At 42.0% G+C, this 65,378-nt stretch overlaps 1 protein-coding gene and 1 pseudogene across 2 annotated transcripts; both read right to left on the bottom strand.

Moving 5' to 3' along the window:
* Positions 1-8,302: 8,302 nt before the first annotated feature.
* nalf2 (NALCN channel auxiliary factor 2) lies at positions 8,303-55,229 on the bottom strand (the record flags this gene model as incomplete). Its single annotated transcript, XM_084170214.1, has 3 exons — positions 8,303-8,613; positions 8,758-8,929; positions 54,510-55,229. 3 exons carry the CDS (start codon positions 55,227-55,229, stop codon positions 8,303-8,305), a joined length of 1,203 nt encoding a protein of 400 aa, XP_084026340.1.
* LOC311136127 (microprocessor complex subunit DGCR8-like) lies at positions 46,089-48,433 on the bottom strand (annotated as a pseudogene). Its single transcript has one exon. The product of its transcript is annotated as a microprocessor complex subunit DGCR8-like (transcript).
* Positions 55,230-65,378: the final 10,149 nt, after the last annotated feature.

Genomic DNA, 65,378 nt, shown 5'->3' with positions numbered 1-65,378 from the left:
TATATCTTTCTACATGCTTTGGAGAGAGAGAGACACACAAAGACACACATGATAAGACACACAATCTACACAAGTGCACATGGATGTTGTATTGTAAATATGTGGTGGTGGAGTGGTTGCCTGAGGGAACACACTGAATGTGTTGGTAAAGTGTTATGAAATGTAATGTCATGTAGTATTTTAAACTGTAATGCTTGGCAGCAGCTAATGGGGATCCATAATAAATACAAAAACAAATCTAGAATATAATGTAACCTGTCTTGAATATAATGCAACCTGTTAGAGGTCAAGATTCTGGCTTACCTGCGACCACACATAACCTAAGTGTATTTCAGAGATACACATTCTGAATGCTTAGCCATGCACCATAAATAACAAGTGTCACTACGTACAGTAACCATGACCTTCTGGACAAAAGCTTTCACCTGAAAATGACTAAGGGATGCTTTTATACATTTCACATGTCCGCCACAATTAGGGTCCCCTAAGAAACACGGACCAAAATTATGGTTCTTATGCTGTCACACTACTTGGGGGTATCAATAACCTTGGAGTCATGCTATGTCAATTATTTTGGTGACATCTCTTTTCTGGGTGCATGCCCACAGCCCCATTGCTTACTCACTGATCATGACCCCAACATTATTACAATAACAACAGCTGAAGAAATACCAGGCCTTCTGAAAGCACATAGAGCTGACATCTTTAAAGTGTTAAAATAAAAGGCATTATAGCGTAATAGTAACATATGTAGAGCAATAGATTGTCATCCCCTAAAGCCTGTCACTTAAAAGGAAAGGACTTGTGCGATTCATATGTGAAACAACTTTGAATAATAAACTTTCACACATGATCAAGTTCTATTTATCTGCCAATAAATTCAGCCATTCTTCTACCAGTGCCCATTGTCATATGAAGCACATCCTGTCATCAGCCATGAGGATCTATGACCTTATCCATCTACTGTATGTACATATTGGATAGAGATATACATTTTGGTTATGTGACAGTGCACTGTTTATGTCTCATAATGAGATCATGTGGGATACAGTTGGATATAGTGATGATGATGCATCACGTGAAAATGGCAATGGAAAACCATGATGGCTCCCTATTAATTTCCTCTTCTAAACACTGTCATTTGTGTAAAATACACATTCATATTTTCCATAGTTACACATTTAAACCTAATATAAACAGATGCAGTGCAGTGTGAGTTTCTTCATGACCTGACTGGATTTACCGAAGCCACCCTTTCAAGTCAACTCAGAAATGTTGTTCACAGCTGTTTGGCTATAATTATATGCTATTTAAAACATGTCAAATGAATCCCCCTCTCTCTCTCACACACGAACTGCCTGTCACACATTCAGGTCCACAGGAGTATCTCAGTGGGCCTGTGGAGGTGGGGGGATTGAACTGGGACTGGTTTTCCACTCCCAACACTTTCCAGTGCTGAGCCCCTTCCATGTCAGAGCTATCCGTAATCCTCAAAGTGTTAGACTCCCTTTGAAACAGCAGGATCTGTCAGCTCTTGGCATGGGGAGAGAGAGCGGTGCTGCCCAGCTCACTCCTGTCTAGGCATCTGTCACAGAACACTTGGCTGCAAGACTTCAAATATCATGGACGGTGTTTGGCTATAAATTGGAAAAATATGATTAAAACAGGAGAGTGTAATAATTTCCTCATGCCCACTAAAAAGATCAACGTAGTATATTATGGTGCCTCCCTTAAGCCCCACCCCCTCATCCATCTGATGATTTCACAGTGAAAAGCATTAAAGCAAATACAACGGCACAATTGCAAGGCCCTCAGCATACAGTACTCTAGTACCTAGAACCCTTTTTAGTTGTTGTTTGTTTGAAGGATTTGATGAATGGCCTCATACACTACCAGTAACATTAGCCTGTTGATGTTTGATTTGTCACTTCCTATTTGAGTGCCTGAGAGCCTCTGGCCTCTCACTGGAAAGGACAGTGTGCAAAATGACTGTCAACCACAACAATCTCTTCACATGCACAGTAATGGTGTAAAACATTGGCTGTGACCTATATCCTTCCTAGTTGATGTAATCTCTCAGGTCATAGAGTAACATTATGTGTTGACCTTCTGACTTTATTTGACCAACACATGAACACTGGCCATATATAGATTGTTGGCAAGCCTGGAAAGCTACAGGAAAGCTTTAGGATCTGCTGGTTTCTGTTTTGTCATTGTTTCGGCACAATAGGCAGTAAGTGACTCCATCTGGTTTTCCAAGTCTAGATCTGTTGTGGATTGGTAGGCAACCCCAGGATCCTGCAGACTCCAAGACCCCCAAGGGTAAGGAATGCCCATCACTGTCATAAAAGAGTAAAGCAGTGATTCCAGCACTGTTGTTTTTATGCATAACAGAACAGACATGCATAGAATCCCATAGACAACCGCTGTCTGTCACCCACTAACATTCAGTGATGCTATGAAAATCCAGGCAAAACAAATCACTGACCCATATTCTTTCTATTCAAGTATTTCCAAGAATATCTCCAGTGTTAACTAGATAATCTTCATGTTTCTACATAGTGATACATTTCTACAGACATGACAGCGGTGGGTGGGAAGGTCATAGGTAATACATAGACAAAATAAAACATTTTGTGGGGCACATACCTTAAATCATGTAACCTTCCCAGAACCAAGGGGGCTGTCCCACTGATATAGGGGGCTGTCCCTATATCTTTCATGAGCCATGTATGTTTCTTAAAGTATTAACTTTAGAAAGGACTTTCTGTAGAAGCACCATTCCAAGAGCAATAAAACAAGCTTCATATAAATATGCCTTTTATCACTTTCCACCATTGGGAATGGATCATGCTTTCAGAGTAACTTTATGAGATCCAATGTTCAGAATGAGATTTGAACATCAATACAACAGAGCACTGGGAAACTGCCCTTTTCTGATGTGAAGATCTGCTGTGATCCATTATTTTTCTCAACATATGACAGATGTCAACAGAACAGCAGATGTATTAGCGAGACCAGGCCCACATTCTGCACTGTTTGAAGAGAAATAGAACAACATTATTGCAAAAATCAATCAGACACAACTGCTGTCAGAGTGGATATACTGTACACTATAGTACCACCAAATAATGTTGGAGACTACTTCAGCAGATAATATGTATAATTCATAAGGACATGAATAGGCCACTTACAAGGTAATCATTTCCAATCATTTCAAAAGGTGCACCATTTATAAAACACTTGACCATGCTAATATAGTTGCTCACTCCGGTGTTTAAAGTGAAATTAAAATAGCAATTTTGCTTTGTTAAGAACATACTTACACATACAGTAGACTTTTGTTTTCTAAGGCAATTTGCTTATCAAGGCATATTGTCACACATCACATTTGAAATGTGATTGTGATAATCCAATTTGCAGTAGTTGGTGTCTATTTGTTGATGTTCCAGGAATTTGACTGATCATATAACAGATATCAGTAGGAAATTAAATCATATTGTTTAATAGTATTCAGTATAAAACCTTCTCACTGATACTTGATGCAGAAATAGTATTGTGCTGCAGACAGTTCTCTCACAAATATACAGCATACTGATTTTCTCACACTTCTCACTTAACAATGGCTCTCTCTACTGGTAAAACAGAGTAACACGGAATATATGATTTATGTGACCTATCAACTTTAATCAAAATGTCAGGTTGTACAAGATTGTACCGCTCACAAAAAGAGAGGCTGTTGATGAACGATTGTATTACTTTATTGGGCTTTAACAGTGAGCAGGCACTGGTCCGCCCAAAATACAATAGAAACAGAAAACAGATTTCATATATACAGGTTAGCTAGAAACACAGATATGGGATAATATTTGTTTTTAGAACAGAATTAATTAGCACAGTTTCAAAACAATCTCAGAGAAAAATAAATGTTATTAGAACTAGTGCAAAAAGTTCTAAACATTAAAGCACAGTGTATAAAATGGCATAAGAAGTATTCCCCTTACAGAATACAGGCTTAGGACAAGTGTAGATTTATGTCCCCCTTCCCCTTCTCTGATAGAGGTATGATTCCTTCATATTCTAGTAGGATGGGCAACAGCCAATGAAGGGTACAAGTGGCCTTTTTGGAAATAGGGAGACCATACAATGTTTCACACATTAGTCATACAAGGCAGGCAGGATTTCCAATCCCAAGGTGCAGTTATCAACATGGTTGTCTCTTTTACAGTGTTTGGCATCTTCAACCAGTTTATAATCAGCATGTCAACAATGTCCGTTAGATATTAAATTAAACACCACAGTCAGTCGTAAGAAAAAAACTATCTTTTAGCAATATAAACGAAAGAAACTAGCAGTTCATTAGACACTGACATAAAATTAGTGCCTACTAATTCTTTGTAGGCATTAAAGGCTACAGTGATAATATATTTTATTTAGGATAAATAAAGAATTTGAATCTCATACATCTCATAGATTTCAGACTTTTTTATATCATATATTCAAATCCAAGTTCAATTCATATACATATACTCTGTAAAAACCTCTGCTGTGATATAGTTTTTCAATAGTAAAATAGTTAAGATAGCTTTCTTAGGACATAAACAGTATGCCTGTATTGTGGTAGACCAAGGTCACATACAGTATATGTGTTTGGGAGGTGAAACAATGATTACCCTAAAACAATCATTTTGGCTTAGAATGACTTTGTAAGATACAAATATATTTAACACATTATTTCTATTTGTGAATCAATTTGACACATTGGAAGACACACAGTTATCTTATTTCAGCTTCCCAAAGACAAGCCCAAATTGAACATACATTTTATTTTATTTTTATAATACACAGATTATGCCAGGAAAAGAGAGGTCAGATTAATTAAGTCTTAGAAATCAGAAACACATGAGAACCATTTATATAGTCATTTATATAGTCATTTATATAATCATATATATACTGTGTATATATATATATATATATATATATATATATATATATATATATATATATATATATATATATATATATACACACACAGTGAGGGGAAAAAAGTTTTTGATCCCCTGCTGATTTTGTACGTTTGCCCATTGACAAAGAAATTATCAGTCTATAATTTTAATGGTAGGTTTATTTGAACAGTGAGAGACAGAATAAGAACAAAAAAATCCAGATAAACGCATGTCAAAAATGTTATAAATTGATTTGCATTTTAATGAGGGAAATAAGTATTTGACCCCCTCTCAATCAGAAAGATTTCTGGCTCCCAGGTGTCTTTTATACAGGTAACAAACTGAGATTAGGAGCACACAAAAGAACTGTCAATCTCCCTCGGCCTGGGGCTCCATGCAAGATCTCACCTCGTGGAGTTGCAATGATCATGAGAACGGTGAGGAATCAGCCCAGAACTACACGGGAGGATCTTGTCAATGATCTCAAGGCAGCTGGGACCATAGTCACCAAGAAAACAATTGGTAACACACTACGTCGTGAAGGACTGAAATCCTGCAGCGCCCGCAAGGTCCCCCATGCTCAAGAAAGCACATATACAGGCCCGTCTGAAGTTTGCCAATGAACATCTGAATGATTCAGAGGAGAACTGGGTGAATGTGTTGTGGTCAGATGAGACCAAAATCGAGCTCTTTGGCATCAACTCAACTCACCGTGTTTGGAGGAGGATTGCTGCCTAGGCCCTGTGTAGCTCAGTTGGTAGAGCATGGCACTTTCAACGCCAGGGTTGTGGGTTCGATTCCCACGGGGGCCAGTATGAAAATGTATGCACTCACTAACTGTAAGTCGCTCTGGATAAGAGTGTCTGCTAAATGACTAAAATGTAAAAATGTAAGAACACCATCCCCACCGTCAAACATGGAGGTGGAAACATTATGCTTTGGGGGTGTTTTTCTGCTAAGGGGACAGGACAACTTCACCGCATCAAAGGGACGATGGACGGGGCATGTACCGTCAAATCTTGGGTGAGAACCTCCTTCCCTCAGCCAGGGCATTGAAAATGGGTCGTGGATGGGTATTCCAGCATGACAATGACCCAAAACACACGGCCAAGGCAACAAAGGAGTGGCTCAAGAAGAAGCACATTAAGGTCCTGTAGTGGCCTAGCCAGACTCCAGACCTTAATCCCATAGAAAATCTAATACTGTAGAAATAGTTTAATGTCCATCCATTAGCCTCAATTACACCCATTATCACCTCGGGCACTGCTATGACAAAAACCTGCTGTGTGTGAAAGCCTCCAGGCGCTGTGCTCTTGTCTTGCAGTCAGTCTACAAAGCCTGGTTATGCTCAGAATACTTCAACGTCACCCAGAGCCAGTGTCACCACAGGATTCCCTGCAAGCAATATTGTCTGGAGGTCCAGACCATGTGCCCCTTCGTGTTACCAGACAATGACGACTTGGTCTACGGAGGACAATCCAACATAGAAAATCTGTGGAGGGAGCTGAATGTTGGAGTTGCCAAATGTCAGCCTCGAAACCTGAATGACTTGGAGAATATCTGCAAAGAGGAGTGGAACAAAATCCCTCCTGAGATGTGTGCAAACCTGGTGGCCAACTACAAGAAACGTCTGACCTCTGTGATTGCCAACAAGGGTTTTGCCACCAAGTACTAAGTCATGTTTTGCAGAGGGGTCAAATACTTATTTCCATAATTAAAATGCAAATCAATTTATAACATTTTTGACATGCGTTTTTCTGGATTTTGTTGTTGTTATTCTGTCTCTCACTGTTCAAATAAACCTACCATTAAAATTATAGACTGATCATGTCTTTGTCAGTGGGCAAATGTACAAAATCAGCAGGGGATCAAATACTTTTTTCCCTCACTGTAAGTATATATATATATATATATATATATATATATATATATATATTGCTGACTATATATATCTTCTTTACAAATAACAATACCGTGCCAACAGATTACCTTTATGAAAAAAATCAAGGTGGATCTTTTTTCATATCTCTGATATTTAGAACTTAGAAGTATATATAACGTTTTAGTGCTTTCCAAATAATGTAATCGCTGTATTTCACATTGAGGGCATAGACACGCCCTAAATCTCTACTGTGACAGAAATTGTTTTTGATGATGCGACGCATTCGCATCTTGAAAATATTTTCTTAAACATTTAGCAATGATTAAGGGCCTCCTGCTCCAATTAGCCACTCTGGGTCTTTGTTATATGTTATATGTGGTAAATTGTCTGTTTTATGAGTAAGAAATGATTGGTGTAGTTATAATCCAGACAGTCTTCCATGGAACAATCATCTACCTTCTGTAAGCGATTAGACACCCAGGGGGAGTTTCCACTGGTTTCAATCAGCTTTGCATAGACACATGTTCCTCCACAGCATTAGCAGTATACCTCTGACATCTATCAAAAACAACATGGTTTACCTTCGGTTAGGATCTGTAATCTAATATTTGCGTGCAATTATTCTGCTTGGTATATGACAATAAGGGTAATGGTACTGAGAATAATAACTATATTTACTGTAAGCCAAATTTCTTGAGTGTATACTATTAGCTTGAAAGATGTAATGATCACCTGATTTCATGTGTTGGGTCATATAAATTATATTGCTGACTTGTTCACTATATTCACACACACACACACACACACACACACACACACACACACACACACACACACACACACACACACACACACACACACACACACACACACACACACAGACACAGACACACACATACATACACACACACACCTGATTCAAAAAAATTATATATAAAAAAAAGAAGCATACAAGCCTGCAACTCATGCTTTTTCCAATTGTGCAGTTCACAAACTCCACCTCTTACGTAACTCCCCAAAACCATCACTCAACTTATTAAATAGAGTGGTGATCAAAAGTGAAAAAGGCCATTTGTACCCAAACCCTTCTTAGAAACAGCATACAGTACCTCTTTCAGCATGATGGGAGACCCGCCTCTTTCCCCATGCCCTCTCATGTCCTCCTTACACGTGAGATATGGCTGGCTCTCAGTTCCGAAGCCTCATCTACCTCCATATCCCTCTGTGTTGCGGGAGGGGAGGGCCCGTGCTTCGCCACTCCTCCGGTGTGGTGGAGGGCGAAGAGGTATACCTACCAGTAGCCTGCCCTGGAGCGTTGTATAACATCCTCATTCCTGATGTCCTGTGGAGGGGACTGGGTGGAGAAAGAGGGTTATAAAGGCCTCACTCCTCAGGTACTGGGAAGGAAGGGAGCCTCTGTAGACTGGAAGCAGGGGGGGGGGGAACAGTAGAAACTCTTGTTCATCATCAGTCACTCCTCTCGGGCAGAGCTCTCCTCCAGGGGCAGGGGTACCATGGCCTCCAGGCCCACAGCGCAACTGCTCTGGACGGTGGAGAAGGAGACGACAGTGTGCAGCAGGATGAGGACCAGAACACACAGTCGGAGTCTGCTGCTGCACAGCCGCGATGCAGCCGACACGGGCGGGGAGCTGCGCCGCTGCCACGATGATGACCCCGGAAGCTGGGTCAGGGCGCACGCCGCCCCAACAGAGGGGTCGCAGCCACTCCATCTGATGTCACAACACTCCGGGTCTGCATTGGTTAAATGGTTTTCTAGTAGCCCTGCATCACACACAGAGAAGAAACAGATTATCTTATCAGATGACAAACAACAAGTTACAGTTGCTATGAAATTATGAGAGGTGAGAGAAAAATGGCAACACAAACAACAACGAAATGTCACTCAAGGCCCCAATCATACTGTACCTGTACAGATGAAACTGGATTGTCCTCCGTAGACCAAGTCGTCATTGTCTGGTAACACGAAGGGGCACATGGTCTGGACCTCCAGACAATATTGCTTGCAGGGAATCCTGTGGTGACACTGGCTCTGGGTGACGTTGAAGTATTCTGAGCATAACCAGGCTTTGTAGACTGACTGCAAGACAAGAGCACAGCGCCTGGAGGCTTTCACACACAGCAGGTTTTTGTCATAGCAGTGCCCGAGGTGATAATGGGTGTAATTGAGGCTAATGGATGGACATTAAACTATTTCTACAGTATTAGCAGCTATTACAAACATCTACTATCTTCTGCTGAGGTGGCCATAAGCGGACAGATGATACGAATTGGGCTGACTACAGTGCAATAAAACTTTGTCAAAACAAAGTCAACCCAGTATACACTTCATCAACAGTTTACTCTCAAGGCTATTACCACAGAACCGTATAGTGAAACTTACTGAGTCAGCAAGTGAGGTAATGCACACTGTAAATCACTGTAACAAGCACTGTATGGGGTCAGCGAACTGGAGTACAGTACAATGTATATTAAGGAGATCCAGGGCATATATTCAACCTACTCAGAAAGCTCTTCACCAGGCCCTGTGTATGATAAAGTAAGAGAGATAAATATAGCTGTTAATATGAGCGAGACGGCAGCAGCAGCCCTCCATAGACAGAGGCACAGGAAGCAGGGCAGCAGTGATATAGACAGAGGACCACAGCAGTTTCTTCACCTCCGCTCTGCTGTGGAGCCAAGGGCTACTGCTGTCATGGCAGCAGGATGAGCCAGAGCCTCTTTCACAGCCATTAGATTTATCATATGGTCAGCCTCCCATCAGTACAGTACACACAACACTACAACCCTCTTTTGCTCTATTCACAACAGGATAAGATGAAGCTTATCCAGTGAGACATAAGCCCAGGGAGATGGGGGTTCATCTAAAGGACTAAAGTCACCTGCCCCACCAAGAATAAACATGGTAGATAGCTAAAGGAGGAGGATACCGGCTGCAACACAAATCTAAGAACAGATACTCAATTATTTTTGTGCACAATTACAACACACTACATTACACACTATATTACACCTTAGCCCAATGTTCTGTACGTCTTCCTCTGCGTGCTTCCTCGGTTCACCTTTCCATTACAAACCTCACTCCTGAGAGACACAGAGATAAGAGAGGAATTCCCCGACTACATTTCCATACACATTAACCTGCAGTATATTGCTGACAGATGGTACGCTGGAATTGTGTTTCGAGAATGACAAAGACCATCTAGGGACTCAGCAACATCCTCATGAACAAGGGGCCTCAGAACTGAACTAATCTGTTTAAATAAGTTAAAACCACAGAAGTTGACTCTGTAACATAAGATGTTATCAAACATTTTGTACTGTATGTACAACCTATTGCAACACAATACTAATCCTGTAATACAAAATAAAATACTTCAGAGATGAGGGGATTAGAATAGAATTATAAATGGTGTATCTCATCCATTCTTACCGAATTTTCTACAGTAGGCCTACTTTCTTCCTCTAAGGGTAGAAATAATCAATAATATTTCAACATTAGTTTCTGACATGTTTAGCATTAAAAAGCTACTGAAAAGCACAGGATAATAAAGCCTAGTGCATGGTGACTGACAGTAGCTGGCAGAGAAAGGAACCAGTGATGGGAGGGATCAATTGATTTTAGGTGTTATCAATGAGCCTCCAGCGAGCACTGATTCATTCAATCTCAATCTGGGATTAAGTCAAAACTCCTTCATCCTTTTCTTTCAATGACATTGCATCAGTGTATTGTCTGCAATCTGTACAAAGACTCACTTTTATACGGTTGAATTGGAGACAATTTAGCTTCACAGCACACAGCAATCAAAGATGGCAACTGGCGTGCCAATGTGTGCATCACACTCATGCCAAATTCAAACCCTGTTCACCCTTGTGCGCTCTCCACTAAATTATGAAGTTCCCCAACTTTGCTACTGATTTTAAACTCATGCGACTATGAAATAACAGTTATCTGTGTTATTCGAGTGGCGTTCTCTCCTCCAACTGGTGCATTTATTTAGAGTGCATCGAGTTTCTCATGTATTGACACTGCTTTTCCCTATATAAAGAATAATGCAACACTGGTCACTTTAATAATCTTCACATACTGTTTTACCCACTTTATACGTACACTGAACAAAAATACAAATGCAACATGCAACAATTTCAAAGATTTTACTGAGTTACAGTTCATATAAGGAAAAATCTGTCAATTTAAATAAATTCATTAGGCCCTAATCTATGGATTTCACATGACTGGGAATACAGATGTGCATCTGTTGGTCTCAGATACCTTTTTTTAAAAGGTAGGGGCGTGGATCAGTCAGTATCTGGTGTGACCACCATTTGCCTCATGCAGCGTGACACCTCTCCTTCGCATAGAGTTGATCAGGCTGTTGATTGTGGCCTGTGGAATGTTGTCCCACTCCTCTTCAATGGCTGTGCGAAGTTGCTGGACATTGGCGGGAACTGGAACACAATGTCGTACACCACGGTGCAGAGCATCCCAAACATGCTCAATGGGTGACATGTCTGGTGAGTATGCAGGTCATAGAAGAACTGTGACATTTTCAGCTTCCAGGAATTGTGTACAAATTCTTGCAACATGGGGCCGTGCATTATCATGCTGAAACATGAGGTGATGGCGGCAGATGAATGGCACAACAATGGGCCTCAGGAACTCGTCACGGTATCTCTGTGCATTCAAATTGCCTTCGATAAAATGAACATTGTGTTCATTGTACGTAGCTTATGCCTGTGCATACCATAACCCCACTGCCACCATGTGGCACTCTGTTCACAACGTTGACATCAGCAAACCGCTCACCCACACAACACCATACACGCTGTCTGCCATCTACCCGGTACAGTTTAAACAGGGATTCATCCACGAAGAGCACACTTCTCTAGCATGCCAGTGGTCACTGAAGGTGAGCATTTGCCCACTGAAGTCGGTTATGACGCTGAACTGCAGTCAGGCCAAGACCCTGGTGATGACGACGAGCAAGCAGATGAGCTTCCCTGAGATGGTTTTTGACAGTTTGTGCAGAAATTCTTCGGTTGTGCAAACCCACAGTTTCATCAGCTGTCCGGGTGGCTGGTTTCAGACGATCCCACAGGTGAAGAAGCCAGATGTGGAGGTCCTGGGCTGGCGTGGTTACACTTGAGAGCTTCAAGTTCCTTGATGTCCACATCACCAACAAACTAACATGGTCCAAGCACACGAAGAGTCGTGAAGAGGGCATGACAACCTAAGGAGACTGAAAAGATTTGGCATGGGTCCTCAGATCCTCAAAAGGTTCTACAGCTGCACCATCGAGAGCATCCTGACTGGTTGCATCACTGCCTGGTATGGCAACTGCTCGGCCTCCGACCGCAAGGCACCACAGTGGGTAGTGCGTACGGCCCAGTACATCACTGGGGCCAAGCTTCCTGCCATCCAGGACCTCTATACCAGGCGGTGTCAGAGGAAGGCCCTAAAAATTGTCAAAGACTCCATCCACCCTAGTCATGGATTGTTCTCTCTGCTACCGCACGGGAAGTGGTACCGGAGTGCCAAGTCTAGGTCCAAGAGGCTTCTAAACAGCTTCTACACCCAAGCCATAAGACTCCTGAACATCTAATCAAATGGCTATCCAGACTATTTGCATTGCCCTCCCCCCCTCTCTTTTACGCTGCTGCTACACTCTGTTTATTATCTATGCATAGTCACTTTAATAACTCTACCTACATGTACATATTACCTTGACTAACCGGTGCCCCAGCATATTGACTCGGTACCGGTACCCACTGTATATAGCCTCGCTATTGTTATTTTTACTGCTGCTCTTTAATTATTTGTTACTTTTATTTTGTATTATTTTATATTGCATTTTTTTGTGATTTTGTTTGGTATTCTTTCTTAAAACTGCATTGTTGGTTAAGGGCTTGTAAGTAAGCATTTCACTGTAAGGTCTACACCTGCTGTATTCGGCGCATGTGACAAATACAATTTGATTTGATTTGAATTGCACGCTCCCTCAAAACTTGAGACATCTATGGAATTGTGTTGTGTGACAAAACTGCACATTTTAGAGTGGCCTTTTATTGTCCCCAGCACAAGGTGCACCTGTGTAATGATCATGCTATTTAATCAGCTTCTTGATATGCCACACCTGTCAGGTGGATGGGTTATCTTGGCAAATGAGAAATGCTCATTAACAGGGATGAAAACAAATTTGTCCACAACATTTCTGGGATCTCTAATTTCAGCTCATGAAACATGGGACCAACACTTTACATGTTGTGTTTATATTTTTTGTCAGTGTATATACTGTATTCTAGTCATGGTTCATCCTAAATAACTACTAAATGTTCCATACTCGTTCTGATATTTCTTTATTTCTTTCTTTTTGGATTATCTGCGTATTGTTGTGTATTGCTCGGTATTATTACTGCAGTGTTGGAGCTAGAAACACATTTCGTTGCACATGCAATGACATCTGCAAATCTGTGTATGTGACTAATACATTTTGATTTTATTTATTGTTTTCCCCCGGGTACTGTAATTGTTTTCTATGTATTATTTGTTAATTGAGATCGATCGTACAGAAAGTGTGTAACGGTTTGTTTGAGAAAGGCCTGTGAATATTTTGTTATGATGATAGCCTACAATGTCTAAAGCAGACTATAACGTTAGTCTCTGTGTTGGGTAACCAGTTAATTGGTAAATTACACCCCTGCTCATTGTGGTTTAGCCCACGACGAGGCACCAGGTATTTCTACATACTGTAGCTCTGCCAGTCTTCTGTAGCGTTGTTGGAGAGTGGCCATGTGGTAGGCGGATGTTGTTGCATTGCTCGTAGCCTGATTCTAGGCCAGATCCAGTGTGGATTATTTCAGGTTAGATTTTTATGTCAGAACCTGTCCCAAAAAAATGTTTGTATGTTTTTGTAAGTACTTTTGCTTATTTTGCCGACATTATTATTTATTTATTCTTACCACCGCTACCATTGATTTGTGAATGAAATCAGATGTTTTTCCTTTTCTTATCCTTAGCCTGCCTCCCGGACCGCAAGACACATTTACCTTTCCAAAGTGTAAAAACAGCTGGAGCATTTTAGCACTTGGAGATGTTGGATAATGCCTCTGGAAAACTTAAATCTAGTAACATTAAGTTGACCGATCTGTGTAAGAACATCAATGATGAACTGACACATACAGTAAATGCCACCTATGGCCACCCCTGAGTTCACTACAAACACTGTCTAGGCCAGTTTGATTGATGCTGTCATAGACCTACAGCGCCGACCAACGATACTGTAGGTAATTTTTCTGTGGAGATAAGGTACGAAAACAAAACAGAATAAAATGGTTTAAGTTACATTTAGGGCTAAAGTCTACTTTAAATGCTGCACACAGTTGGATGAAGTCTTCTCTTCAAGCTAATTTGGGGCTCTTTAATGTCTGCTTTTTAACAACCTTTCCATGGATTTTTTCATGACATCATGGCTCTGTCTGCCTTTTTTATTTGGCCTATTAAAAAGTCTGCCCTCAGGTGTATTCATTAGTCGGATTCCGTTGCAAACAATGTAGTCTGTTGCAAAACGTTTAGCAACAGAAACCGTTTACAGTTCAATTTATGAACCAAACGGAAGCAAACAGAACCAAACGGGGAGGGACCTACATTAATTTGTCCAACAGAAACTGTTGTTTTCATTGCAAAACGTTTTCTGTTTGGAGTAAACGGTTGACAAAACCTTTTGCAACGGATCCCACTAATGAATACACCCGTGGGCATCCCCAGTCAGTCGACAACTCCCTGTTAAAACCGAGCCTGTCTTCCACACAGCAATCCTCTCCACAGTTAGACCACACATCGTGACATGGGTAGTCAAGTCCTATAACATTTCTGTTTTGATTGTACTTCTTTGGGCACTGCTTTGGACATACTGCAGTAGTCTACTACAGTCTTTTAGTCAAAACAAAAGTTGCCTGCAGTACTCTTTTCACCAGCAGATGTCATCACTGCTACACCGAAATCCTGTTTTGCGTCACCAGAAATCATACAGCATGGTTGTTAGTTAAATAATTTCCGGTTAACACCCAATGATTCAAAAATAATTCCTATAAATGTGAAAAATCACAAACCCATAACTTATTCGCCAATCATAATAAACTACCTTAATTAAACATTCTTCAATCTCCATCTTTAGTGAGTTTGATGTGAACAGTTTTAACAGTCAGAAAGCAATCAGTAATGTTATAGAGCAGTGTAATTGATTGAGATGGCTTTCAGAGCGAAAGCATTACATTCATGCATTGAATTCCTGGTCAAATAGACTTTGAGTACATTATGAGCCCAAACCCAAATCATTAAATGATGTTCTACATGAAGGTGATAGTCTGCCTGCTAGAAGTGCTAAATGCTAACTTGGCTTTGATTGTTGTCTGTCACAGACTCAAGGAAAGCAGAGTGTGCTAACCTGACAACCTGGCTTTGTGTGGGTCCCAGACTAAGGAGTGTTAGCCGCTTGACTGGCTCTGAATGTGGGCCTGTTAACCTGGCTGGCTGGCTATCCTTATACAGCTCAATGAGCTGGCTCTATGCCCGGCCCGGCAGACAGACACACAGCACAGGGCTGCTCTAACAGGCTGGAGACAGTCAACTGCATGAGACCACTGATGCTTTGAGTACTCAGTAGAAAAACACAAAAGAGACAATGAAAAGAAGCCTTCTACCACTCCTACAGTTCTTCACATGCTGCCATAACGTGTTTCCATTCCTGTACAGAGTGTAAGCTCTTTTAAAATGTGTGACGGATGTCTTGCGTATGCAGCAAGCGTCTAGTATGTAAAGGTGAAGGTAGAACGTAATGAGTCATATTCACTGTCTGCTGCAGGTCCTATATTTGGCCAGGACTGAAAATGATGAGGAAAGCATCCAGAGCAGATTCAATTAAAGTAAAGTACGTCTGCACTGTTTTAATCACCTCGTTAAGCATGGTGTTAAGCAGGTATCTAATCATGAACCTTTTGGAGTCAGTTCTATGGTGGAGCCAGTTAGCAGCCTTAACGTCTCTCAGAGCAGATATGATTTGCAATATTTTTTTTATTCTCCAAGATAAGACCATAACTACCTCAATGCTGGGATAAACAGGCCACAGCAAGCCAAAGCAAAACAAGCCCTTTCACATCCAGGTGGCAGAGTGGTCCTCTGTAGCTCAGTTGGTAAAGCATGCATTTGGTACCTTCAACGCCAGGATAGTGGGTTTGATTCCTGGGACCACCCATAAATAAGAATCTATGCACGCATGACTGTAAGTCACTTTGGATAAAAGCGTCTGTTTAATGGCATATTATTTATTCGGGAGCTCTTAATTTGTTCCATTTATCAATTAGTCAACTCATGAGTTTTTTCATCAAACATATGCAGTAGTTATGCTTATTCATCTCACAGTGCAAGAACCAGTGTGAGTGCCTCTCCTCTCCACTCCTGCCACTACACAGGAAAACCTGTAATTATGGACAGCTCAGGAAAAGAGCAGAGAGCAAGTTAAGAGCATAAGCCTCAAGTCTAGAAATTCCTAGCATTATGGAGTGTGTTGTATTCAATTTACATACAGCTTATTACAGTATTGCCTATTCAATCTACTATTTTAATTTTCCCTCCTATACATTTAGCTAGGATACATTTTTTATTTCACCTTTATTTATTCAGGTAAGTCAATTAAGAACAAATTCATATTTACAAATGACGACCTGTCAAACACATCAAAATGCTCCATGCCCGTGGAGCACCTGGCTTGCTGTTTAATCAATAGGTAGCTTGTTGCTAAGGGGAGGAACCACACAGCTCCAAATTAATTGTTCCAAGAGAATCCTTTGGAGTCAGTATCAGTTCTGAAGATTGTGACCTCAGATCACACTCAGTTGGGACAAAATACAGACCAGTTTCAGTCCAACACAATTGAGACACTGACAAGCGATACCGTCAAGTATATTATTTTGCAGTATTAACCAGTGGTAGCTTTAGTAGATAGTTGTTCAAGTATTTATGACATATTGTGGATAAGAGCGCCTGCTAAATGACAAAAAATGTAAAATGTAATAGTGAATCTAGAATCCAAATATACTTAGCTACCCCATATTGTTACCTTTGGGACAAAAGCTATACTGTATGTTATAGTAATATATTATTGAAGACGATAATAAGAGCTCTCTCTCTCCCAAATAACTTCTCATCGCTAAAGGGGATAGAAAGTCCTGCTATAAGAGCTCTCTTTCTTTCTGTATCTCTCTCCCAAATCTATTCTCATAGCTAAAGGGGTGAGGTGACAGTGGGCCTACACTGCAGCTCTATGGCAGCTGGGCTCCTTCTCAGTAACAGTGACATGAAGCAATTATCCATGTATAAATTGGGTGGAAATGGCCCAGCATACAGCTGTCATAAACATGTATCCTCTGATTAATCAGAAAGATCAAGTCTCACTGAAGACCTGGACCAAGGACCACCTTATTGTTGGAAAGAGAATACTGGCATGAGCCAGAAAAATGTATCAGCAGCTTCTGATGGGTCAACATCTCTGACTTAAATGATCACAAGATCATGTTGTGTGGCATTTAGATGATCTTGAACATTATAACATTAGGTGATCACTTTTCCCCCTGCAAGACTATACTACCTGAGTTGTCTTACAGGATAATGCAGTGCTAAGCACAATGGCGTATTAAAACATGATACACAGGAATGTGACACACAGGTATCTGTGTGTCGGTCTGGAAGATAGACATACCATAGAATACTACAGTTCCTGATGGAGAGGTTTCCAGTCAGTGACCAGAGTGGAGATACAGATACGATTAAGAGCAACAGACGCCCTAGTTTTGCCCTGTGTCTTCAATGACAGTTGCCAATAGATGAGTCACTCTGCTTTCTCTGATGTCTACTTGCAATAGTGCTATTCCCTTTTACAGTGCCTCCAGGAAAATAATATATTCTTCAAAGTGTATTGCTTGTAATGAACTGGTAATTAATGTGCTTTAGATCTATCTCTCCCAAATATTTCAAAATATGCATTCATCATACATTTCCATACACAACATGTACAGTAGCTAGATAGGGAGACTGCTAGGTTTCAGGAAGAGCCCTGATGTTCATAACAACATGGTGCATCAAGTCCACTAAACATCTGTTGTAGGAAGTTCTTGTTAATCAACGTCCACTGCAATAGCCGGTGTATTAAGACCTCTGCTATGTTGTACTATAAGTAGCATTAAAAGCACTGACACACCTTTGGATGGAGGTTTCTATCTGTTGGTTAATTGGCGTCTACAGGAGCAGGTGTTTGTGGCATACTAATCTCAGATATCTATGAAGACTAATTTTAGGATTAACTGTGACATTTCTGTCAGAAAAAGCTAATTGATGGAGGAATAACCTTTCTCTTTGACTGCTCCCAAATATTGTATAATATGTGGGCTACAGATGATATTGGTTCAAACAGTTGTATTTGCTCAATCCTTTGAATGTCCCTCTGTTTTCTTATCTTAACTGTGAGATGTTTAATATTATTGACTCTACTTTATCTCTGAAGAGTGAATTCAAATGTGTTGCACATCTAAATATCATGGTGGAACTTCAAGCTCAATGCACCCAACATTTTCCAGGAATAATAATTTCAGATTGAGTGGTGTCAATCTAATCAATGTGACAGTAGTATTTATACCAATTCCGGAATTTCTGATAATAACTTGAACAATCCTATCACCATTCACTACATCTCATCTGCACCAGGTCAAAGTATCTAAATACCTGAAAAGGGGCATTACCGGTAAACCCTTCAGAGGCTAGTTTAAATTGAAACATATCCTTTCTAATTGTGATTATTCTCTAAGCCATACAGAGGAAGGTTGCTAGGCACGGACTGTGGTATCTATGGTAACTGTCCTGAGGGAAGGCTAGCAGCTCGTGAACTGCCAACCCTTCATTTGGACAGACTCAGCTGCCTGGACAGCTAAATAAAGACAGAGGAAACGGATCATGCAAACAGGGAGTTTCCACCCACACATCACAGAATACAACACTGACTGACTGCAGCCATTTCATAGACAGAACATACCCAGGGCCATACACATGGAGGAGAGCAGCTGAGCACAGGCCACACATAGCCTACAGTGATGTGAGAAGTGGGTGGCAGAACATTATGACCAATAGTAATGGGCACTACATTTGCATGTAAATTAACACAGCTACACTGTTATATAATCATTGTCAAGATCTTTGGAATATCCTTGTGGCAAAGAAACGACACACACACACACACACACACACACACAACCTCAGCGGTGGAACTAGTGGTCTGAATATCAGACAGTTGCTGTTCTGGAGCAAAATATCACAGAATTTCATATCTGAGGATGCAATCTAATGTAACTGCTGCCCTCTGCCATATGAAGACATTAAAGGGTGACAGGTCTACCTGTAATGCTGGAGTCTCCATAGATCTCATCAAACATCCCCGATTGGATTAATAAAAAACATTAGAAATCTGGCATTCTGGCAAAGGTTATGGTTAATAGATAGTAAATGATGGCAGTCAGTCCATTCCGCTAGATGCCACACAGAATAGTTGCAGCATAGAAGTAATAGTATACTGCTTCAAGTTACAAATAGTGGCTTCATAAGAATTCAGTGTTACAAGTGATTTTAAGTTGTAGACAAACATTGTCTTTGGCAAGAAAATTATGAGGAAACAAAACAATCTGGACAGATGATGGAGCACTATGTCAATTAAAGCATAGGGTGGCTGCATGGGAGACGAGTTGAAGAGTACAGGTCTCTCAGGTGGGCACCAATCAGACAGGGCACCAAGACCTTGTGAGCATTACACCAGCTGTGGGCAGAGAAGGCCATTACTATACTACACTTTGTTATCCCTGGTGGCCTAACACAGAGCAGAACCTCATACTAAAGGGCTCTGAACACTTGTTTGATAGTCTCACAATGTCGGCAGTGGTAGAGACCATTGGAGGAAGGGCAATGGTGTGTGATTGGGCAGATGAAATGATGAAATCTGTGTAATGAACCCCTATAGAAACATGCTCACACAAAATAGTCAGCAGAGGTATCTCTGATACACTGGATAACTGGAGAATTAAGAGCTTCCCTGTGTTAACAGAGCTCATAATGGACATGCCAATTCTGGAGTGAGGATGATGATTAATGGAGTCATGGTCCTGGACATCTTGTGCATGCACAGTTATGGGAACAGGAAGAGAGAGAGAGTGAGGTGTCTTCATTTAGAGTGTCTCTCTGATCATTCCAGAGTCCTTCCCTCCCCTGATAGGCACCCTGAGATGGAGAGCTGATTAAAGACGCAATCCTCTTATTTTAAACTTCCTCTCAGAACATACAGTCTGTGGACATGGCTAAATAATGGCTAAGTAAATTAGTTAGTTATATCTCACTTTGATTTGTTGTCTTACTTACTTACTACCACTTTACTTACAGTACATACATCTCTCTCACCATTCTTTTTGAAACTGCCCTTAGACTTGGATAATGTGTCATAATTTCATTTGCAAAAGTATCTTCACCCCTTTGATACAAAGTTATCTTAAAATAAATGCAGATGGATACAATCTCATTTAGTAATATGCACTTATGCAACAAATTAAAAGTGGCAGTATTCTACAGTATATTAGTCATCGGGTGTCCTCTGGAGTTTAGTTGAAACTTGAAATGCTGATGCCAAAACCATTTACAGTGCCTTCATAAAGTATTCATACCCATTGACTTATTCCACATTTTGTTCTGTTACAGCCTGAATTCAAAATGGATGAAATAATTTTCTCACCCATCTACACACAATATCCCATAATGACAAAGTGAAAACATGTTTATAGGTACATTTTTTTAAATGATAGAAAATGAAATGCAGAAATATCTAATTTACATAAGTATTCACACCCCTTTGCTATGACACTCCAACTTGAGCTCAGGTGCATCCAATTTCCTTTGATCATCCTTGAGATGTCACTACAACTTGATTGGAGTCCACCTGTGGCCAATTAAATAGTTTGGACATGATTTAGAAAGAAACACCCCTGTCTCTATAAGGTCCCAGAGCACGTCAGAGCAGAAACTATACCATCAAGTCCAAGGAACTGTCCGTACATCTACGAGGTAGAATTGTGATGAGGTACAGTGCATTCGGAAAATATTAAGACCCCTTCCATTTTTTCCACATTTTGTTAAGATACAGCCTTATTCTAAAATTGATTAAATTAAATGTTTTCCTCATCAATCTACACACAATACTCCATAATGACAAAGCGAAAACAGGTTTTTAGACATTTTTGCAAATTTATAAAAAAATCAGAAATACCTTATTTATATAAGTATTCAGACCCTTTGCTATGAGACTCGAAATTGAGCTCAGTTGCATCCTGTTTCCATTGATCATCCTTGAGATGTTTCTACAACTTGATTGATTAAAGTCCACCTGTGGTAAATTCAATTGATTGGACAATTGATTGGAAAGGCACACACCTGTCTATATAAGGTCCCACAGTTGACAGTGCATGTCAGAGCAAAAACCAAACCATGAGGTCGAAGGAATTGTCCGTAGAGCTTTCTGCAGCATTGAAGGTCCCTAAGAACACAGTGGCCTCCATCATTCTTAAATAGAAGAAGCTTAGAACCACCATGACTCTTCCTAGAGCTGGCCGCCCGGCCAACCTGAGCATTCGGGGGAGAAGGGCCTTGGTCAGGGAAGTGACAAAGAACCTGATGGTCACTATGACAGAGCTCCAGAGTTCCTCTGTGGAGATGGGAGAACCTTCCAGAAGGACAACCATCTCTGCAGCACTCTACCAATCAGGCATTTATGGTAGTGGCCAGACAGAAGCCAAAAGGCACCTAAAGGACTTTCAGACAATGAGAAACAAGATTCTCTGGCCTGAATGCCAAGTGTTATGTCTGGAGGAAACCTGGCACCATCCATACGGTGAAGCATGGTGGTGGCAGCATCATACTGTGGGGATGTTTTTCAGCGGCAGGGACTGGGAGACTAGTCAGGATCAACAGAAACATCAACGGAGCAAAGTACAGAGAGATCCTTGATGAAAACCTGCTCCAGAGCGCTTAGGACCTCAGACTGAGGCGAAGGTTCACCTTCAAACAGGACCCTAAGCACACAGGCAAGACAACGCAGGAGTGGCTTCGGGACAAGTCTCTGAATGTCCTTGAGTGGCCCAGCCAGAGCCCGGACTTGAACCCGATCTAACATCTCTGGAGAGACCTGAAAATAGCTGTGCAGCGACGCTCCCCTTCCAACCTGACAGCGCTTTAGAGGATCTGCAGAGAAGAATGGGAGAAACTCCCCAAATACAGGTGTGCCAAGCTTGTAGCGTTATACTCAAGAAGACTTGAGGCTGTAATCGCTGACAAAGGTGCTTCAAAGTACTGAGTAAAGGGTCTGAACACTTATGTAAATGTGATATTCGTTTTTTATTTTTTATAAATTAGCATACATTTCTAAAAACCTGTTTTTGCTTTGTCATTATGGGTTATTGTGTGTAGATTGATGAGGATAAAAAAAATATAAAAAATTATAGAATACGGCTGTAATGTAACAAAATGTGGAGAAGGTCAAGGGGTCTGAATACTTTCTGTATATATGTGGGGAAGGGTATAAAACTATTTCTCGAGCATTGATTGTTTCCAAGAGCACAGTGGTCTCCATCATTGGGAATTTGAAAAAATATGGAACTACAGTGCCTCGCAAAAGTATTCATCCCCCTTGGCGTTTTTCCTATTTTGTTGCATTACAACCTGTCATTTAAAATGGATTTTTATTTGGATTTCATGTAATGGACATACACAAAATAGTCCAAATTGGTGAAGTGAAATGAAAAAAATAACTTGTTTCAAAAAATTCAAAACATAAATAATGGAAAAGTGGTGCGTGCATATGTATTCACCCCCTTTGTTATGAAGACCCTAAATAAGATCTGGTGCAACCAATTACCTTCAGAAGTCACATAATTAGTTAAATAAAGTCCACCTGTGTGCTATCTAAGTGTCACATGATCTGTCACATGATCTCAGTATATAGACACCTGTTCTGAAAGGCCCCAGAGTCTGCAACACCACTAAGCAAGGGACACCATCAAGCAAGCGGCACCATGAAGACCAGGGAGCTCTCCAAACAGGTCAGGGACAAAGTTGTGGAGAAGTACAGATCAGGGTTGGGTTCTAAAAAAATATCAGAAACTTTGAACATCCCACGGAGCACCATTAAATCCATTATAAAAAAATTGAAAGAATATGGCACCACAACAAACCTGCCAAGAGTGGTCCGCCCACCAAAACTCACGGACCAGGCAAGGAGGGCATTAATCAGGGAGGCAACAAAGAGACCAAAGATAACCCTGAAGGAGCTGCAAAGCTCCACAGTGGAGATTGGAGTATCTGTCCATAGGAGCAGTTTAAGCCATACACTCCACAGAGCTGGGCTTTACGGAAGAGTAGCCATAAAAAAGCCATTGCTTAAAGAAAAAAATAAGCAAACACATTTGGTGTTCGCCAAAAGGCATGTGGTAGACTCCCCAAACATATGGAAGAAGGTACTCTGGTCAGATGAGACAAAAATTGAGCTTTCTGGCCATCAAGGAAAACGCTATGTCTGGCGCAAACCCAACACCTCTCATCACCCCGAGAACACCATCCCCACAGTGAAGCATGGTGTTGGCAGCATCATGCTGTGGGGATGTTTTTCATCGGCAGGGACTGGGAAACTGGTCAGAATTGAAGGAATGATGGATGGCGCTAAATACAGGGAAATTCTTGAGGGAAACCTGTTTCAGTCTTCCAGAGATTTGAGACTGGAATGGAGGTTCACCTTCCAGCAGGACAATGACCCTAAGCATACTGCTAAAGCAACACTCGAGTGGTTTAAGGGGAAACATTTAAATGTCTTGGAATGGCCTAGTCAAAGCCCAGACCTCAATCCAATTGAGAATCTGTGGTATGACTTAAAGTTTGCTATGGGCATAAATCCAAGTGGCTAGATGTGGCAAGCTTATAGAGACATACCCCAAGAGACTTGCAGCTGTAATTGCTGCAAAAAGGTGGCTCTACAAAGTATTTACTTTGGGTGGGTGGGGGGGGGGGGGGGGGGGGGGGTGAACAGTTATGCACGCTCAAGTTTTCAGTTTTTCTGTCTTATTTCTTGTTTGTTTCACAATAAAAAACATTTTGCATCTTCAAAGTGGTAGGCATGTTGTGTAAATGAAATGATACAAACCCCCCAAAAAATCTATTTTAATTCCAGGTTGTAAGGCAACAAAATTGAAAAAAAGCCAAGGGGGGTGAATACTTTCGCAAGCCACTGTACCCAGATTCTGCCTAGAGCTGGCGTCCGACCAAACTGAGTAACTGGGCAAGAAAGACCTTGGTCAGGGAGGTGACCAAGAACTCAATGAGAACTCCGACAGAACTACAGAGTTCCTTGGCTGAGATGGGAGAACCTGCCAGAAGGACAACAGTCTCTACAGCACTTCACCAATTTGGGCTTTTTTGGGAGAGTGGCCAGACGGAAGCCACTCCTGAGAAAAAGGCATACGACAGACCAAAATTGAAAACGCTATGTCTGGAGAAAACCAGGCACAGCTCATCACCCGTCTAACACCATCCCTACCGTGAAGCACAGTGGTGGCAGCATCATGCTATGGGGATGCTTTTCAGAGGCAGGGACTGGGATACTGGTAAGGATAGAAGGAACAATTAATGGAGCCAAATACAGGCAAATCCTTGATGAGAACCTGCTTCAGAATGAAAATGACAGACTGGGGAGGCGAAGATTTACGTTCCAACAGGACAATGATCCCAAGCATACAGCCAAAGCAACGCTGGAATGGCTTCAGAACAAAAATGTGAAAGTCCTTGAGTGGCCCAGCCAAAGCCCAGACTTGAATCCCATTGAAAATCTGTGGAAATCCTTGAAGATTGCTCCCTATCTAACTTAACAGAGCTTGAGAAAATCTGCAAGGAAGAATGGGAGAAAATCCCCAAATCCAGATGTGCAAAGCTGATACAGACATACCCAAGATGACTCAAAGCTGTAATCGCCGCCAAAGGTGCTTCTATAAAGTATTGACTGTGGGGTGTGAATACTTATGTAAATGAAATACTTCCATTTCATTTTCATTAAATTTGCTAACATTTCTAAAAACATGTTTTCACTTTGTAATTATGGGGTATCGTGTGTAGATGGGTGAGAGAAAAAAAAATCAATTTAATCATTTTTGTATTCAGGCTGTAACAACAAAATGTGGAATAAGTCAAGATGTATGAATACTTTCTGAAGGCACTGTAAGACATCATCCTATCTAATTATTGAAACTGGTTCATGGAGAGATTGTTTCTGAAAATAAAACTGCCCCAATTCTGCAGTCTTTTAAAGGGACCTTTATATGAAGCCCAAGTGTAATGAAAGTGTAATAAAACTTTCATAACTAGCTATATTTACAAATATTTTTTCAGGTGGACACCTCAGACTATACTATTAAATAGATTACATATTATTATGAGGACACAATATGTTGTTGAAGATTGTAACCTTAATCATGAGGAAAAAAGCTTCTTAAATTATCATTCATACATTATGATTTAACCAAATCAATGGACTAAACAAAATAAATTAAACCAATTGTAATTGTAATGAAAACCCAAAATCATAAAAATACAAACAATCATAAGATCAGCTTTTACTTGAAAACCTCCAATGTTAGGCATGGAATTGATTAGCTGCATAAAGCAAATATCCCTTTGTTTAGGTTTTGTTTACAGTAGAAACAGAGTCTTTCTCCCGGTGGTGCCACTTTCATCTGTGAGCACATTTATAATATTGCCATCCAGGACAACGGAGGGAGGCCACATTACACAGCGGCTGGAGCCCATTCACCAGGATAAGCAGGCAGACAGCATGGCCTTCCGTCAAGGCATGCACATCATCACTCATCAGCAGTAGGGCCCTGGAGAGTGGCTTCACTGCTTTCAGGAAGAAGGAAAAAAAGATCAGGGCAACGACTGTAGCAGCATGTAATTCACAACGTTAAGATTACTAATATTATGACTTCCATTTAGGATACATTTCATGGTTGCCCATGCAAGATGTCGCTCCTTATACTGCAAGTATTCACAGCACAGATGCGATGCAGTATGCTTGTTACTCAATGCATGGGGTGAAGATGGATGATCGCATGCTTATGAAAGAGATGGTCCAGGCTAGCACCCTTTTATTGGTCAGCTGATGCCAATCAGCAGCCAATGGTCTGGACTAATACTGGTGGTGTGGGTATGTGACAACCCTGTCGTAAATCCTTTAGGAAGCTCCAGCTTGCCTCATTGATAATCTCGAATGCTGTGAGTCAGCTGCTTTATACTCTGCCACTCTCTCTGAGCCAGCCGTGTTACTTCCAAAACCCAACCCTCTCTGTTCCACAAACTACTATGTGGCTGTCACATCCAACATCATATACACCTGTTAACCTAGGAGTATTTGACTTTTATGTAAAGGATGTATATTTGATAATGCAATTTTAGTAAGTACACATATTCACACCAATAACAGAAAGCAATATATTGCTGAAAACGTATGTCAAAATATGTTGAAGAGATTGATATGGGTTAAGAATGTGAGTGTCAGGGGTGAATATTAATATACAGTACTCATTAAGATTATTACATTTTCCTTACTTTCTGCAATAGAAAATAGATTTCAAAGCAGCTAGGTGTGGTGGCTGTACACGCGTAGACTACTATCATATCTAAAAGCAGAGTGCACAGCTGCTGCTCCTGTTATTCCTTCAAGAAAGCTGATGTCACATAAGATTAACAGTGATTAAACATTGATTCAGATTAGACACACTGTTAGGGTGTGTTTACTGGCTGCCTTTGTACAGCAGCAGAAGGGGGATCATAAATAATTGACCATATCATATTTTAAATAGCGAGAGCTGGTCCAATACATTAGCAAATATGTACAGTGAGGGAAAAAAGTATTTGATCCCCTGCTGATTTTGTACGTTTGCCCACTGACAAAGAAATGATCAGTCTATAATTTTAATGGTAGGTTTATTTATAGTGAGAGACAGAATAACAACAAAAAATCCAGAAAAACGCATGTAAAAAATGTTATAAATTGATTTGCATTTTAATGAGGGAAATAAGTATTTGACCCCCTCTCAATCAGAAAGATTTCTGGCTCCCAGGTGTCTTTTATACAGGTAACGAGCTGAGATTAGGAGCACACTCTTAAAGGGAGTGCTCCTAATCTCAGTTTGTTACCTGTATAAAAGAGACCTGTCCACAGAAGCAATCAATCAATCAGATTCCAAACTCTCCACCATGGCCAAGACCAAAGAGCTCTCCAAGGATGTCAGGGACAAGATTGTAGATCTACACAAGGCTGGAATGGGCTACAAGACCATTGCCAAGCAGCTTGGTGAGAAGGTGACAACAGTTGGTGCGATTATTCGCAAATGGAAGAAACACAAAATAACTGTCAATCTCCCTCGGCCTGGGGCTCCATGCAATATCTCACCTTGTGGAGTTGCAATGATCATGAGAATGGTGAGGAATCAGCCCAGAACTACACGGGAGGATCTTGTCAATGATCTCAAGGAAGCTAGGACCATAGTCACCAAGAAAACAATTGGTAACACACTACGCCGTGAAGGACTGAAATCCTGCAGCGCCCGCAAGGTCCCCCTGCTCAAGAAAGCACATATACAGGGCCGTCTGAAGTTTACCAATGAATATCTGAATGATTCAGAGGAGAACTAGGTGAAAGTGTTGTGGTCAGATGAGACCAAAATGGAGCTCTTTGGCATCAACTCAACTCGCCGTGTTTGGAGGAGGAGGAATGCTGCCTATGACCCCAAGAACACCATCCCCACCGTCAAACATGGAGGTGGAAACATTATGCTTTGGGGGTGTTTTTCTGCTAAGGGGACAGGACAACTTCACCGCATCAAAGGGACGATGGACGGGGCCATGTACCGTCAAATCTTGGGTGAGAACCTCCTTCCCTCAGCCAGGGCATTGAAAATGGGTCGTGGATGGGTATTCCAGCATGACAATGACCCAAAACACACGGCCAAGGCAACAAAGGAGTGGCTCAAGAAGAAGCACATTAAGGTCCTGGAGTGGCCTAGCCAGTCTCCAGACCTTAATCCCATAGGAAATCTGTGGAGGGAGCTGAAGGTTCGAGTTGCCAAACGTCAGCCTCGAAACCTTAATGACTTGGAGAAGATCTGCAAAAAGGAGTGGAACAAAATCCCTCCTGAGATGTGTGCAAACCTGGTGGCCAACTACAAGAAACGTCTGACCTCTGTGATTGCCAACAAGGGTTTTGCCACCAAGTACTAAGTCATGTTTTGCAGAGGGGTCAAATACTTATTTCCCTCATTAATATGCAAATCAATTTATAACATTTTTAATATGCGTTTTTCTGGAATTTTTTGTTGTTATTCTGTCTCTCACTGTTCAAATAAACCTACCATTAAAATTATAGACTGATCATGTCTTTGTCAGTGGGCAAATGTACAAAATCAGCAGGGGATCAAATACTTTTTTCCCCTCACTGTATGTAGAATCAAAGCTAACATATATCCTCATTTAAGCCCTACACTCTACTCAGATAATGATATGGTAACAGGAAAGTAACTGAATATTAGGATAGGCCAACCGGTTAAACTGAACTGGAGAAATGTGTACTGTACAGTACGTGGTTGTATGGACAGAGCAGTTTTACAAAACACAAAGCGTTGTAATGTTTTAAGAGTAAATGTGTATGACTCAAGGCATTAGACAGGTAGGCACAGGGACAATCCCACTCTAATCCACTGCACCTATGAAATGTGTCCATTAATTTGTGTAAAGTATTAGCCAGGGTATACTTAACATCTTAGACTTGACACTCCCATGTTAAAACATAACTGAAAGTTATCTGTAGATGCCCCCACCAAGATGATGACATCATCCATAACAGTTATGCCTGAAGGATCTCTCTGTGTTCCGTCACCAAAGAAGACTGATCTGTAAGGTCACACTGTGAGCAAAAGAAGATGTTTGTCCTTGGAAAGAGCAATAATTCTGTCAAACAGGGGAACGCTTTCAGGAGTTTTGGACAAGAGCCTGGAGAGACCGAGTCTGAAATAACAGCAACTCTAGCCTACATAAGAGGAAAGATAAGGAATTAGCCTGTGTGGGCTGTCACCTCCTATCCATCTCCATTTTATTTTACTACTGCAACCAACATAAGTCCAGTGTAGGATGACATAAACAAGAATATCCACAGCGAAGAAGATCAGACATGTGAGAACTAACTGACCTCTTCTGACTTAAAATATTTCAGTTCATGGCCCTACTCACATAGACATAGACCCTTCTGTTTGTTTACTAGTGAAATGCATAAGCCATGTGGCTTTCTATTAACTGAATAGGCTCACTGTACATATACTGACCAGAAATATAAAAACGCAACATGCAACAATTTCTACGATTCTACAGTTCATATAAGGAAATCAGTCAATTGAAATAAAATTCCTTAGGCCCTAATCTATGGATTTCGCATGACTGGGAATACAGACATGCATCTGTTGGTCAAAAATACCTTTAGAAAAAGGTAGGGGCGTGGATCAGAAAACCAGTCAGTATCTGGTGTGACCAACATTTGCCTCATTCAGCACAACACATCTCCTTTGCATAGAGTTGACCAGGCTGTTGATTGTGGCCTGTGGAATGTTGTCCCACTCCTCTTCAATGGCTGTGCGAAGTTGCTGGATATTGTCAGGAACCGGAATACGCTGTCGTACACGTCAATCCAGAGCATCCCAAACATGCTCAATGGGTGACATGTCTGGTGAGTATGCAGGCCATGGAAGAACTGGGAAATTTCCAGTTTCCAGGAATTGTGTACAGATCCTTGCGACATGGGGCCGTGCATTATCATGCTGAAACCTCAGGACCGGGTCACAGTATCTCTGTGCATTCAAATTGCCATTGATTAAATGCAATTATGTTCGTTGTCCGTAGCTTATGCCTGCCCACACCATAACACCACCGCCACAATGGAGCACTCTGTTCACAACGTTGACATCAGCAAACCGCTCGCCCAAACCGCTGCCATCTGCCCGGTACAGTTGAAACCGGGATTCATCTGTGAAGAGCACACTTGTCCAGCGTGCCAGTGGCCATTGAAGGTGAGCATTTGCCCACTGAAGTCAGTTATGACGCCGTACTGCAGTTTGGCGGAGGACGACGAGCACGCAGATGAGCTTCCCTGAGACAGTTTCTGACAGTTTGTGCAGAAATTCTTTGGTTGTGCAAACCACAGTTGTATCAGCTGTCCGGGTGGCTGGTCTCAGACGATCCCGCAGGTGAAGAATTCGAATGTGGAGGTCCAGGGCTGGCGTGGTTACACGTGGTCTGCGGTTGTGAGGCCGGTCGGACGGATTGCTAAATTCTCAAAAACGATGCTGCTTATGGTAGAGAAATTATCATTAAATTCTCTGGCAACAGCTCTGGTGGACATTCATGCAGTCAGCATGCCAATTGCACTCAAAACTTGAGACATCTATGGCAGTGTCTTGTGTGACAAAACTTCACATTAAAAGTGGCCTTTTATAGTCCCCAGCACAAGGTGCATCTGTGTAATGATCATGTTGTTTAATCAGATTCTTGATATGCCTGACCTCACTAACAGGGATGTATACACATTTATGCATTTGAGAGAAATAAGCTTTTTGTGCGTATGGATTTTTTTTTGGGATCTTTTATTTCAGCTCATGAAACATGGGACCAACACTTTACATGTTGCGTTTATATTTTATATATTGCTCAGTGTACATTCCCTCAAATCCTAAAGTATTTCCTTTAGTTTTATTAAATGAATTGTTACTAATCAGGGTATTTTAATACAAGAATACATCAAATGACTTTCTATTTCCCATTGTTTTTCTGCATTTTGGACATTTGTGAGAAAAACATTTGACTGATTTGAAAACATGGAATGGAAGGCCTGCTGAGTGAAAGTTGCTGTCCCTTCTAGTCTCTAGCTTATGCACTGCAGAGACTACTGTCAGGACAGGTTGATTTGGTATAATACAATAAATTAGGTGCGCTGGAGGCCACATCCATGCTAAAACCCCTCAGACCAATCAGCCACCCTGTCAGAAAGCATGAACTCTGTAGTCCCATAATGCCTCCACTTGTCTGGGATAGCAAATCTGCCATAACACAGGGTGTCAGTAGGGACAACAGGGAGGGGGACACGTGTCACCTCGGCACAGCGGAGTGAAAGAGAGGGGATCTGTTTGGATAGTCTTCCTTAGCTAACAGGCGTTTCTACTAGAAGCTCATTAAAACTAAATGTGAGTGTGTGCCATGTGTGCCACACTCGGAGGGCAAACGATGTGCTCTACAAAAGGTGACCTCGATACAAACTTTTAAGACAGTCTCGGTTAAGAGGAAGACAGCGTGCCTTGCTTGTTTTTGATATTCATGCCACACATTCCTTACAAAAAAAACATGTTACATTTGCAGTTTCACATGTGAACATTGCATTTTCACATGTGAAATTGCATGGTCATAAGTGAAATAGCTGTTTCCACATGTTGAGCTTGAATTTCACTTGAAACCATATATTCACATGTACTAATTTTAGAGTTCACATGTTGAGAAAAAAGAAGAAACCCGCACACTGCTCTTGCTAGTATCACTGCTCTTTATTAAGCTTACATATCGGCCTCAAGGCCTTCGTCAGAGCTCTGTGTGGGGGTTTCTTCTTTTTACTCATCTTATTCAATTGTTACCATGCACCTGCAACAAAGATAGCTCAGATGTGCGAGTGCCTTTAGAATTTTGAATGAGAGTTCACATGTTAACACCACCTTTTCACGTGAGAAGAATAACATGTTTTCACACCTTACATGTGAATTGCAGTTGCATATGTGAAGTTTGTGGTTTCACATGTTAAACACTTTCTCATGTGTAAATCTCACGTTCACATGTGATGGTGAAATAGTGTTATTCTCCTCACGTGAAAAGGTGGCGTTAACATCCCACATGAAAAAAGACTATAGTATAAATAATATAGAATTCACTGTAGTGTTTTTGCGGACTAAAGTGTTTTTGCGGACTAAAGTCTGCAAAAACACTACAGTGAATACTGTAGTATACTGTATAATTTACTGTTAAGTATAGTATAAATATTGTAGTAAAAGAAAACTGTAGTATATAATATAGTAATTCATGTTTTTGTGGACTTTAGTATACTGTAGTATTTACTATAGTGTTTTTGTTTTATTATATTTGACAAAGGTGCAGGCCTTCTCCTTGAGGAAACCTAAATGGAGAAATACTAAAAGAGCACATTTTCCATAACCTGTTGGTAGGTAGGACTGGGGTCTTAACAGATAGATCTGCTCTTTTCTATAAACTGTAGGGATCCCAATATATGGTCTATACTTGGCATATATGTTTCTCACTTATGGGTGGCACAAATTGGGATATGGGCAGGGTACATGCAAATTAAATACTATTGTATTTACTATAGATTTTTTTTTAAGTGTAGTGTTTTTGTGGACTGTACTTTTTTTGCGGATACTACTGTAGTATTTACTATAGTATTCTACAGTATACTACACCATTCTATAGTAAGTGCTACACATGATCAAGGAATACTACAGTGTGTAGTATTGTATTCTACAGTATACTACAGAATTAGTACTGTACTATTCTATTGTAAACTGTAGTATTTTTTCATGTGAGATGATGCAGTAGCAATGTTTCCCCATATGGAATTGCAGCCTGAGTATAACAATACAAGTGCGATAAAAATAATTATTTCCTATTTCTGAGCCTCTCTTCTTCATACGTTGTTCAGTGACCATTGGAAGAAGCCCAGTGAAAAGAACAGAGAAGCTAGTGCTCTGTGTGTCCTTATTTATCCTGTTTAACATGTTAAAATAGCGCTGTCAGAGTTAAATCAGATACATTACAAAAAGTTAGCTTGAGTTAAGTGCACAACATTTTTTTGTTTCCGCATTGTCTAAAGCATTCAAAAATACACTGAAAACATCAGAAATACAGCTAAAAACAATAATGCTATGTCAAAACAAGTTTACTTTGAGGTTAAAGAAAGTGAGTTCATCAATTTAATAGGATTTTTCTTACCGTTACTTTGAACAAAATCAATACGTCAATATTCTTGTAATGCTTTTTGTATAAAAAATCTTAAATTACAGCTCAATTTTAACAAATTATGAATTTGCGATTAATCTTGATTAATCACAGCAAATCCTGCGATTAACTCAATTACATTTTCTTTATCGTTTGACAGCCCTAGTTAAATGTGAAAAAGCGGACACGAGTCGGTCAGTGTTGGCCCTCTAGGTTGAATGGTCAAGACTTCTCCTGTGGTAGCCCCAGGTTCTAATACTGCCCGCTACAAAAACACACATGTGAAACATAGGGAAACCATGTGTCTGAGTCGTGTGAAAAATGAACAAGTGAAACTTCACACGTGTCTGAACATCACATCTGACTCACGTCTGTTTTTGTTTGGAATTGGAAGATGGCACCGTACTGTGTGGCTGCCGTCTTGCATGCTCCAACCCAACATCGCTATTTTGTGATTATTTTTGAGTTTCTTTACTTTTGGTGCACAAAATGCATCCACTATCATGTCCTTTGATCAACTAAAACTTTTGAATATCAGATCGGCAGTTACTAACCTCTATTCCAGCTTCAACTTCTGACTTCGACTGACTTTTTTCCGTCCGGGTAGTTGTTGCCTATGCTAGCTTCAAGTGCTAGTTTTCAAGTTATCAAGTGTGTCAGACAGTGTGCGATTTATATTTATTGAAATTGAAAGTGTATTACGCTGGTAAAACGTCACAACACGTTCTAAACCACTCTGGTGACAAACATATTTTTTTCCTTGTCTCCAGTCGTCCACATGGCTGTGTTTTGCTACCACTGAAAACAGTGAAGATTGCCCATTCTTTTGTTTTTGTAAGGACAAAAAAAACAGAAGCAATGGGAGAACCATTTCAAGTAAGTAAATACAGGTTTAAAATGTAAAAAAAACAACGTATTATTATTATTATTAGCTAGCTAGCTATCTGGCTACAGTAGGCCACTTTGTAGGCTAACTTAACTGAGCTGCTAGCTAGCTAGCTTTACACAATGTTTAGCTAAGTGAATTAAATGGCATCAGCTAGCTAACGTCGTATTTGCGAGCTATCTTGATGTAATCATTGTAAATTAAAAACAGTCTCAAAATGAATTTATAGATAATAGCCATTGAAGAGGGTGAAATTGTAGCTCCAGCGTTCAGTAAAGGGAGAGTGTAGGCTACTGGATTGGGCAGGTAACTTTGTGGGAGGACATTCTGAAAATATTTTTCAGTTCCAGTCCCTAGAGGGGGAAACTTTGAGGACAGAGAGATAATAGCAACATAATATTCAGTGCGGTCTAATTTGAGTATAATGAAGCCTGTTTCTTTGTGATGTTTTCTGTCCTCAGATATGAAAAGCTGTGAAAGCCTGTTTGCAGATGAAGAGAGAGGTCCCAATGAATGCCCCTAAAGACTAAGGGTATACAGTGCATTCAGAAAGTATTCACACCCCTTGACTTTTTCCACTTTGTTACGTTACAGCCTTATTCTAAAATGGATTCAATTGGTTTTTTCCCCCTCATCAATCTACACACTATACCCCATAATGACAAAGCAAAAATACAAAATGGTTTACAGACATAAAAAAAACGGAAATATGACATTTACATAAGTATTCAGACCCTTTACTCAGTATTTTGTTGAAGCATCTTTGGCAGCGATGAAAGCATAGAGTCTTCTTGGGACACCTGTATTTCGTGAGTTTCTCCCATTCTTCTCTGCAGATCCTCTCAAGCTCTGTCAGGTTGGATGTGGAGCGTCTCTCCAGAGATGTTCAATCATGTTCAAGTCCGGGCTCTGGCTGGGCCACTCAAGGACATTCAGAGACTTGTTCCGAAGCCACTCCTGCGTTGTCTTGGCGGTGTTCTTAGGGTCGTTGTCCTGTTGGAGGGTGAACCTTCGCCCCAGTCTGAGGTCCTGAGCGCTCTGGAGCAGGTTTTCATCAAGGATCTCTCTGTACTTTGCGCTGTTCATTTTTCCCTCGATCCTGATTAGTCTCCCAGTCCCCGCTGCTGAAAAACATCCCCACAGCATGATGCTGCCACCACCATGCTTCACCGTAGGGATGGTGCCAGGTTTCCTCCAGACGTGACGCTTGGTATTCAGGCCAAAGAGTTCAATCTTGGTTTCATCAGACCAGAGAATCTTGTTTCTCATGGTCTGAGAGTCTTTTAGGTGCCTTTTGGCAAACTCCAAGCGGGCTGTCATGTGCCTTTTACTGGAGGAGTAGTTCCATCTGGCCATTCTACCATAAAGGCCTGATTGGTGGAGTGCTGCAGAGATGGTTGGCCTTCTGGAAGATTCTCTCATCTCCACAGAGGAACTCTGGAGGTCTGTCGGAGTGACCATCGGGTTCTTGGTCACCTCCCTGACCAAGGCCCTTCTCCCCCGATTGGTCAGTTTGGCCGGGCGGCCAGCTCTAGGAAGAGTCTTGGTGGTTCCAAACTTCTTCCATTTAAGAATGATGGAGGCCACTGTGTTCTTGGGGACCTTCAATGCTGCAGACATTTTTTGGTACCCTTCCCCAGATCTGTTCCTCGACACAATCCTGTCTCTGAGCTCTACGGACAATTCCTTTGACCTCATGGCTTGGTTTTTACTCTGACATGCACTGTCAACTGTGGGACCTTATACAGACAGGTGTGTGCCTTTCCAAATCATGTCTAATCAATTGAATTTACCACAGGTGGACTCCAATCAAGTTGTAGAAACATCTCAAGGATGATCAATGGAAACAGGATGCACCTGAGCTCAATTTCGAGTCTCATAGCAATGGGTCTGAATACTTATGTAAATAAGGTATTTCTATTTTCTAAAAACCAGTTTTTGCTTTGTTATTATGGGGTATTGTGTATACCTTGATGAGGGAAAAAAAACATTTTAATCAACGTTAGAATAAGGCTGTAACGTAACAAAATGTGGAAAAAGTCAAGAGGTCTGAATACTTTCCGAATGAGGCAAACCATATACCAGATGCCCTTTAAGTGCTGACATATAAAATTGTTTAGTGCAAATCCAACCCTTAGTATGAAAATAAGGAGGTGACAATTAGGCTACAGGAGATGAACATTACAGATAACATTTTATGAGGTTCATTTGACTTTATTTCATTCATTTTAGCAATGTTGCTTGCAAAATGATTGCAGTTGTTCCCATCAATAGAGCAACCATGTACTTTCTATGTATCATTGACCCTGGATAAGCTAGCACCTGGGCTAACACAGCTAACCTTTTAGGTCAATAATTTACTGTTTTTATAAAAAATGTGTTGACTTTATAATCGTGAGAGAAATGTAACTAGCTAGTAGCTAGCTAGTTAGTTATACCTAGGTAGCTTACAAGGTTAGCGGACTTTCCTCAAAATTGTGGCTAGCTACTTCTTGTCTCTCATGCTAGCCTTTACAGCCAAATATCACTTCAGAAACATCAACATTTTAAATATTGATTTGGCCTGCATTGTAGATTTGGCCTGCATCTTGCTGCAGCTTTAGCTCATCTCAAAATAACAGATAAATGCTGTGAAAACCAGCGTGCTGCAAACGTTCTAAAATGTTTTGTCACCAGTACTTGTTTTGTTGACATTTTTTGTCCTCACACACTAAATCTGGTGAGCACCTTTGGAGCTCCGCCCAAGCAAGACATTTGATTGGTTTGACGTGTTGCGAGGCATCACTGATTTACACCGGGTTCCGACCCCTCTTTAGCTGATTTCTGCCATGGAACTTCCCCAGGCTTCCCGCTCTAGGGAAGCCTGGTTCACGACAAGGCTACTCGAGAGTAAACGCTGGCAAAAAAGAGGCAGGAGAGCGGGCATCCTGGCGATATAAGGCGAATGGAAAACTGGCCATCACTTCCCTCCATTCTATTGGACTTCCTTACGGGTTGACCCCAGGTGGTAAGAGTAGGCAACAACACAGTCACTTGATAATAAGATGGATGACCTCCGATCGCGGATTTGTTATCAACGGGACTCTCGTAAATGCAATATTCTCTGTTTTTCAGAAACATGGCTTTCGGACAAGGCTATCCAACTCGATGGACATCGGATTCAGGGAAATCCAGAGGGGGAGGGGTATGTCTCTTCATCAACAACAAATGGTGTGCAGACTCTAGCCCAGTGGAAGTCTCGACCTATTGTTCTTAGAATACCTGATGGTCAAATGCCGAGCCTTCTACCTCCCGAGAGAGTTTTCATCTGTTATCGTGACTGCTGTATATATTCCACCTCAGGACAACAAGATGGCACTTGACATACTGTATGAAGCTATAAACAAGCAGGAAACCATGCAACCAGAGGCTGCTTTTCTTGTTGCCGGTGATTTTAATTCTGCGTCAATAAGACACTTGATGCCCAACTTCTATCAACACATCTCCTTCACCACTAGGGTTGATAAAGTCCTATACCACTGTTACTCAACCCACAAGCAAAGCCCTCCCTGGTCCCCCCTTTGGCAAATCAGATCATGACTCCATACGTACGCTTCCTGTTTACAAACAAAATATCAAAACAGGAAGAACCTGTGACGCGCTCCGTAGAAAAATTGTGTACCAGAGCAAAGGCTATGCTGCAGGACTGCTTTGCTAGCGCTGACTGGAATATGTTCCGTGACTCTGCCGATACTGTCGACGAGCTAACCACCTTCGTCACCGGCTTCATCAGGAAATGCATCGCTGACATCGTCCCGACAGTCAAGGTTCGCCCCTTCCCCAATCAAAAGCCCTGTATTAACACTGAGGTGTGCACTAAGCTAAAGGACAGAGCTACCGCTCAGAGGGCTATCGCAGAAAAACCCTGAGGCTATGGCTGAGGACACGAACGTGTTCAAGAAGTCCCGCTACAACCCATCAAACAGGCAAAAGGACAATATCGGAACAACGTGGAATCCTATTATACCGGCACTGATGCTCAACGCATGTGGCAGGGGCTACATTACATTACGGACTACAAAGGAAGCCCTAGGCTTGATCTGCACAACGATGCCCCTCTACCAGACGAACTCAATGGCTTTTATGCACACTTTGACAAAAACCACACAGAGCCCTGCATGAGGGCCTCCCCTGATCCGGAGAACTGGGGGATCTCTCTCTCCGAGGCTGATGTGAGCAAGGTTTTAAAACCGGTCAACAATCGTAAGGCCGTAGGGCCAGGCAGTATTCCAGGGCATGTCCTCAGGGCATGTGCAGACGAGCCCGCAGGCATCTTCACTGACATTTTCAACCTCTCCTTGTCCCAGTCTGTAATCCCTATGTTTCAAGCTGACTACCATCATTCCTGTTCCCAAAAACTCTTAGGCATCCTGCCACAATGACTACCGCCCTGAAGCACTCATATCTGTAATAATGAAGTGCTTTGAAAGGCTGGTCATGGCACACATCAACTCCATCATCCCAGACACCCTGGACCCACTCCAATTTGCATACCGCCCCAACAGATCCACAAACGACACAATCTCAATTGCATTCCACACTGCTCCCTCCCACCTAAAAAATAGGAATACAATGCCTTCAGAAAGTATTTATGTCCCTTGACTTATTCCACAGTTTGTTGCGTTACAGCCTGAATTGAAAATGGAATTTAAAAAAATGTCTTCCTTTTTTTCCCCATCTACACACAATACCCCATAATGGGGAGTTATTAGAAATGTACAGTCGTGGTCAAACGTTTTGAGAATTACACAAATACTAATTTTCACAAAGTCTGCTGCCTCAGTTTTGATGATGGCAATTTGCATATACTCCAGAATGTCATGAAGAGTGATCAGATGAATTGCAATTAATTGCAAAGTCCCTCTTTGCCATGAAAATGAACTTAATCCCCAAAAAACATTTCCACTGCATTTCAGCCCTGCCACAAAAGGACCAGCTGCCATCATGTCAGTGATTCTCTCATTAACACAGGTGAGAGTGTTGATGAGGACAAGGCTGGAGATCACTCTGTCATGCTGATTGAGTTAGAATAACAGACTGGAAGCTTTAAAAAGAGGGTGGTGTTTGAAATCATTCTTCTTCCTCTGTTAACCATGGTTACCTGCAAGGAAACACGTGCCGTCATCATTGCTTTGCACAAAAAGGGCTTCACGGGCAAGGATATTGCTGCTAGTAAGATTGCACCTAAATCAACCATTTATCGGATCATCAAGAACTTCAAGGAGAGAGGTTACATTGTTGTGAAGAAGGCGTCAGGGCGCCCAAGAAAGTCCAGCAAGCGCCAGGACCGTCTCCTAAAGTTGATTCAGCTGCGGGATCGGGGCACCACCAGTGCATAGTTTGCTCAGGAATGGCAGCAGGCAGGTGTGAGTGCATCTGCACGCACAGTGAGGCGAATAATTTTGGAGGATTGCCTGGTGTCAAGAAGGGCAGCAAAGAAGCCACTTCTCTCTGGAAAAACATCAGGGACAGACTGATATTCTGCAAAAGGTACAGGGATTGGACTGCTGAGGACTGGGGTAAAATCATTTTCTCTGATGAATCCCCTTTCCGATTGTTTGGGGTATCCGGAAAACACCTTGTCCGGAGAAGACAAGGTGAGCGCTACCATCAGTCCTGTGTCATGCCAACAGTAAAGCATCCTGAGACCATTCATGTGTGGGGTTGCTTCTCAGCCAAGGGAGTGGGCTCACTCACAATTTTGCCTAAGAACACAGCCATGAATAAAGAATGGTACCAACACATCCTCCGAGAGCAACTTCTCCCAACCATCCAAGAACAGTTTGGTGATGACCAATGCCTTTTCCAGCATGATGGAGCACCTTGCCATAAAGCAAAAGTGATAACTAAGTGGCTCGGGGAACAAAACATCAACATTTTGGGTCCATGGCCAGGAAACTCCCCAGACCTTAATCCCATTGAGAACTTGTGGTCGATCCTCAAGAGGCGGGTGGACAAACAAAAACCCACAAATTCTGACAAACTCCAAGCATTGATTATGCAAGAATGGGCTGCCATCAGTCAGGATGTGGCCCAGAAGTTAATTGACAGCATGCCAGGGCGGATTGCAGAGGTCTTGAAAAAGAAGGGTCAACACTGTAAATATTGACTATTTGCATAAACTTAATGTAATTGTCAATAAAAGCCTTTGACACTTATGGAATGCTTGTAATTATACTTCAGTATACCATAGTAACATCTGACAAAAATATCTCATAACACTGAAGCAGTGAACTTTGTGAACTCCAAAACGTGTGTCATTCTCAAAACTTTTGACCACGACTGTATTAAAAATGAAATATCTCATTTATATAAGTATTCAACCCCCTGAGTCAATACATGTTTGGTTCACCTTTGGAAGCGATTACAGCTGTGAGTCTTTCTGGGTAAATCTAAGCTTTCCACACCTGGATTGTGTAACATTTGCCCATTATTCTTTAAAAAATTATTCAAGTTCTGTCAAATTGGTTGTTGATAATTGCTAGACAACCATTTTCCGGTCTTGCCATAGATTTTCAAGTAGATTTATGTCAAAACTGTAACTCGGCCACTCGAACATTCACCGTCTTCTTGGTAAGCAACTCCAATGTAGATTTGGCCTTGTGTTTTATGTTATTGTCCTGCTGAAAGGTGAATTAATCTCCCAGTGTCTGGTGGAAAGCAGACTGAACCAGGTTTTTCGCTAGGGTTTTGCCTATGCTTAGCTCCATTCCATATTTTATTCAAAAAACTCCCCAGTCCTTAACGATTACAAGCATAGCCTTAACATGATGCAGCCACCACTATGCTTGAAAATATGGAGAGTGGTACTCAGTAATGTGTTGTATTGGATTTGCCCCAAACATAACACTTTGTATTCAGGACAAAAAGTGAATTGCTTTGCCACATTTATTTGCAGTATTACTTTAGTGCCTTGTTGCAAACAGAATGCATGTTTTGGAATATTTTTATTCTGTACAGGCTTCCTTCTTTTCACTCTGTCAATTAGGTTAGTGTTGTGGAGTAACTACAATGTTGTTGATCCATCCTCAGTTTTCTCCTATCACAGCCTTTTAATGTCACCATTGGCCTCATGGTGAAATACCTGAGCGGTTTCCTTCCTCTCCGGCAACTGAGTTAGGAAGGACGCCTGTATCTTTGTAGTGACTGGGTGTATTGATACACCATCCAAAGTGTAATAATAATGCCACCATGCTCAAAGGGATATTCAATGTCAGTTTTTTATTTTTTATTTTTTATCTTCCAATAGTTGCCCTTCTTTGCAAGGCATTAGAAAACCTCACTGGTCTTTGTGGTTGAATCTGTGTTTGAAATTCACTGCTCGACTGAGGGATCTTACATATAATTGTATGTGTGAGGTATAGAGATGAGGTAGTCATTTAAAAAAATCTTGTTAAACACTTATTGCACATACAGCGAGTCCATGCAACATATTAAGTGACTTGTTAAGCACATTTTTACTCCTGATCTTATTTAGGCTTGCCATAACAATGGGGTTGAATACTTATTGACTCAAGACATTTCAGCTTCACATTTTTTTAAATGTCTAAAAACATAATTCCACTTTGACATTATGGGGTATTGTGTGTAGACAGGTGACAAAACAAATCTCAATTTAATCCATTTTAAATTCAAGCTGTAACACAACAACATTTGGAAAAAGTAAAGGAGTGTGAATACTTTCTGAAGGCACTGTACCTATGTAAGGATGCTGTTCAGAAAGTCTACCAAGCTCGGGACCCTGGGACTGAACACCTCCCTCTGCAACTGGATCCAGGACGTCCTGACGGGCACCCAGGTGGTAAGAGTTAGGCAACAACACCTCCGCCACGCTGACCCTCAACACGGACAACAACCTCTCCCTCAACATCAGCAAGACCAAGGAGCTGACCGTGGTCTACAGGAAACAGGGTGGCGGGTGCACACCCTCATCCACGTCGACGGGGCCGCAGTGGAGAGGTTCAAGAGATTCAAGTTCCTGTGTCCACATCACTGAGGACTTAACATGTACCTCTAAGAAGGCACACTAGTGCCTGTTCTCCCTCAGGAGGCTGAAGCAATTTGACATGGACCTTCAGATCCTTAGGAACTTTTACAGCTGCACCATCGAGAGCATCCTGACTGGTTGTATCACAGTCTGGTATGGCAACTCCACTGCCCTTGACCGGAAGGCCCTACAGAGGGCGGTGCGGACGGCCCAGCGCATCACTGGGGGTGAGCTCCCAGCCATCCAGGACGTACATGCCTGAAAAATTGAAAAAGACTCCAGCCACCCGAGACATGGACTGTTCTCCATGCTTCCGTCCGGCAGGGCGGTACAGGTGCATCAATGCTCAGACCAGACTCCTAAACAGCTTCTATCCCCTGGCCATAAGACTGTTAAATGGCCAACAATACTGCTCCCCCTCACACCTACGCTGCTGCAAAAATGATTAGATGTATTACTACCACTAATGCTGCTGTTCACTGATTATTGATTGCCATTACCATTAGTATCCATCTATCTACATTTACATTTTACATTTTAGTCATTTAGCAGACGCTCTTATCCAGAGCGACTTACAGTTAGCTTTTGAGGAGAGGATCGCAGTTCCACATTCTACACATCAATGCTTGAAGATGTGATTGATCAGAACACTCACGATCAGTTGTCACAATGATTGCAAACAAACGTACGCAAAACCTTACACAATTATTTAAAATCCATATATGCTAAAGGCAATTATTTCAATATTACTGTCTTATCATATTATTACAAATACTAAACAGGCTAAACAAATGCTGTATCAAGTAAGAGAGGCTTGGTCTATCCATTTCCCTTTAAGGGGGACTTGGGCCCCGTGAGTGCTCTGGGGAGCCCTACATGAAATGGGTGAACTAAGGCAACAGGTTGCCAATTGTTTTCCTATCAGTTTATGGGTCCTTAAAATGCAAAATCCACTGAGAAACTATATTTTGGTATTTTTTTTTCATCAGTCCACTGATAAAGTCCCAAAATGTTTTGCATGTCAGCAGTCAAGTTTCAAGATATTGGACTTTCAAGAAGCAAAGTGTCACCGGCCACATTATCATGATGCAAAATGGCTATCATTTACATTTACGTCATTTAGCAGACGCTCTTATCCAGAGCGACTTACAAATTGGTGCATTCACCTTATAGCCAGTGGGATAACCACTTTACAATATGTTTTTTATGTTTTTTATTTTTTTTGGGGTGGGGTAAGGGGGGTAGAAGGATAACTTTATCCTATCCCAGGTATTCCTTAAAGAGCAGCTGAACTGTACCAAATAGTAAGATAGTCTGCATGTTGTATTGTTTTGCTTTAAATAGTCTAAAAATTAATGAAGCGGCTAACACCTAAACGCAGAAACAAAAATCAAAAAATATAGGTATTCTTAAATATGTAACTACCTTGTGGGGAAAAAAGTATTTAGTCAGCCACCAATTGTGCAAGTTCTCCCACTTAAAAAGATGAGAGAGGCCTTTAATTTTCATCATAGGTACACGTCAACTATGACAGACAAATTGAGATTTTTTTTCTCCAGAAAATCACATTGTAGGATTTTTAATGAATTTATTTGCAAATTATGGTGGAAAATAAGTATTTGGTCACCTACAAACAAGCAAGATTTCTGGCTCTCACAGACCTGTAACTTCTTCTTTAAGAGGCTCCTCTGTCCTCCACTCGTTATCTGTATTAATGGCACCTGTTTGAACTTGTTATCAGTATAAAAGACACCTGTCCACAACCTCAAACAGTCACACTCCAAACTCCACTATGGCCAAGACCAAAGAGCTGTCAAAGGACACCAGAAACAAAATTGTAGACCTGCACCAGGCTGGGAAGACTGAATCTGCAATAGGTAAGCAGCTTGGTTTGAAGAAATCAACTGTGGGAGCAATTATTAGGAAATGGAAGACATACAAGACCACTGATAATCTCCCTCGATCTGGGGCTCCACACAAGATCTCACCCCGTGGGGTCAAAATGATCACAAGAACGGTGAGCAAAAATCCCAGAACCACACGGGGGGACCTAGTGAATGACCTGCAGAGAGCTGGGACCAAAGTAACAAAGCCTACCATCAGTAACACACTACGCCGCCAGGGATTCAAATCCTGCAGTGCCAGACGTGTCCCCCTGCTTAAGCCAGTACATGTCCAAGCCCGTCTGAAGTTTGCTAGAGTGCATTTGGATGATCCAGAAGAGGATTGGGAGAATGTCATATAGTCAGATGAAACCAAAATAGAACTTTTTGGTAAAAACTCAACTCGTCGTGTTTGGAGGACAAAGAATGCTGAGTTGCATCCAAAGAACACCATACCTACTGTGAAGCATGGGGGTGGAAACATCATGCTTTGGGGCTGTTTTTCTGCAAAGGGACCAGGACGACTGATCCGTGTAAAGGAAAGAATGAATGGGGCCATGTATCGTGAGATTTTGAGTGAAAACCTCCTTCCATCAGCAAGGGCATTGAAGATGAAACGTGGCTGGGTCTTTCAGCATGACAATGATCCCAAACACACCGCCCGGGCAACGAAGGAGTGGCTTCGTAAGAAGCATTTCAAGGTCCTGGAGTGGCCTAGCCAGTCTCCAGATCTCAACCCCATAGAAAATCTTTGGAGGGAGTTGAAATTCCGTGTTGCCCAGCAACAGCCCCAAAACATCACTGCTCTAGAGGAGATCTGCATGGAGGAATGGGCCAAAATACCAGCAACAGTGTGTGAAAACCTTGTGAAGACTTACAGAAAACGTTTGACCTGTGTCATTGCCAACAAAGGGTATATAACAAAGTATTGAGAAACGTTTGTTATTGACCAAATACTTATTTTCCACCATAATTTGCAAATAAATTCATTAAAAATCCTACAATGTGATTTCTGGATTTTTTTTCTCATTTTGTCTGTCATAGTTGACGTGTACCTATGATAAAAATTACAGGCCTCTCTCATCTTTTTAAGTGGGAGAACTTTCACAATTGGTGGCTGACTAAATACTTTTTTCCCCCACTGTATCTCCTCAATCACTTCTCAATGACTACCGTACTCCAAGCCCTGGTGCTTGTGTTCTGTCTGCAGTGCTAACGTGGCAACAGGATCTTAGCTAGACAGATCAGCCTTGTCAGCTGTCCATTGATATGTTTCATCCTGTACTTCCAAAACAAAAAAGGCTTAAAATCATTAGTCCCGCTTAATACGTCTCGAGATGAACGTCCGTTCCCTAATCAATTCAAAATGCATTTCTCGTACTAAGACCACGAGCATGTAACAAGTATATAATTAGACAGCAAACAATGCATTTGAATACCTAACAGGTACAAATTTCACGTGTAAATGAAAACGTAAGCCGGCCTTTCTTTAGCCGAAGCATACTCATCAAAAACCCTAATCACCATCCAAATTATACACGACATCAACCATCAATAATTTCCAATGACAACAGCATTTAAATTAGTTTTCCACAACGTACCTGTAAAGCAAAAGCAGAGAGTGCAAACTAATCCCTTGGAATAGGCAATGCTTTAAGCATACAAGGAAACCTGTTAGAAATGTTCAGTCTCGTAAAGTATCAGGTACTTTAGGTTATATTTGGAGTGTATTAGAAATTCAAATCAATGCAATATAAATGGAGGGGGAGGGGTCTAGTGGTTGTCAGCAGTTATTACTACACACAGTAAACAGGCTGACAATTTGTTGTGGTTCATAGATACATGTCAAGTCATTTCAACCGGTCTGTCTGCAACCCCTATGGTTCAATTTATAGAAGTGCCACTGCGTAGAGATTGCATCTAGAGGTAGATGGTGTTAACTCTGCTGTCTGTGTCTGTTAATGCATTTGTCTTATTCCTACCCTATCCACTAACAATGAATCAAAAACACCTTTGGAGTAAAATAATAAACAGCTTGGAGAAACAGTGCTAAGATAAGATGACCACCGCTATACTATAAATGTCAAGTTGTATTGCCATTTTATAATGATGCATAATTGGATGATAGATTGGTGGAGTGGCTTTTAAATCGGACAGTGACTATGGTTACCATTGGTCAGTGACTATGGCTACCATTGGTCAGTGCCATGTTAGGTTGGTTGCAGTGATAGTTCCTAGACGTCAACAGTGCAGAGGAGCTGACTGCCAGGCTGGGCTGACTCCATTATGGTCATCTTGGGCTTCTTCCTGGTTTCCTCCCTCTCCTTAGCCAGTTTACTCATCTCCTCTTGCAGTTTGTTCAGGATGTGAAGATTTGGCCTGTTCTTTTTGGCATACTGCTGAAGTTCAATCACACTCGTCTGAATTTTCCTTTTTCACCATCTTATTACTCTCTCTGCCGTACATGTGGAGCAGTGACCCCCAGTTCTTCACGTGGGGGTGCAGCATCTGTAGGATCTTCTGAGACGCCAGCTGCTTCCCCACACGCTTATTCTTGCACCATCCGCGCACGGTGTGCTTGCCACACATCATCACATATTCACTCTTCTGGTTCTTTCCTGGGATCACCTCAAACTTGATGCTGGTGTCACCCATTCCATGGTTTCTCTTAAGGCACTCGTGTAGAATCTGATATGGCGAGAGTAAGCCTGCTTTATTGGTCAGTTCGTACACCCTTGAATCTTCAATACTGATATGATTAAAATACTCCAGCTCATCCCCTTCTACCAGCTTCTCCTCAGACGTCTGCTTCACAAAGTCAGGGATGAGGATCTCCAGTGTGGCTTGAGCAGCTTTATTCTTGGCAAGTTTTTTACTGCTTGCAGTTCCTGTGCCATATGTCGCTCCCTCTATAATGACAGAGGCTCCAAAGGGTTCACTTGGGTTCTCACATTCAAAAAAGTTGTAAACAGGTCGGACCTTTAGGACACGTTGCATATATTCATGTAGGATGCAAACTTCAGATTTCCCATTTGGGTTAATGACAAACTCTTTCTTGGTGGGGGTATCTGATACAGACAGAGTGATGAGTTTCTGGTTGGCAGGCAGAATGGGTCTCTCTGACTCAGCCTGTTTCCTCTTGATGTCCCTGTTGAACTGCCTGCGCTCTGCCCAAGTATGGAACTTCTTCACGGTCACTATCGATTCATCTTTGCACACCTCCACCTTGGCCCTGACCTGTCCCAGAGCCCCCTGGGCCATCTCAAATGAGTGGGGCATCTTGCCATGCAGGACAGGGCACCCCTTTATGGTCCCAACTGTGACCAGGCCTGTCTCTATCTCCGCCTCCACCTCTCCCTCCCCCAAGCCCACAGTGGTAGCGTCCTCCTGGGCCGTGGAGTCAGGCTCGTCTGGTCTCTCCACGGAGTCTGCCTCCTCCCCATTCTTCACCAGAGACACTTCAGCGTTGGGTGTCACCTCTCCGTTCTGTTCCCTTTCCTCGTGATCCTTCATCTTCCTATAGTGCAGGCAGGGGATGCTACTGGTGGGAGGGTCGCGTTTCCTGATGCTCCCGGTCCCCAGAAAGTAAGGTCTGGACCAGGTCACCACTCTGGTCTCTCTGTGCAGGTAGACTGGAATGCCAGAGTTATGGAATGTCATGATCCATCCGTCAGGTAGTAGCTCAATGGGTGGACGCCCACGACTCTTCAGGACTGTCTTAATTTTGGTCATCATGGGCTGAACACCTCCCTCCACATCCCCGTCGGATGCGTGGTCACTGTCCCCTGCATACTCAGCAGCCCCCTCTGCCAGGCGCATCTTTTTGGGCACAGGCATTGCCTCCTCCAGCAGAGCGTCTACATCACTGTCAAAGTCCTCCTCATAGGAGTTATTTAGGTTAACTTCGTCAGCGTGCTCCTGTTGAACTTTGACCTCTGACCTGAACCCCCCCTGCTGCAATCCTCCAGGAAGTCCTGACTGAAGTCCTCCAGCTCATCTAGGACCGCAAACTCCACTTTGTTCTCCAGGTCTGCCTCCGCCTCCTCCCCTCTCCTCCCTGCACTGACACCGACCACCCCATTCCCCAGCCCTGACCTACTATCCACAGCCCCTGGCTCTGTATCAGCATCATGAAACTCACCATTAAGGCCCTCTGAGCTGGTCTCCCCTCCACCACCACCCTCCTGACCTATTCCTGTGTACAGCACCTTCCTATCTTTGCTCCAGCTGGTATCTACAACGCTGACACTGATCTTAATGTCTCTGAGTAACTTGAGGTCTGGCAAGAACTTGGTGACGGGGGGTGCGTGGCGGGCTGTTGTAGGGCACGGGGTGCTAGGTTCGGCCTCATCTGACAGGTTATTAATGAAGGTTATGGAGCCCTTGGTGTAGAGCCCCAGGCCCCCTGCTGGGGTGTGTGTGTGTCCATCACCACCAGAGCTAACGTCCATTTCCTCTGCGTCACTGGACGTTTGCAGGGGGGGTGGTGGAGGCTGCGCTTTACCATTAAGGCCCTCTGAGTTAAAATCATCAGGTGGCTCAAATGGTAAGGGGGATAATATTTCATCTATCTCCATGTTGACTGCGTCTTATGAATCATAAATACAACTGCTCTATGGGTCACACTGATTCTTGTTTTGGCTATATATTTGATCTATCTATCTATCTATCTTGCTTCTGGTCATTATTACTCCTATTTACAAGTACACTATATATACACACAAAAGTATGTGGACACCCCTTCAAATTAGTGGGTTTGGCTATTTCAGCCACACCCATTGCTGACAGGTGTATAAAATCGAGCACACAGCCATGCAATCTCCATAGGCAATCATATGCGCTCAGTGACTTTCAACGTCGCACCGTCATAGGATGCCACCTTTCCAACAAGTCAGTTCGTCAAATTTCTGCCCTGCTAGAGCTGCCCCGGTCAACTGTAAGTGCTGTTATTGTGAAGTGGAAACGTCTAGGATCAATAACGGTTCAGCCGTGAAGTGGTAGGCCAAACAAGCTCACAGAACGGGCCTGCCAAGTGCTGAAGCGCATAGCACGTAAAAATTGTCTGTCCTCGGTTGCAACACTCACTACAGAGTTCCAAACTGCCTCTGAAAGCAACATCATCACAAGAACTGTTCGTCAGGAGCTTCATGAAATTGGTTTCCATGGCCAAGCAGCCGCACACAAGCCTAAGATCACCATGCGCAATGCCAAGCTTCGGCTGGAGTGGTGTAACGTTCGCCACCATTGGACTCTGGAGCAGTGCAAACGCACTCTCGAGTGATGAATCACGCTTCACCATCTGGCAGTCCGACGGACGAAAAAATAAATGGTTTGTCGAAATTGGTGTGGAAGAACTTGACTGGCCTGCACAGAGCCCTAACCTCAACCCCATCGAATACCTTTGGGATTAATTGTAATGCAGACTGCGAGCCAGGCCTAATCGCCCAACATCAGTGCCCGACCTCACTAATGCTTGTGGCTGAATGGAAGCAAGTCCCTGCAGCAATGTTCAAACATCTAGTGGAAAGCCTTCCCAGAAGAGTGGAGGCTGTTATAGCAACAAACGGGAGGGGACCAACTCCATATTAATGCCCATGATTTTGGAATGAGATGTTCAACTAATAGGTGTCCACATACTTTTGGTCATGTAGTGTATATTCCTGCTACCTGTCACTTTTCAGTTCATTCTGAAACTATTTAGACCCCTTGACTTTTCCCACATTTTGTTATGTTACAGCCTTATTCTAAAATGGATTCAATTGTTTCAATCTACACCCAATACCCCATAATGACAAATATCACATTTACATAAGTATTCAGACCCTTTAATCAGTACTTTGTTGAAGCACCTTTGGCAGCGATTACAGCCTCGAGTCTTTTTGGGTATGACGCTACAAGCTTGGCACACCTTTATTTGGGGAGTTTCTCCCATTCTTCTCTGCAGATACTCTCAAACTCTGTCAGGTTGAATGGGGAGCGTCGCTGCACAGCTATTTTCAGGTCTCTCCAGAGATGTTCAATCAGGTTCAAGACTGGGCTCTGGCTGGGACACTCAAGGACATTCAGAGACTTGTCCCGAAGCCTCGCCTGCGTTGTCTTGGCTGTGTGCTTAGGGTTGTTGTCCTGTTGGAAGGTGAACCTTCGCCCCAGTCTGAGGTCCTGAGCGCTCTGGAGCAGGTTTTCATCAAGGATCTCTCTGTATTTTGCTCTGTTCATCTTTCCCTCGATCCTGATTAGTCTCCCAGTCCCTGCTGCTGAAAAACATCCCCACAGCATGATGCTGCTACCACCATGCTTCACCATAGGGATGGTGCCAGGTTTCCTCCAGACGTGACGCTTGGCCTTCAGGCCAAAGAGTTCAATCTTGGTTTCATCAGACCAGAGAATCTTGTTTATCATGGTCTGAGAGTCCTTTAGGTGCCTTTTTGCAAACTCAAAGCGGGCTGTCATGTGCCTTTTACTGAGGAGTTGTTCCGTCTGGTCAATCTACCATAAAGGCCTGATTGGTGGAGTGCTGCCGAGATGGTTGTCCTTCTGGAAGGTTCTCCCATCTCCACAGAGGAAGTCTGGAGCTCTCTCAGAGTGACCATCGGGTTCTTGGTCACCTCCTTGACCAAGGCCCTTCTCCCCCGATTGCTCAGTTTGGCTGGGCGGCCAGCTCTATGAAGAGTCTTGGTGGTTCCAAACTTCTTCCATTTAAGAATGATGGAGGCCACTGTGTTCTTGGGGACCTTCAATGCTGCAGAAAGCTCTGCGGACAATTTCTTCAACCTCATGGTTGGGTTTTTGCTCTGACATGCACTGTCAACTGTGGGACCTTATATAGACAGGTGTGTGCCTTTCCAAATCATGTTCAATCAATTGAATTTACCACAGGTGGACTCCAATGAAGTGGTAGAAACATCTCAAGGATGATCAATGGAAACAGGGTGCACTTGAGCTCCATTTCGAATCTCATAGCAAAGGCTCTGAATACTTATGTAAATAAGGTATTTCTGTTTCTTATTTTCAACTTTTCAAAAAATCTGTTTTCGCTTTGTCATTATGGGGTATTGTGTGTAGATTGATGAGGAACATTTGTAATTTAATCCATTTTAGAATAAGGCTATAAAGTAACAAAATGTGGAAAAAGGGAAGGGGTCTGAATTCTTTCTGAATGCACTGTACATACAGTGGGGAGAAAAAGTATTTGATACACTGCCGATTTTACAGGTTTTCCTACTTACAAAGAATGTAGAGGTCTGTAATTTTTATCATAGGTACACTTCAACTGTGAGAGACGGAATCTAAAACAAAAATCCAGAAAATCACATTGTATGATTTTTAAGTAATTAATTTGCCTTTTATTGCATGACATAAGTATTTGATCACCTAACAACCAGTAAGAATTCCGGCTCTCATAGACCTTTTAGTTTTTCTTTAAGAAGCCCTCCTGTTCTCCACTCATTACCTGTATTAACTGCACCTGTTTGAACTCGTTACCTGTATAAAAAAGACACCTGTCCACACACTCAATCAAACAGACTCCAACCTCTCCACAATGGCCAAGACCAGAGAGCTGTGTAAGGACATCAGGGATAAAATTGTAGACCTGCACAAGGCTGGGATGGGCTACAGGACAATAGGCAAGCAGCTTGGTGAGAAGGCAACAACTGTTTGCGCAATTATTAGAAAATGGAAGAAGTTCAAGATGACGGTCAATCACCCTCGGTCTGGGGCTCCATGCAATATCGCACCTCGTGAGGCATCAATGATCATGAGGAAGGTGAGGGATCAGCCCAGAACTACACGGCAGGACCTGGTCAATGACCTGAAGAGAGCTGGGACCACAGTCTCAAAGAAAACCATTAGTAACACACTACGCCGTCATGGATTAAAATCCTGCTCAAGCCAGCGCATGTCCAGGCGCGTCTGAAGTTTGCCAATGACCATCTGGATGATCCAGAGGAGGAATGGGAGAAGGTCATGTGGTCTGATGAGACAAAAATAGAGCTTTTTGGTCTAAACTCCACTCGCCGTGTTTGGAGGAAGAAGAAGGATGAGTACAACCCCAAGAACACCATCCCAACCGTGAAGCATGGAGGTGGAATCATCATTCTTTGGGGATGCTTTTCTGCAAAGGGGACAGGACGACTGCACCGTATTGAGGGGAGGATGGATGGGGCCATGTATCGCGAGATCTTGGCCAACAACCTCCTTCCCTCAGTAAGAGCATTGAAGATGGGTCGTGGCTGGGTCTTCCAGCATGACAACGACCCGAAACACACAGCCAGGGCAACTAAGGAGTGGTTCCGTAAGAAGCATCTCAAGGTCCTGGAGTGTCCTAGCCAGTCTCCAGACCTGAACCCAATAGAAAATCTTTGGAGGGAGCTGAAAGTCCGTATTGCCCAGCGACAGCCCCGAAACCTGAAGGATCTGGAGAAGGTCTGTATGGAGGAGTGGGCCAAAATCCCTGCTGCAGTGTGTGCAAACCTGGTCAAGACCTACAGGAAGCATATGATCTCTGTAATTGCAAACAAAGGTTTCTGTACCAAATATTAAGTTCTGCTTTTCTGATGTATCAAATACTTATGTCATGCAATAAAATGCAAATTAATTACTTAAAAATCATACAATGTGATTTTCTGGATTTTTGTTTTAGATTCCGTCTCTCACAGTTGAAGTGTACCTATGATAAAAATTACAGACCTCTACACGCTTTGTAAGTAGTAAAACCTGCAAAATCGGCAGTGTATCAAATACTTGTTCTCCCCACTGTATCTACCTCAAATACTCCAGTATTCTTGCACATTATACCCTGTATATAGCTTCCTCTCTTATTTCGTATGTTTTTTATTTTCTTATTATTTTCTTATTAGTTATACTTTTTGAATATGAAATACTGCATTGTCTGGTAGGGCTTTCAAGTTTGTATTTCACTGTGCTTGTGCATGTGACAAATAAAATGTGAAACTTTTCCCACGTGACATTTTTCACGAGATTTGTTCACGTGAGAAATGTATGTGAAACATCACACATTTGAAAAGCATGTGTATGACTCACGCAAATTTCACGTGAAAACCCCCACACACATTTTCTCACGTGTTCTTTCACATGTGATTTTTCCATGTGTTTTTTTGTTGTTGTAAGGGAGGCAATATAACCTGGGAAGTATGTCTTTCCAACAGCTCACATGAGACACAGTCACTAATGCTGACCTCTGAGCAGTTATGCAGCACCTGGGAACCAATTAGTAGCCTTAGGAAGAGGTAGCTTCTACCCCTGGGGCCTCATTTAACAGGTGTGCATATGCAGAAATATGCACATTAAATGTATGTGTGGGATCAATTTCACATTTATAGATTTATCAAGATTGAGGTTGTAATTAAATTGAGATTATGTGTACTTAGGATAACTTTTTATAACACGATTACATTACATGAAGTTGTTACTTTGCAAGGTGTTGGATGGCTTGGTAGCCAGCAAGAAAAAGTTGATGTTATCTGAAGTTGTCAGAATCTGATAATTTCAAGTAGATATCTTTTAAATGTTGTGTTTCTCTTATATCTTCGTAATAACACTATAATAACTCTTTTTTATTATAGTCCATCACTCACTGAAGATCGCTGAGTGCTCCCGTGGCCTTCTTGCTTGTGTTTTTAGAACATTCATGCCATTAGATCAGAACCTTATGACAACCATCAGAAAACATTACCTTTGCTCTATGTAGCGTACATCCTCTGTTTGCTGGAAGCACTCTCTTTCTGATCATGAGGGCTGTTCTTAAACCTACAGCTGTCAATACAGCACAGAGTCACACCTTCTCTCTCTACATGTGCAACCCTGAAACAGAGTAGTTTCAAAGCCTAAGGAAATCCTGGTTGCTGGAGCGCTCATTAGAGACCCGAGCAGCACCTAGGGCATCATGGCCCTATCAATACCAACCAGGTCAAAGAGTCTGACTGTTGTCCATAATGACTCATAAATAGCCCTCACCACAGACAGCCCTGTGCTGCAAGGTAGTGGAACATCAAAGGCTCTGCCAGACCACTCAGGCAACCCGGAGAGGGCACAGAGGGGTGACATCAGAGCTCAACACACAGGTGGCAAGATGCCAGAGCTGAGAAGTGGCATGAAAAACAAAACACTATTAACATGGTTTTTGTTATAGAAGCACAAGGAAAATCTTCTGCTATAGGTAGATCTTTGTAGGAGTCTTATACAACCATGAACCACACATATTCTGAATGCATAATAGCCTATTCCTTTAATTCAGTATGAATAGTCACATACATTATTCATGCAGCACATTCATTGTTTAAAATGGCATTCATAAGAAGAGGTATTGTGTAGGCATACAGTACATTATCTGTGTAATAATTTAGTCACCTTAAATATGTGTGTGTAAATGTGTTGTCAAAACATTGTGTGTAGCCTACACATGCCAATGGAGACTTAGGAGCTTTTACCATCCATACACTCTTAGGAAAAAAAGGTGCTATCTAGAACCTAAAAGGGTTATCCTATGGGGACAGCCAAAGAACCCTTTTGGAACCCTTTTTTCTAAGAGTGTAGCCTACTGGTCCCCTGGTGAAAATAAACTGCCTTTATGAGGAAAAATGCACACCTGGAGAACTGGTGTAGCCTATGACAGAAAGCACAAATTGATCTTACCTTACAGTCCTCTGTGTGGGATCGGACGGAATAATCCTCTGATAAATACTTGAGAAAGAAGAAGTCAAACTCCTCATATTTTTCCTGAGCGTGTTGGTCCAGCCTCATGTACGCCTGGATACAGATGCTGCAGACATCCTCATCATCCCCACCGCCGCTAAACAAATCCAAAACCATGTTCTGAAGACTGCAATTTAAACTGTCTGGGCTTGACATCCCCAACAGTAAGTCAGAAATGGTGTAAGAATCACAAAAAGAGAGGCTAAAATTCCTAAAATAATCAAGTAACATCTGTGACGAGAACGTTGATTGAGTTGAGGACCTAAAGCCAGCTCTTTGTCGATACAATGTGGTGCAGGCTGACTCCAGGTGTGTGTGGTGGCTTTGAGCATCAGTGCAATGAGGACTTGGAGCAGCGGATTTGGTCAAATTGCTTAGAAAAATACCACATTTTCCCTCATTTAGAGCCGGGTGGACCCTGTCAGTCGCGTTGATCCAGATTTTGCGGTTGCTCCTATCCTTGGACCTCAGCTTAACTCCAGCACACAGCCAGAGGTGATCAGAGAGAAGGACAGTGAAAAATAATAGGGATGCCAAAGACATTCGCCATTTCTGTACCCTCTCGGAATCGGCACAGGGTTTATCGTTTTGTTTGGGTGCACAACAGATTTTTAACACGGCGTCATCTTCCCTTCGAAACATCCAAGCACCCCTGATCATATTTTAGGGGGTAGACAAAAGCGATCTCAGATGGCTTTTTCACCTTTGCAATATATCCCCCGAACAATGTCACCTACCTCGTTTGCAACATGGTGATGGGAAGCATTTTTTCCAAGTTGTTGTGTCAAGAAATCAATCCAACTCCAAACCCCGGCGTCTAATCCATTGCAAATAGATAACGTCCGGCATAATATTCCCTATACACCGAAAATTGTAACATGTTGTGAAATCCTACTGACACCTCCAGCACCGGTGCAGCATCACACAAGAAACGCATAGCACGTACAAATACGAAATCTTTACTCTATATCTGCCATCCTCAAACATGACAATAGTCTTATTTTTTCTTCCGTTTTTAGTTCAAAAAGCGACATTTGCCTCTCATCTTCTCCTTCCCTTTGATAGTCCTAGTTTAGTCTGTCGCCATCTTCGGTTTCGCACAGAAAACCTTCAGATTATTTAATTCAAGGGGGGTGGAGCGCCTGCGCTCTTGGTCGCGGCTGTGGTTCCACATCTCCTCTCACATTCCCATTAAAGGTTCAATGCAGCCGTTTTTATCTCAATATCAAATCATTTCTGGGTTACAATTAAGTGGCTTACTGTGATTGTTTTTAAAATGGTAAAAAATAAACAAAAATAGCTTCTTTGCAAAGAGCAATTTCTGAAGCAAGAATTGTGCTAGGTAGGACAGTCTGTGAGTGGTCTGAGTGGGGAGGGGAAAACTGACAACTAGCTGTTATTGGCAGAGAGGTTTGGAACTTTCTTATTGATCTATTAACTAATTTACCACCTGGTAATGTCACCAGGCAGGCCAAAACTATATCCCACCAAAACAGGCTGGAATTATAAGAGGTATTTTCAAACAGCTCCTACAGTAAAAGGGCACTATCATAATTTTCATAATTTCACAGAATTATTCCAACCTCATGGTGTGGAAATATATATAAAACATAAGAAAATCACGTTTTGGACTGCACTGGGCCTTTAACGCAAGCCCATTCATTCCCCAACTTTCATTCAATCCTTTCATTGGGCATCCTTACCCAAGGAGGAATTTAAGGAGAGAGATTAAAAACCACATTATTCATCTGGCTTGCAAGGTTTGCAAGAAAATATGTAATGTTATGTTACAAAATAATATTCCATGGTAAACAGATTTAGATTATGGTTTGAGTGTGGTAATACTACAGGTTTTGAGTGTGGTAATACTACACAAAACAAAAGTGAGGTCACAGGATTTGTATAATGTTTGTTCATTTCACACGTCTTTGATGGTGTTTTCCTCACAGAGAACCTCCCCCCAACATATTTTAAAGAAGAGGTGGGATGGATTGTCATCAAGTACTACTGTAGGCCTACTACTACTGCCTGACTAGGCTACTATTACTACTACAGTTTATAACCATAATAATCATAATAACAATCATAATTAGCATCATTAGCATCATCATCAATCATCACAATAATCCTAATCTCTATATATGGTTCTGCAATCTGCACATAAGAACAAAAGTGGGGTCCAAAATTATTGACACCCTTGATAAAGATGAGCAAAAATGGCTCTATAAAATAAATAATTCAAATACTGAGCTAGATGGTATGCAAAAAAAAAACGTGGAAATTATATTATTTTATAGTAATAGAATTGCTCTGAGAAAGAGATTTTGTTTAACAAGTAATATTAATTTTTTTCTCAAAAAGGTAGGGGTCAAAATGATTGACACCTCTGTTTTCAATCCCTTTCAATACCTCACCTCAAATCAAATCAAATCACATTTATTGGTCACATACACATGGTTAGCAAATGTTATTGCGAGTGTAGCGAAATGCTTGTGCTTCTAGTTCCGACAGTGCAGCAACATCTAGCAAGTAATATCTAACAGTTCCACAACAAAAACCTAATACACACAATCTAAGTAAAGGAATGGAATAAGAATATATAAATATATGGATGAGCAATGTCATTATCAGAGTGGCATAGTCCAAGATGCAATAGATAGTATAGAATACAGTATATACATATGAGATGGCTAATGCAAGATATGTAAACATTATTAAAGTGGCATTATTAAAGTGACTAGTGTTCCATTTATTAAAGTGGCCAGTGATTTTCAAGTCTGTATGTAGGCAGCAGCCTCTCTGTGCTAGTGATGGCTGTTTAACAGTCTGATGGCCTTGAGATAGAAGCTGTTTTTCAGTCTCTTGGTCCCAGCTTTGATGCACCTGTACTGACTGCGCCTTCTGGATGATAGCGGGGTGAACAGGCAGTGGCTCGGGTGGTAGTTGTCCTTGATTATCTTTTTGGCCTTCCTGTGACATCGGGTGCTGTAGGTGTCCTGGAGGGCAGGTAGTTTGCCCCCGGTGATGCGTTGTGCAGACCGCACCACCCTCTGGAGAACCCTGCGGTTGTGGGAGGTGCAGTTGCCGTACCCGGTGGTGATACAGCCCGACAGGATGCTCTCAATTGTGCATCTGTAAAAGTTTGTGAGGGTTATAGGTGACAGGCCAAATTCCACACTGTCTGTGTGGGTGGACCATTTCAGTTTGTCAGTGATATGTATGTCGAGGAACTTAAAACTTTCCACCTTCTTCACTGCTGTCCCGTCGATGTGGATAGGGGGGTACTCCCTCTGCTGTTTCCTGAAGTCCACGATCATATCCTTTGTTTTTTTGATATATATATATTTTTAATTGTTTGTATATAATAATAATAATAATTATATATTAATTTTTTTGCGAGGATAACGGCACTGAGCCTTTTTCTGAAATGTTTTATCAGTTGGATAACACATTGGGAGGGATCTTAGACCATTCCTCCATACAGAATCCTTCCAGATCTTTGATAGCCTTCGTCTGCCTTCTTCAATTCAAACTACAGGTTTCTAATGGGTTTCAAGTCCGGAGATTGATGTGTGCTTGGGGTTATTGTCTTGCTGGAAGATCCACCAAGTTTCAGTCTCCTGGCAGAGGCAACCAGGTTTTTGGCTAAAATATGCTGGTACTGGGTAAAGATCATGATGCCGTTGACCTTGACAAGGGCCCTAGGACCAGTGGAAACAAAATAGCCCCCTAACATCAAAGATCCACTACCATATTTTATAGTAGGTATGGGATTATTTTTCTGCTCATGGGATCTCATTTAGACGCCAAACCCACCACTGGTGTGTGTGGACAATTAAGAGCTCTATTTTCATGTAATCTGACCAAAGCAATGGTTCCAATCCAAGTGCCAATGCTGTTTAGCAAACTCCATGCGTTCACATTTGTTGGGTGACATGAAAATATAACTAATTGGCCACGCACAACAGTGGTGGGTTTAGCGTCTAACCTTTTTGAGAAAAAAAAAGTATTCCTAGCAAGATGGTGCTGACGAAGGTTGACATCTTACGAGTTCCAACCCGACTTTGCTATTTAGTGACTTTTTTCGTGATTATGTTAACTTTTTTTGTACAGAAAGTTCCTAATATTGTCACACATTCTGAATGTGAGCTCGTGAGATCAGGATGGTTCGTACAAGTCAAAAATGTACCAGGTTGTTTGGGCGATATGGGCAAAAAATTGAATTGCGATTTTTCAACCAAATATCGTGATTTGACTTGCGATATATACTGAACAAAATTATATGTAAAGTGTTGGTCCCATGTTTCATGAGCTGAAATAAAAGATCCCAGAAATGTTCCATATGCACAAAAAGCTTATTTCTCTCCAATTTTGTGCACACATTTGTTTACATCCCTGTTAGTGAGCATTTCACCTTTGCCAAGAGAATCCATCCACCCGACAGGTGTGGCATATTAAGAAGCTAATTAAACAGCATGATCATTACACAGGTGCACCTTGTGCTGGGGACAATAAAAGGCCACTCTAAAATGTGCAGTTTTGTCCACAACACAATGCCACAGATGTCTCAAGTTTTGAGGGAGCATGCAATTGGCATGCTGACTGCAGGAATATCCACCAAAGCTGTCGCCAGAGAATTGAATGTTATTTTCTCTACCATAAGCCACCTCCAACGTCGTTTTAGAGAATTTGGCATTACGTCCAACCGGCCTCACAACTGCAGACCACGTGTAATCACGCCAGCCCAGGACCTCCACATCCGGCTTCTTCACCTGCGGGATCATCTGAGACCAGCCACCCGGACAGTTGATCAAACAGAGGAGTATTTCTGTCTGTAATAAAGCCCTTTTGTGGGGAAAAACTCATTCTGATTGGCTGAGCCTGGCTGCCAAGTGGGTGGGCCTGGCTGCCAAGTGGGTGGGCATATGCCATCCCAGGCCCACCCATGGCTGTGCCCCTGCCCAGTCATGTGAAATCCAAAGATTAAGGCCTAATGAATTTACTTCAATTGACTGATTTCCATATATGAACTGTAACTCAGTAAAATTGTTGAAATTGTTGCATTTATATTTTTGTTCAGTATACACTGTATACAAAACATTATGAACACCTGCTCTTTCCATGATCTAGACTGACCCGGTGAATCCAGGTGAAAGCTATTTATTGATGTCACTTGTTAAATCCACCTCAATCAGTGTAGATGAAGGGGAGGAGACAGGTTAAAGAAGGATTTTTAAGCTTTGAGACAATTGAGACATGGATTGTGTATGTGTGCCATTCAGAGGATGAATGGGCAAGTCAAAAGATGTAAGTGCCTTTGAACGGGGTATGGAAGTAGCTGCCAGGCACACTGGTTTGAGTCAAGAACTGCAACGCTGCTGTGTTTTTCACGCTCAACAGTTTCCCGTGTGTATCAAGAATGGTCCACCACCCAAAGGACATCCAGACAACTTGACACAACTGTGGGAAGCAGTGGAGTCAACATGGGCCAGCATCCCTGTGGAACACTTTCAACACCTTGTAGAGTCCATGTCCAGATGAATTAAGGCTGTTCTGGGGGAGGGGGGTGCAACTCAATATTAAGATGTTCTTAATGTTTTGTACACGGCAGTGTACATCAAAACACTTGGGTGAACTGTTGAAATCATATAAATAGAATGATTATTGTAATTCTATGGTTGGTGTTGTTTGGCATGACACCAAATGAAAAAGCCACGTTGGAGTTATGACAGGGTAGGAACCAAGTACTGGTCAGTGTTTCTCAGTGGACCCTAATAGCGTTTGAATAGATGCATAGACGTTACATTTATTCAAAGATTGGAGAATAGGCTATTTGATTCAGAACATGTCGTTGCACAAACAACATGCGGATATACACCACCACTGGTAGCAACCTGTATTAGAGCTAACGTTTGCTTTGCCCTAGCTAGTGCATTTAGCTAAAGGGCATTTCCCTAGCCAGCTAGCTAGTTAGCGATTAGCTTTAGGCATATGCCAGCTTCCTTACACTAACTAACTCGCGTTTTGCAAAAAGCAAGATAGACAAACTAATATTACAATAGCGAAAACATGTGGATTCATATTTAGAACCATCGTGGAACGCAGTATCTTTGGGAAGAATCTGTTGAGTGCATGCTGAGAGAAACATGCACAGCGTGAAGGGACTGTCTGTGTGCTGCCTGCCTGGGGCTATGGAGCTAGATACCTGCCAAAAGGTTGCACGTACATACCGTTAGGATCATAAGAAAATCCATACGTAAATTGTTAGGATCATAAGAAAAGCCATGCGTGAAACATGAAACGTAAACGTGACATTTCATCTGTGAACATACAAACACAATGTTACGATTACGGACTAACATTTTAGGCTTGAACAAATCTTGCGTTGCAATTCTGACGTACAATAATACCTTTCAGAGTTTTGGCAGTTTCATCTCACACACACACAAGAAAAAAAGGGTACACCAAATGGCCTGTGAGAAGTGCTACAAGAATAAGCATAACCGGGTAGAGGTATCCTACACGTTTTCAAGTTAAAAGTCTCCATTCTCTATTACTCAGTTGAGTTTGCTTCACATTTAGGTAGCTAATGTAATGGATTTGTTTGCCAGCGGAAGTCTAGAAGGCATTAGCTGTATTATGCCTACAACAATGAAGTTTCAGTCCGCTAGGTGTATCTACAGCACGGACATTACAGCACGGGGTTAATATGAATTTAAAATAAATTGACATGATTTACATGAATCGGGTCATAAATATATGGACTTTGAAATGAACAAGGGAGAAGTTAAACATAGGCTAAGTCTGGCATTAGCTTATTACCACACTTTACAATAACTCTGTTGCAGTGATCTTAGGTAGTATCCGTATAGCACCACAACACCATGCGCCTTCGGAAAAGCACCCCTCAGCCCCAGAAGATGCCCTTCAGGAGGCATGCAGCCATAGAATCATTATACCCTAATGGAGGCCTATTTGCCTAATAGCCAAATAAAGTGCAGAGCATGCATGATGCGTGCAACTCGTCATTCCAACATATTTGAACATTTAATTAATCCTTCATTCAGTTCAGTCAGTCAGTATGTCATCCATTCAGTCATTTGTCTGACTTGTAATAGGAACTAAATCAAAGACAATAGAACAGTCTTATCCATTTGTTTATTGAAATCCATCCAAGTTCTTTAACCTATCACTTTAATAATTCAATGTTTAATTTAGGCCTATCCAAATAGAAAATAGGCCTTCAATTTGTATTTAGGCTATCATTTTGGGTACTGGTGTCTTGTGGAATAATTTTAGAACTCTATTTGTGTTATAACTTTTTATTATAGGGCTCCCCTTAAAAAGAGACCCTAGCTCACAGGCCTCTAAATATAGCCTCTAAATAAATGTTAAACAAAATAGTTGATAGTGAAAACATATCTGGCAATAAGAATAGGCTATAGATAGTCTCCCAAATTGTAAAGTGGTTATCCCACTGGCTATAGGGTGAACGCACCAATTTGTGAGTCGCTCTGGCTAAGAGCGTCTGCTAAATGACGTTAATGTGCCCTTGAGCAAGGCACTTAACCCTAATTGCTCCTGTAAGTCGCTCTGGTTAAGAGCGTCTGCTAAATGACTAAAATGTAAATGTAAATGTTGACCATTTGGGAACCCTTGGCTATTTAGCTCAGGACAGGTTATAGCCAATACTTGATCAATATTTTGTTTTGTTTCATTTATTGATATGGATTTAGCCTCTGCGTGATTGGGTTGTGCAACTCAAATGGCTATAACAAGCCTTCATACAGAGTGGAAGTTACTAATACAACAGTCAAAATGCCTAATATAGGGCCTCCCGAGTGGCTCGATCCCAGGCTGTGTCTCAGCCGGCTGCGACCGGGAGACCCATGAAGCGGCACACAATTGGCCCAGCGTTGTCCGGGTTAGGGGAGGGTTTGGCCGGCCGGGATGTCCTTGTCCTATCGCGCTCTAGCGACTCCTGTGGCGGGCCGGGCGTATGCACGCTAACTTCGGTGGACAGTGTTTCCTCCGACACATTGGTGTGGCTGGCTTCCGGGTTAAGTGAGCAGTGTGTCAAGAAGCAGTGCGGCTTGGCGGGGTCGTGTTTCGGAGGACGCATGACTCTCGACCTTCGCCTCTCCCGAGTCCGTACGGGAGTTGCAGCAATGGGACAAGACTGTAACTACAAATTGGGGAGAAAAAGGGGGTAAAAAAAATAAAAATACAAACCCCCCTAATATAAGTCCTACGGTCCGTGCTCCCAAATACTGGAGAAAGTGTGATTTATTAGGTTACATGATCACCACAGTAGCCCCACGCGGCTATACAAATAAATTATGCAATTATATGGCCATTAAATAACACACAACAGCATGGCATATTTAGATAGCGGAATAGGCCTTGCCTAATTATTTTTACTTTCTATTTTGCCGCTCAGGCGGTTATTCTAGACAAAGCTCTTCTGTGTCTATCATTCTCACACAAGTCATTTGCTGAAGGCCCAAGCCTATACTAAGCCATCTACTGGTATAACATTGTTATTGAACGCAGTTCTAAAACAAGCTCTAGACTTTTATTTTGGAAATGAAACCAGAAGCTGCAAAGCAACTCTAAAGTCTGGGCTGGAGTTGCTTAATTGACTAGCTAACTTCGACTAGCTACGCTCGATTCATGTCCTTTGCAGATGCCATATTACTGACAAAAGTTTGTACATATAAAATATATCTGTAAACGGGTAAAGGGAGACGTAAAGTAAGAATTGAACGTGTAAATGTTCATTCATAGTCGTAGCATAGGGTTGTATGTTTACAGATCTAATTTAACGTTTACATTTCATGTTTCACCCATGGCTTTTCTTACGATCCTAACAATTTACGTGTGGATGTTCTTACGATCCTAACGATACCTACGTTCAACCTTTTGGCAGCTATCTCGCTCCGTACGTTAGTGCCCTGCAGACAGGGATGAGACTGCCTACAGGGAGGAAGGAGGTCAGAGACTTAGCAGTGTGGTGCCAGGACAACAGCCTCTCCCTCAACGTCAGTAAAACCAAGGATGATGAAAGATGGCACCGATAGACATGGCAGCTCAGTTTCTAGCTCTTAAGCAACTTTACAAGCATTTCGCTACACCTGCAATAATCTCTGCCTCTGACCCTATTATGGGGGCTGAGTCACTGGCTTACTAGTGCTCTTCCATGCCGTTCCTAGGAGGGGTGCGTCACTTGAGTGGGTTGAGTCACAGACGTGATCTTCCTGTCCGGTTTTGCACCCCCTCGGGCTCGTGCGGTGGAGGATAACTTTGTGGGCTATACTCAGCCTTGTCTCAGGGTAGTAAGTTGGTGGTCTGTTGATATCCCTCTAGTGGTGTGGGGGCTGTGCTTTGGCAAAGTGGGTGGGGTTATATCCTGCCTGGTTGGCCCTGTCCGGGGGTATCGTCGGACGGGGCCACAGTGTCTCCCGACCCACCCCTGTCTCAGTCTCCAGTATCTATGCTGCAATAGTCTATGTGCCGGGGGGCTAGGGTCAGTCTGTTATAACTGGTGTAATTCTTCTGTCTTATCTGGTGTCCTGTGTGAATTTAATTATCTCTCTCTCCCTCTCTCCCTCCCCTCCCAGAGGACCTGAGCCATAGGATCATGCCTCAGGACTACCTGGCCTGATGACTCCTGGCTGTCCCCAGTCCACCTGGTCGTGGTGCTGCTCCAGTTTCAACTGTTCTGCCTGAGGCTAGGGAACCCTGACCTGTTCACCGGATGTGCTACCTTGTCCCGGACCTGCTGTTTTCGACTCTCTCTCTCTCTCTCCTGCACCTGCTGTCTCGACCTCTGAATGCTCGGCTATGAAAAACCAACTGACATTTACTCCTGAGGTACTGACCTGTTGCACCCTCTACAACCACTGTGATTATGATTTGACCATGCTTGTCATCTATGAACGTTTGAACATCTTGAAGAACAATCTGACCTTAAATGGCCATGTACTCTTTTAATCTCCACACACCCGCACAGTCGTGAAGAGGGCACGACAGCGCCTCTTGCCCCTCAGGGGGCTGTTGTTGTTTTAGAAGAATCTGTTGAGTGCATGCTGAGCGAAACAGCCACAGCATGGTGGAACTGTCTGTGTGCCTTGGGGAAACTGTCACTACAGCCCCAATATAGCTCAGTATTTGAATTATTTATTTTAGACAGTCATTTTTGCTCATCTTTATCAAGGGTGTCAATCATTTCGGACCCCACTGTACTGTATATCAAGCCTTATACTGTATTGTAAATTAATTAGTGAAGTCATCCTTAAATCCACAAAAAAAAGTAAGTAAGAAAGTAAGCCTTAAACTTGATGGACAAATTAGATTGTTTTAGAATTGTTGCTCACTATATAATAGTGCAAGCAAAATGACTCCCCTACTAGCTACATCAAGGAATACAATACGATAACTTCCAACCAGTCTCTATCATTGAGTCTGTTTAATGTCCAAAAGGTATCAAGTACCTGTTTTAACTCATTGTGTTAGACATGTCCAAAGGTATTGAGTACCTGTTTTTACTCATTGTTAGACTGATCCTGGGTTGTTCTATCATTTATCACATGTACTAACAGAAGACATTTGCTTAAATGTCAAATAATTTTCATATAATATATAAAGCAGATTTAAGTCTGATTCACACTATAGCGCAAACCGAGCCAAGCCATGCTGAGCTGAAGTGGTCTGGTCTAGGCTTGCCTGGTTACGCATCCACCTGCTGGAACTATGCTGGAAAGGACAATGTTAAAAGTAAGCCCTATATTGTGAATCAGTTATAATTGT

Source organism: Coregonus lavaretus (genome assembly GCF_964263955.1).
Source record: "Coregonus lavaretus genome assembly, chromosome: 10".
NCBI lineage: Eukaryota > Metazoa > Chordata > Actinopteri > Salmoniformes > Salmonidae > Coregonus > Coregonus lavaretus.
This window is presented reverse-complemented; position numbering and strand designations above follow the sequence as displayed.